The 58,241-nt window shown below is 53.3% G+C and overlaps 2 long non-coding RNA genes across 2 annotated transcripts; one reads left to right on the forward strand and one right to left on the reverse strand.

The window, feature by feature from the left end:
- Positions 1 to 3,047: 3,047 nt before the first annotated feature.
- LOC118355106 (uncharacterized) lies at positions 3,048 to 26,579 on the forward strand. The gene is made up of 3 exons (XR_004816867.2): positions 3,048 to 3,365; positions 25,836 to 25,955; positions 26,443 to 26,579. It is a non-coding gene; the product is annotated as an uncharacterized LOC118355106 (long non-coding RNA).
- LOC125755279 (uncharacterized) lies at positions 26,452 to 43,964 on the reverse strand. The gene is made up of 3 exons (XR_007411264.1): positions 43,662 to 43,964; positions 27,006 to 27,311; positions 26,452 to 26,591 (listed from the first exon to the last, which is right to left on the reverse strand). It is a non-coding gene; the product is annotated as an uncharacterized LOC125755279 (long non-coding RNA).
- Between the last annotated feature and the right edge of the window lie 14,277 nt (positions 43,965 to 58,241).

The raw sequence follows: 58,241 nt of genomic DNA on the forward strand, positions 1-58,241 counted from the left end.
CATCCATCATTTATCTGTTACCCACCAATTCATCCATCCACGCGTCTATCCTAGTGTTCCTCTACTCGTCCAGCCAGCCATACGTCAGCCCAGCCAGGCAGTCAGCCTCCAAAAGGTATTTATTGAGTGATGAGGATGTGCCAGGCCCTGCTGGGCACAGCCTTCCCTGGAGAGGCACAGGCAGGTGATGAGCAGACGTGGGCTGAGGTTTGCTTTACTCCCCTGGGAACCTGCCCAAGACAGGCACAGACCTGCCCCTGAAGTCCCTCCCTAGCCCCAGCTGCCGGATCTTGTTAGGAGGGAGGTGGCCTTGCCTCTCGGCTTAGGAAACTGTCCCTGACAATCTGCTCTTGGGAATGTCGCCTCCACAGACAGAGGGTGAGGAAATCAACCCAGGCCACCAGTGGCTGTGTGTCCCCAGGACGGGGGCTTCCCCTTCGCCTCTGCCAAGAACACCACCCTTCACTGCCTTTCTAGGGATGTGAACCCTGGGCACACTTGAACCCTGAATACACTGCCGATGATGTGTTCAGCTTTGTCTCCCCGTCCCAGGCCTTTGGGTTTCCAGACAAAACTCCAAATGTTCATGCTGCCCCCTGAGCATTTTTATAGCCCATCCCACCTGGTCCCAGAGCCTGACAGCGACCTTTTTAGTTACGTAACTTAAAGCAAGTCCCCACTGGTGGTGCGTGGGAAGACCGAAGCCCTCCCCTCACCGTGGCCCTGTAGTAAGGCAGTGGGGTGTGTTACACAGAGCTCTCAGCACAGTGTGGGGAAGAGAGGGCCGGAGGGCGCTACCACAATGCCAAGAGGTGGCCTTGGGTGGTGAGGAGGGGTGAGATGTGGGAGATGTTTAGAGGGGGTGCTGGGGACCCACAGCCAGGGTGGATGAGGGAGGGAGTGTCCTCTCTGGGAGGTAGGGAAGCCGAGGGCCCTGGAAGCCCCGCCCCCAAATACCATAAGGAGAGGTCACAAAATTAGTAGAGTTACAAGGGTACAAGATGAAAAAAAAAAAAAAAAACACAAGGGTACAGGATGTAGGGGGCAGGAAAGAGTGTAGATGTGAAGGATGAAGAGGAGCTGGGTGCACGTCAAGAGAGAGTGGGGGCATCTGTGGCAGATGGCACAGCATGTGCTAAGGCCCTGTGGCAGCAGGAGCAGAAAGAAGGGGCCAACGACGGCCCGTGTGGCTGGACAGGGAGCAAGGTGTAAGATGACGTTGGAGGGTCCAGGAGCCAGACCACAGAGGCACTGGGGAGCCACCAAAGTGCTTTTGGTGGCGACATCATCCAATATGTCTGCAGGGGGGTCACCCAGCTGCAGGTGACATTCTATCCATCCAGGAGCTGTGGCATGTACATGCCCAGGTAAGAGGTGGCAAACTCCTATGACTTTCATAACCAGAAACGATATTGAACTGCACACACGTCACTTATTAGTTTCCTCAGGCTCCACGACAAATTGCCAGAAACAGTGTGGCTGAAAACAGTGGAAATTGATTCTTGCAGGGCTCTGCGGGCCGTGAGTCTGAAATCAGGGTGTCGGCAAGGCCGTGCTCCCTCTGAAGACTCTAGGAAGACTCCCTCCTGGCCTCTTGGCTGCTGGGGGTTGCAACCACCCCTGGCATTCCTAGGTTTGCAGCTACATCCCTCCACGCTCTGCCTCCGTTACCAGGTGGCTCCTTCTCGCTGTGCCTCTTCTTATAGGGACCCCAGTTATTGGATCTCGGCCCACCCTAATCCAGGGCGACCTCACCTTGACTCGATTATGTCCTTAAAGACTCTATTTCCAAATGAGACTCCTGGAGTCAGGACTTCAGTGTATCTTTCTGGGGGACACAAGTCAAGGCCCAACCCCACAGGATCCTGATTTTGTTTAGAAAACACACGCGTGGTCATGCCTTGTTTTTTCATCTGGATGCTCATTGCCTGGGAGACTTTGCCCTGGAAATTCAGAAAGCTACACATTTCTGACCCGAGTCCTTTTCTGCACATGTGTGACATTCCCACTGACGTATTATCACACACGTACAGTGCTGAAAACAGACAGGCAGCTGCTGGACCATGACGTTAACAGACCCGGGTGGTGGGTTTATGGATCAACTTCATTCTCTCCCCATATGGTCCAACTTTTCTGCCATGGGCACGCACTACTTTTTATCAAGCAATAAACCCACGCACGTCATAAAAGAGGAGCTAGGATGTTATGTCCCCTCACTCACCAAGCCTTCGCCGTCCCCAAAGCTGTGGTAACAGGAGGCTGGATGTCTGGATGGGAATTTGACCTGCCCTGAGACTCTGCTCCAAATAAATATTTTTAGCCCCATTACCCACCCCCTTCAAATGTCCCGCTAATGATCTGTGGCCCTGATGATCCCAACAGACTTTCCGTGGAGTGCGGGGCTTGGCGATTACCTCACCTGTGTCCTCTTTCGGAGGACGGAGACCGAGGGTAATAATAGAACTGACCTCATGGGTGGCTGGAGGCTTAACTGGAACAATGCACGTGAAGCCCTCTGCATGGGGCCCTGGCACACAAACGCCCTCTTGATTAGAAAGAGCCCAGGGTAGGTGGCAGGCGGCTCGGTGTCCCTGTTTAACGGTTTGGCTTGTCGGGGATAGTCCAGTAAATGACACCTCGCCCCACTGCACAGCCTCCCGGGGTGGGGTGGGGAGGCACAGGGGGGCGGAGGCATGTTTTGCCATTTGGCTGTCTTGCTCACCTGTCGCGGCTGTGTGCTAAGTCCATCGTGTGCGTGCAAGGCCACGTGCTGCCACGACAGTTAAGCCACCACAGGAAAATTTAGAGGAAGCAAGTGGGGTGAGCTGCGGAGCTGCTGAGCTGCTGCAGGGAGCAGGGGGGCCAGTCAGCGCCGGGAGGCCGGCTTTCGCCCCGGAGGCCCCGCCCCCTGCCGGCCCCGCCCCCGGCCTGGCCCCTCCCCTCCCGATCCCGGCCCCGCCCACGCCCGCCACGCCCAGGCCACGCCCCAGTGGGCGGTGCTTCCCGCCCCAGCTCTCCGCTCCCACCCAGGGCTTGGCTCCCCGGGGCTTCGGGGCTGGGACCGCGCTGTGCGCTGGGAGCTCGGGCTCCTTTGGCCGTATCTGTCCAAATTACAAATGCAGAAACCCTCTGTCCCAGCTGGGCTGCAGCCCAGCAGCGGTCCCACAGATAAACCGAGGCTTGTGGGACGTGATTTATGTACAAGGTTATCCTTTGCAACATCGTTTCTAAAAGCCAAGGAGTGAAACAGCCTAAAGCCCCACCAGTAGGGAGCTGATTAAAGACATTGGCACAATCCATATAATGGATATACTGTACTGTGCGGCTGTAGAGAACAGTGAGGAGCCATCTCTAAGCTTTATTAGGTGAGTAAAGCAAGTTTCAAAAGTATATAGTATATACCTCTTTGCATAAAAAGTAAAAGGTCTACATTTGGATTAGCTTCTGGCTACATAAACTGCAGGCATGCCTGGGGGGCTCAGTGGTTGAGCGTCTGCCTTCGGCTCAGGGCGTGATCCTGGGGTCCTGGGATCCAGTCCCACATGGGGCACCCTGCATGGGGCCTGCTTCTCCCTCTGCCTGTGTCTCTGCCTCTCATGGATAAATAAATAAAAAGAAAGAAAAGAAAAGAAAAGAAAAGAGAAAGAAAAAGAAGAAAGAAAAGAAAGAAAGAGAAAAGAGAGAAAAGAAAGAAGAAACTGCCCCTAGCCACTGAATAGCTGTTACCTATGGAGATGAGGGTGAAACAGGAGATGGGGGACTTGGGGACAAGAAGGGATGCAGATTTGGTTGTTGCCTTTTTCCCTTGGGACCCAGGGGAACTGACTACTTTTCAGAATTTCAAATGAAATAAAAAGGTAGCATCTTTAAAACAAAGCATGTTTTTAAAGCCGCAGCTTTGGCTTGAGTGTCACATTGAATCTCACTTCAGCCTCGCAGAGCGGTGGGGCCTTGGGCACGTTACTCAACCTCTCTGTTTCAGTTCCTCCATCGATGAAACAGGGGTAATGATAGCTCCCACTTTGGGCTGTTGGGAGGATGACCCGGGATCAACTGTGCCCAGTGCCTGGCGTGAGGAAGGCAAGCCATAAGAGTGAGTTGGTGGTGGTAGTGGGCTTCCTGCAAGTTCAGTAGTCTGGACTAGGACCCAGGTGACAGCATGTGCACCCCAGAGTCGCTGTGAACCCTCTTCCATCAGTCTGGCATCTGTTGCAGGGGCTCCGGCCTGATGGAAGCAGCTCACTAAACACAGTGGAGTCTCTCCCCATGCCCCCCACCCCGCCCCATGCCGGGGCTTGGGGCAGGCAGCAAGGGGAGCCCTGGGAGGCTCGAGGCCTGAGGGCGCATCAGCTGGGAGCTGGGGGGAAGGAGGATGACTTCTAACGCAGGAGCATCAGCCAGATCGCTGGCCCCATGCACGAGGACACCAATGCCGAGTCCCCCTTGGAGCCAGCTCAAACCTCCTGCACTGCTTGAACCTTTGACTCCACTTCCTGGAAACCCTAAGAGTGAGGAGCCCAGAGTGTAGTCCGCGGCATCGCATCCCACAACTGCCCCCAGCCCTCGCGCTGCACCGGTGACACCAGCAGAGAGGGACACCACCTCCCCAGAACAAACAGCATGCCAGACTCTAGCACTCAGTTCAGAGGCTGTCTCACTTCCGGCCCGGGGAGAGCTTTTTCTAGACGGATCTACTCCCTGTGGCTTTAGGGGCTGGTCTTACTGAGTAAACAACCCGGGTGCCCTGCTTTGTTGAGCCGTGAAACGGGGATGATAACCTTCCTGCTGCCTCCTGGGGAGGACAAGGTGAGGCTGGCGGGTGCTTTGGAGGGAACAGGGACCATTGGTGTGTCTCCCTTTACTCAGTAGAGGCGTTCCTGAAATACGAGTCATCAGGACTTCTGTCAAACTATTGCTCTTTCAATAAGGTGGACAGGGGTGGGTGTGTAAGACACAGCTCCAGACTCAGGTGTGTGGGAATTCAGATTTCCTATAGATGCATTTAATTTCTGTCTAAGCCTAAACCGTGTCAGGCTGACGGAGAAGCTTCAGCTTTGCTTTCTCAGGGCTATCCTGCCTTGCAGAGTCGACGCTGTGGCCTGCTGGCCCTGACCGAAGCAGGTGATGTGTGTGGGTGTCAGGAGCCCCTTGAGTTCTGGAGGTGGGGGCTGCCTGGGACACGACCCTGCGTTCTGGGTTCCCTTTTCCCTCTTGAAGTCTCTCCGATACTCAAGAATCAGACTGGTGTTCCCTTCCTCCATTCTTCCCCTACTCGGTGTAATCTTCACCCTGTTGGCTTCCAGCATGTTCTTGGCACATATCTGGTGCCCTGGCCTCAATTCCCTGAATCCCCTGAGGGCTAGGACAGGGGTTGGCAAATCTGCTGTAAAGTGCCAGATAGTAAATATTTCAAGCTTTGCAGGCTGTATGGTCTCTGCAGGGATGACTCCACTCTGCCACTGTAGGTCAAAAGCGGCCGCCGAGAGGATGTGTACACAGATGGGCGTGACTGGCTTTCAATAAAGCTTTATTTACATCAGTACAATAAAGAAATGAGAAATACATGACATGATAAAGGGGATAGCTAGTGCTACTGTAGTCATCATGTTGCAATATATAAACGCGTTAAACCAGCACTTGTGCACCTTCCACCTTTCCGTAATTTAAATTTGATTACTCGGGGGCGCCTGAGTGGCTCAGTGGTTGAGCATCTGCCTTTGGCTCAGATCGTGATCCTGGGGTCCCGGGATCGAGTCCCACATTCGGTTCCCTGCAGGGAGCCTGCTTCTCCCTCTGCCTCTCTCCGTGTGTCTCTCACCAATAAATAAATCTTAAATAAAAATAAATTCAATTAGCGAACACAAAGTACGTCATTAATTTCAGATGTAGAGTTCAATAATTCACCAGTTGCCTATGACACCCAGCCACGTACCTTAAATTTACACAATATTATATGTCACTTCTATCCCCCCAAATGTTTTAAATCTAAAAAAAAATCGTAAAACTTTGTTTTCAAAATGAGCCCAGCCAAAGAAACAATCAACAGACTGGAAGGGCAACCTACAGAGCAGGAGCGATGTCTCCAAACCACATATCTGATAAGGGCTGATATCCAAAATATATAACAAGGGCTCTCTGTAGCTCAATAGCACAACAACAACCTGATGAAAACATGGGCAGAGGACTTGAATAGACATTTCTCCGAAGAAGACGCAACTGGCCCACCAATACATGAAAAAAATGCTCAACATCACCCATCAGCAGGGAAATGCAAATCACTGTGGCTATCACCTCACGCCGCATGAGGATGGTGACTCCAGAAAACCAAAAAACAAGTGCTGGAGAGGATGTGGAGAAATTATAACCTCGTGTGCCGCGGTTGGGGAGGTACAATGGGGCAGCTGCTGTAAAAATGGTAAGGAGTCTCCTCAAAAAATTTGAACTACCAGGGATGGCTGGGTGGCTCATTGGTTGTGAGGATCTGCCTTTGGCTTAGGTCATGATCCCGGGGTCCTGGGATTGAGTCCCGCATCGGGCTCCCCACAGGGAGCCTGCTTCTCCCTCTGACTATATCTCTGCCTCTCTGTGTGTCTCTCATGAATAAATAACAAAATCTTTAAAAAATTGGAACTACCAGCTGATCCAGCAATGCCACTTCTGCATATACATCCAAAGGGATTGAAACCAGAATGTCAAAGAGATGCCTGCACCCCCGTGTTCATGGCAGTGCTATATTCACAATAGCCAGGATGTGGAAACTCCCTTAGTGACCCATGGACAGATGACAATATGGTGTGGACACACAATGGAGAGCTATTCAGCCTCACAAGAAGAGGGAAATCCTGCCACACACGATGATGTGAACGTACCTGCAGGTCAGCCTGCTACGTAAAATACAGCCAATCACAGAAAGACAAATACTGCATGATTCTACTTCTGGGAGGCATCAACAATAGTCAAACTCAGAAGCAGGGTGGTGGTGGCCAGGGCCACGGGGGGTGGGGAGCTGGCTGTTCAATGGGTGTACAAAGTTTCGGTCACGCTAGATGAGTAGATTCTAGAGATCCTCACAATATCGTGCCTAGAGTTAACAGTAGTGTCTTGTGCACCAAAAAATGTGTTGAGCAGGTAGGTTTCATGGTATATTAAATGTTACCCTATTTTTAAAAATGGGCTGAGGGGAATCCCTGGGTGGCCCAGCGGTTTAGTGCCTGCTTTTGGCCCAGGGTGTGATCCTGGAGTCCCAGGATCGAGTCCCACATCGGGCTCCCTGCAGGGAGCCTGCTTCTCCCTCTGCCTGTGTCTCTGCCCCTCTCTCTCTCTCTCTCTCATGAATAAATAAATAAATAAAATCTTTAAAAAATAATGGGCTGAGTTGCGCCCTCCCCGCCCTCCCACAGCTGTAACTGGCCAACCCCTGGCCTAAGCCTTTGGAAGCCAAAGCCTCAGAGGCCCAGAAAGTGTTCCTGTTTTGAAAAGTGAATCAGATACTCATCCTCAAACATCAGCTCGTTCTTGGAGACTTCAGTTGAACATCACCCCCCTAATTTACCTCTGGCGAGGAAGACACATTTTCCTACCCTGATTGGCCCAAAGCTACCTGTGCTTGATGCTGCCATGGTCAGCAGGCTCTTGGCATCTCTTTCTTGAACATCCTGAGATTCTCGTTATGTCCCAAGAACACCAGATGTGTGTGGCAAAGGCCTCTGGCTTGCGGTCCAGTTGGGGTAGAGTCCCAGTCACACCACTTTCTTGCCTTGGGCAAGATCCATCCTCTCTGATCCTTGGTTGCCTCATCTGCAGACTGGGAAAACTCACTGCACCCATGCTCAGGCCGTCCCAAGGCTCACATGACACAGTGTCAGATGCCCGGAGGTGGGTGTTTATTGAGTGGGAACTGACCACCCAGCAGCTCCCTCCAGTGATGCCAGGAAGAGACTTGGACATCTGCTTAGAGAGATAGCTTGAAGGGACAAAGGGCAGGACATGGCAAGGAGAATCACTCAAATCTCCTTACTGCTGTGTTCCCATGAGCTTGTACGTTACCTCTCGGAGCCTCCGTTTTCTCATCTGGGCAACAGGGATAACAAGCACGACCAGCTTTGTGAGACAGTGGCCCAATGGCTGGTGTACAGTAGGTGCTTAAGAAATGGGGAGCCAGGGGCACCTGTAGCTCATGTCTGCCTTTAGCTCAAGTCATGATCTCAGGGTCCTGGACTGAGCCCCGTGTTGGGCTCCCAGCTCAGTGGGGGAGTCTGCTTCTCCTTCTCTCTCTGCTCCTCCCCCCTGCTCATGTTCTCTCTCTCTCTCTCTCTCTCTCAAATAAAAAAAAAATCTAAAAAAAAATGGGTAGCAAAAAAAAAAAAATGGGTAGCTATTTGGTGTTTACTTCTGCTGGATCCCTTCCTCGTTGCCATGTGCTATGTTGACTCACCCAGCTACGCCTGCCAGGTTTTCCTGTAATCACAGTGTATGGTCGTGGTGGGAACAGGGAGGGTGCTCCATCCCTGGGTCGCTCAACAGCAAAGCCCCTTATTGGGGTTTCAGTCGCCCCGAGCCTGGACACCAGCATCTGCTGGAATGCATGACATTGCTTGCTCTTCATTGTCTCTGCTTGCACGGTTAACTTCTTATGGCCGATAGTTGAGGCTTTCCACTGTGATAGACACGTGGTCAGCCCTTTAAGAATGTTGTTTGGTTTTTTTAAAAAATGGGTTGGTTTAAAGAAAAATAGAAGCAAAAAAAAAAAAAAAGAGTATACAGGACTCAAGTTTGGGAAGCCCTGGGATAGGCTAGGAGCCCACCTAGGGAACAGGCAGGGGCAGATTTGGGATGGTGAACTAGGAACCAGATTCGATGGGGATCCCTGAAGGCCCTCTGGTTACTTAAGATCGGCCTCATTTTTTTATCTGCAAAACGAGGGTTGTGATGATTCTGAAAATTCCTGGAGGCCAAGCATTTGAGGTCCTAGGCATGGGGCCCGGCACGTCATAACACTCAGGTACTAATTTTTAGGATGGAAGGGGCAGCTAAGTGCAGCGTGGCCCCAGGATTGGGTCCTGGAAGAGAAAAAGGACATTAATGGGAAAATGAGAAATCTGAATACAGTCTGGAGTATAGTTAATGTACTAACATTAGTGTTTTACATTAATGTCTTAGTTTTGACAAAAGTCCCGCAGTTCTGCAAGGCGTTAGGTTTAGGCGAAGTTGGGTGAAGGATGCGCGCGTCGCTGTACTCTCGGCGACGCTTCTGTAAATCCATAATCTTTCCAAAATAGTTTGTTTACAAACATTAACAATGGATGGGGGCAAAATGCTACGCACAGGGAAGGGAGTTGCTGAGTCCAGGGAGTCATGCAAGGTGTCCTGGGGGCGACAGGTAGAGGGGGAATGTTGGCTCTTAGAGAAGTTGGTCCTCATGGAGGGAGGAACTGTTTCTGGGTGAGGAAGCATGGACCCAAACCCTTCCCTACCTCCTGCCCTTTGTACCTGCTGTCCGCCCCACCCCCCTTGCTGGAACATTCTTAACCACCACCCTTTAATTTGGGCCAAAGCAGATATCGCCTCTCAAAGAGCTCTCTCGGGCACTTCCACTGTCACACACTCTCAGGGGCCCCTGTCGTTCCACTTCTTGGCCTGAGCTCACCCTGTAATGCACTAGTTCTTTGTGGGATTCGGGGTGGGCTCAATGAGCACCCAGTCTCCGCAGAGCACCGGCCCCACGCTCGGAGAGCCCCCCCGACCTTGGTTGAATGCCCTGTTGGTGCCAACTTGACATGCTTCATAAGTCTCGAACCCGAGGCCCTGCATTTTCACGAATTATGCAGCCAGCCCTGGAGGGACCCGAGAGCGGAGCACCGCCCCCTGCTAGACGCGGGCACCCACTCCCTGTGGCGGTTGTCACGGAGTGCCACTAGGGAAGGAGTTAAAATAATGTGCATTTTTGTATCTTTTTTTTTTAATGTTTTATTTATCTTTAAAGATGTTATTTAATTATTCATTAGAGACACAGAGAGAGAGAGAGAGAGAGAGAGGCAGAGACACAGGCAGAGGGAGAAGCAGGCTCCATGCGGGGAACCCGATGTGGGACTCGATCCCGGGACTCCAGGATCACGCCCTGGGCTGAAGGCAGGCGCCAAACTGCTGAGCCACCCAGGGATCCCACATTTTAGTACCTTGCAGTTCTGGAGGTCTGAAGCCTAACCTGGGGTTAGGGACCTGTTCCTTCCATCGAGGCTCTCAGGGAGAGTCTGTTTGCTGGCCTCTCCCAGGCCCGAAGGCACCTGCACCCCTTGGCTCGTGGCCCCTTCCTCCACGTTTGGGGCCAGCGCTGCAGCATCTTCTCTCCACTCTGCCCTCGGCCTCCGTCCTCACATCTCAGGGCCTCTGGCCCTCCTGCCTCCCACCTGCGAGGACGAGGGGCCAGGTGGGGCCCACCCGGATAATCCACTTGAATCACCCCATCTCCAGATCTCTGACTCAGCCACACCTGCAAAGTCCCCACTAGCATGTGAGGGGACCGCCACCCGGGTGCTGGAGATGAGATGGGGAGGCCGTTATTTGGGCGTCGGCAGCCATGGTGGCTGGGAGGCCAGGGCCCCCTCGGCAAATCACATGTCCCACCTGAGCTCAGGCAGGGCTGACAGTAGGTGCTCACAACACAACTGAGGGTGGCATGGGCGGGTGGCCGAGGCATTGCGTGTGCCCGGAGCCACCCAGCCATGGGTTGGGCAGCAGCAGCTGGGAAGCTGGTCCGAGGTGACAGGAGCCCACGGCAGGTGCCCGCTGCCCATCGCCGGCCACCGCGGTGGTCTTGGCCGTTCCACGCTGGCCCGGTGTTCCTAGAGGCCTTGCACGTCCTTGGCTGCCCGCTAAAAGGACATGTGTGGTTCTTTCTTTTCTTCTCCCCGATGCCCTCCCCTCGTCTTCCCAGGGTCACTTCTCTGCTTTCTGGGAGGCAGGTGGTGGTGGCAGGAGCCGCGAGGCCCCCGGGATAGCCAAGCTCCCTGCTCTGAGATGTACTTTGAAGGTATTGTGTCACTGTGGCGGGGACACTGCGACCTGGTGACCCGGAGGTCATGCCCGAAGCCCCAGGCCCTCTCATCAAATGGGCCGTGGGATGGCTTTGGTTTGGGTGACAGTAACTGCCAGCACCGGCCACATGCCAGGCACTGTGCCAAGTCCAGGGACAGTGCAGTGAAAAGGCCGGTGAGTCCCTGCACTCCTGGGGGACACCCGGCAAGGACCACGTCGTGGATTAGAGGGAGAGGCAGAGGACACACGTCCAGTGATTTCGGGGAGAGCAAGATGCCGTGCAAATGCTACAGTGAGGTGATGCAGGAGGGAGCAGCCTGAGGCAGGCTCCCCAGGCCTCTCCGAGCAGGTGCCATTGGGGCCCGGCCCTGGGGGACAGAAGCACCAGCCATGCAGAGCGTCTGGGACCCAGCCGCAAGGCCATGGCAGGGGCCAGGGGTCAAGGTGGGAGCTGAGGCCGCGGCCTGCAGACCCGGGTGGAGGCGGGCTCTGAGAGGCGGGGGCGCGCAGGGGTCTGGGCCAGGAGTGTGGGTGTCCGCGGCCTGGCCAGTGGAGGTGGCCCTAGGGACATCTGCTGCGAGGAGCGCCGGTGAGGGCTGTGGGTAATGACTTGGCGAGGTGGGCTTACTCGGGACACGTTCTGGAAGTCGGTCTGCTAGGATTATCACACTGGAGCCCAGTACCCCCCAAACACCACCCTCGGCTCCTCCAGCCAGGCCCCAGTCCCACCTCCAGGCCCGAGGGGTGCCACCCATGAGCCTCCCTCTGTCTGCGTGCTCTGGGAAGCCCTGGCACTGGGGATGTCCGTCATTCATTCTGAAGTAGGGGTGCTGCACAAACCAGGGTGGAGGACTGGGCCCCCCTCCTCCCCCTCTCCACCCACCCCAAATCACATGTCCCTTAAATGGGCACCTAGGGAGACACCGGTAGCCTTGGAGTCCAGTCAAGGCCCTTCCCCCTCACCCTGGGTAGGCCGAGAGCACCAGGGGCATCCTTGCAGCACGGGCCTCCCTCCCTACAGGGGACACTCCCCAAGCCCTCCCAGCCCCTGGGAAATACCTGGAAACTTCCAGAGCAGTCTCCACTCTATTGGATCTCAGCAGCCCTCAGACTCAGCTGCTCGTGCCCATCACCCCCAAAACAAGCCTCCCAGGGAGGGCGCGGCTCACCCTAGCAGGGTGCTACCAAGCTCTGACCAGGACCTTTGACCTCGCCTCACCCCGGGGAGGCCGTAGATCTGGGGCCTGGATCCATCAGCAGGGGTGAGGCCAAGACCGTGAAATACACTGAGATTCCTCACCAGTGGGAAATAACAGAAACCTGCTTTAAAAAAAAATGAGGTTGATTTCCGTGGTGGCGGCCTGGGAAAATCTGGGTAGAATGAGCTCATTTCCGTAAAAATGAAACAAATAAACCACATATATACAAATGGAGGACTGTAAGGAGAAAGGTTGGGAAGGGCAAAAAAAAAAAAAAAAAAAGCCCAAACTAGAGGGTGACAACCCCCTCCAGGACATGGGAGGGTGGCAGGTGGGGGCGGGGGGTGGGATGTGGGGGTTGTGAGGTTCAGTAAAGGGCAGGAAGGAGATTGGGCTTTTCGTTTGTTCACCTCCGCTATTTGGCTTGTTTTAAGGAGCACACATCCCTCCTGTAGCTCGGAAGGAAAATCCAATAAAACGTATTTTTAGAAATGTCCTGAGCTAGGCTCTGTGCTGACAGCAGAGGTGATGGCGTTTGCCCTGTGTCCTCGGTGCTTGATGTCCTACCCAGAATTGTAGGATCACTGCGGGGGCGGTGCTTTCATCACCCTGAGTTCTGGGATGAGGGAGAGGAGGGTCAGTGAGGTTGAGTGAGTGACTCGCCCAGGAGACATAGGTGGCAAGAGCTGGTACCTGGGGACAGAGGGGACTTAGGTCACCTTATCCAGTTGTCATGGTGGGGAGAGGGGGAGGGAGCAAAAGTCTGGGATGGAGGACCAGCCCGGGCTGTACAGGGGCGGGCAGGAGCACCTGTGTCTGCACTCCCTGCTAAGTAGCCAGGCTGCCCCACACGCAGGGGAGAGAAGGATGGGGAGCCTCGAACTCCGCAGCAGGCGCATTCATGAGGCCAGGGGGAGAGAAGCCACGATGCACAACACCCTCCTATGCTCCCTCTTGCTCCAAGGAGGAGCCTTCAGAGGCCAGTGTGGGCCTGGGGGGCAGGGCGTCCCTCCCACCCTGCCCCCGCCCAGCCACAGGGTCCCCAGTCCACCTGCCAACAGGTGGGCAGGCCCCAGGCAGGGCAACGAGGTGGGCTCGGCACTGGTGACAGTGGGCTGCTTCAGCTTCTCTCCAGAGCCTCAGCAAATGGTTCTGGACATTCATGGCTCTTAGGGCCACATGTCAGAACGGGGCCACCAGGCTCCCCTCCGCGTGCGGCACATTAGAACTTGGCTAATGTCGAGAACGGTTGGAGGGGCACCGGGGTGGCAACGTTGGCTGAGTGTCCAACTCTTGATTCTGGCTCAGGTCTTGATCTTGGGGTCATGAGATTGAGCCCGCAATGGGCTCCATGCTCAGTGTGGAGTCTGCATGGACTTCTCCCTCTCCCTCTCCACCTGCTCCCCGCCCTTGTATGCACGCGCTCTCTCTGTCACTGAGATAAAATAAACAAATCTTTAAAACATAGTAATGAAGCGGCACCTGGGTGGCTCAGTGGTTGAGCATCTGCCTTCAGCTCAGGGCATGACTCCAGGGTCCTGGGATCGAGTCCCGCATCAGGCTCCCCACATGGAGCCTGCCTCTCCCGCTGCCTGTGTCTCTGCCTCTCTGTGTGTGTCTCATGAATAAATAAATAAAATCTTTTAAAAAAAATAGTAATGGGGATCCCTGGGTGGCGCAGTGGTTTGGTGCCTGCCTTTGGCCCAGGGCGCGATCCTGGAGACCCAGGATCGAATCCCAGGTCGGGCTCCTGGTGCATGGAGCCTGCTTCTCCCTCTGCCTGTGTCTCTGCCTCTCTCTCTCTCTGTGTGTGACTATCATAAATAAATAAAAATTAAAAAAAATAGTAATGAAAAGGAATGATTGGAAATATCTAGCTGTGGCTAGAAATCATGTAGGGAAATGAGGTGACAACCAGCCCTCAGCCAGTGATTGGAGAGGTCTGGTGTATAAATACCCCAGCTCCCTCACCTCTCGGTGGATCTGTTCTGAGGTGTATGTGCAACACCGTCTCTCCAGATTCATCAGTGGGATTGAGCTCTGGTTGCTCACAGAGGTAATTCGCTTTGGGACATGTCCCTACTGGCTCCCTTTCTTGTCTCACCTTACCTCCTCCCACGGCTTCTCTTTAACCTACTGTCCACACAGCAGAGGTATTTATTAAACTCTAAATACAATCGTGTTCTTCTGCTCAAAACTTCATACTGCTTTCCCAGCACACCTGGAGAAGATTTCGTTTGTTTCCTCTAACCTCTTGCTCTAGACTGAACATGTTCCCTGAAAGTTCCTATGCGGAGTCCTAAGCCCCAGGGTGATAGTGTTGGGAGGTGTGGGGTCTTTGGGCAGTACTGGGCACAAGGGTGGAGCTCTCAGGAATGGGGTTAGTGCCCCGATAAAAGAGGCCCCAGAGACTTCCCTCACTCCTTTACCATGTGAGGATGCAGTGGGAAGCCAGCTGTCTCTGAACCAGGAAGCTGGCCCTCACCAGTGCCTTGATGTTGGACTTCCCAGCCTCCAGAATTGTGAGGAATAGATAAAGTTGCTTATAAGCCTCCCAGTCTGTGGTATCTGGGTGATAGCAGCCCAAGAGCACCAAGCCAGTGTCCAGGGCTGCGTGATCCAGTCTGGCCTGTCCTCTGTCTATGTCTCCATCAATCCTCCTCACCCTGCTCTGTCCATACTCAAAGTCTCAGGCTCTGCTCTACCGCAGGCCCTTTGCTCATACACTTCCTTTGAGCTGGACTCTTTTTCTTTTCACTCAGCTTAAGCATGCCTTCTTGGAGGAATCTTTCCTGATCACTCATCTAAAGTTGGCCCACCCCAAGGTCTTCTGTCCTCAGCGCGTCGGGGTCCCTTACACCACATTCTTCACAATTCATAATTGCTTTTGCTTGTCTTCTTCCCTAAATCTTAAGCTTCCCGAGATCAGAGTCCTGTGTATTGCTGGCCACCACATACCCAACACCTAGAATAGTGACAGTCACGTGGTAGGTGTGCAGCACTTGGTTGCTGTGTGAGTGAAGCACACAGTTGGTGTCCCAGGGACCCATGTGAGACACATGTCCCTTTGCGTGGATGACCCAGAAGGGTCTTTATTAGAGTGCCCATTCCCCAGAGCTCCCCATATTCCCTGTTCTGAAAAGCCCAGATTCTAGAATTGGGGTGAATCCTATCTTGGCTTCTTATATAACATGTCTCAGTGAGCCTTACTGAGTGATGACCCCCAAACATAGCCGCTTAAAGCAGCAATTGATTATTTTTATGATGCTGTGGGTTAGTGGGGGTAGGCCCGTGCTGGTTATGCTTAGGTTCACTCAGCTAGAGCGTCAGCTGGGCTGGAAGTCCAGTGGCCTCCATTACATGTGTGGCAGCTGGTGTTGGCTGTCGGCCTTGGTGGCCTCCAGTCTTCCTTTCATATTCCTGGAGGTTGGACCAGCTTCCCTGTGTGGGGGCTTCAGGTGAGCATCCTAGTCAGCAAAGATGGAAGCTGCCAAGTGTCTTGAGGTTTGGGCTTGGGCCTCATATAGTGCTACTGCTGGCACATCCTATTAGTCAGAGTAAGTCACGAGGCCAGCCTAGACTTAGGGGGATAGAGAAATAGACTCCACCTCTTGGCAGAGGAACAACAGGGAATTTCTGACCATTTTTAATCTTATGTGGTAGGCCTATGTGAAGCCTTGGGCCAGAAACCAAACCTCTCTCGCTTTTCCACCCACTGTGAAATGGGTCTATTGGCATCTATTGTATAGAATTGTTTGTGGGGATTAAACAGATGGTACATGCAAAGTGCTTAGCACAGGGCATATCTTTTAAAAGGAACTGTTATTATTATTGCTATTAGTAAAATCATTTCAGTAAATAGAGTGGGAGCCTAGCAAATGATGGGTGGATGGACAGCTAGATGGATGGATAGGTAGGTGGATGGATGGGCAAGTGGAAGGTAAGTGGGTGGATGGGTAAGTAGGTGGGTGGGTGGTTAGGTGGGTGGATGGATGGATAGTTGGGTGGATGAGTATATAGGTGGGTGGATGGATGGGTAGGTGGGTGGATAGATGGTTAGATGGGTAGGTGGATGGTTAGGTGGGTGGATGAGTGGACAGGTGGGTGGATGGGTGGATAGGTGGGTAGATGGATGGTTAGGTGAGTGGGTGGATAAGTGGGTGGATAGATGTTTAGGTGGGTGGATAGATGGTTAGATGGGTAGATAGATGGTTAGGTGGGTCAGTGGATGGATGAACAGACAAATGGCTTTTGGCATTCAAACGGCATCTAGTCCCAATGACCCATCTGGGGATACGTCATTTCATTTCATAGAGTTTAGAATGGACAGCAGCTCTTTGCTGGGGAGTTCAAACAGTGCGATTTCTAAGGAGACCCGACCTCTTGCTCAGTTTATTTTTTCGTCATCTGTATTTGGGAAAGGGGGAGGTCAGGCAGTTCTGCCGCAGGCTTTGTGCGCAGATTATACACAGCTCGCTTTCTCTCTCTCTCACTTGCGATCTCTCTCCTGCCTGTGCACACACACACACCCCACCTCCACAGCCTCAGCCTCGGTTAAATGTAACCAAACACTAGCAATTGTGACAAACACAGCCAAGCTTCCCCCTGGAAAGCTAGGCAGCAAACCACATGTGGCTGGAGCCCAAGGGAGTTTGTTGACACACATTTCTCTGGGTGCCGGCTGGGGTGCAGCCCAGGTGGGCCGCTGTGAGGGACTCCCCAGAGCAGAGCGCACCTTCTAGGTCCTGTGTCAGGGACTCAGCATACCTCCCCTGCATCCCCCCAACCCCCAGAGTGGGAGATTGGCCCCCAGGGCTGCATGACAGGATCTTCTCGGAAGGGATGGCCCTCCAGGAGCGTTTTGGCTCTGAGGCTGCCCAGGTGAATTGTGAGGGGGTGGGGAATGTCTCCACCTGCTAGTGACATTTTTCCTGCACCAGCCTGACACTGGATATGGGAGAGAGGCCAGGGAGGGAGGGAGCGGGAAGGGGCATTAGGTTCCTAGGGCTGCCACAACCAAGTACCGCAAGCGAGGTGGTAGGAAACAACAGAGGTTCACCCTCTCACGGTTCCAGAAGTCCTAAATCAAGGTGTCAGCAGGGCCATGTTCCCTCCAAGGCCCCAGGGAAGAATCCTTCCTGGCCTCTTCCCAGCTTCTGGTGGCTTCCCATAATCCTTGGTGCTCCTTGGCTTATAGCTGAGCCCCTTCACTTTTTGCCTGTGTCATCATGTGGCCCTCCCCCCGTGTGTGTCTCTGTGTCCTCTCCTCTTACAGGGACACCGGTCATTGGACTTAGGGCCCATCCCAACCTCATATGACCTCATCTTATCTTGATTACATCTTCAAAGACCCTATTTTCAAATAAGGTCACATTCTGAGGTTCTGGGTGGATGTGAATTTTGTGTGTGTGGGTGGCACCATTCAACTCTGTATGGGAAGTAAGGGAGGCAGACAGGTAGAGATGGGGTAGTCAAGGTGGCAGGTATCAAAGATCCTGTATATAAACCAGAAGACCATGAGCAGACTGCCTCAGGCAAGGCCGGCCCCAGTTTCTGGAGGGGTCTCCCACTGGTCCTTCTCTCCAGCCAGGCCCATCTCCATGGGGCAAGGAGCTATGGAGCCAGGGGGTTGTGCCCACCTGGTGTCCACACAGTCCCCACATCTGCATCATGTTCTGAGGACCCAGGACTCCAGAATTCCTGCCCCAGCAGCACTGAGCCATTTCCAAAGCCTGCCCAGGTGTCTTCCCTTGGTGCGCCCTGCTGAGGCTTCCTAGTGTGTGCCCCTAACCTACAGGGAGCTCAGGGGCAGCCATTTGTGGGTGTACTTGGTTGGGGTGTCTATTCAGGTACAGGCTCTTAGGGTGCAGAATGCAGAAGGGTGGAGAGAGCAATGGGAGGGTCTGCAGAACTCCAAGGAATCCAGGAGAGTTCTGAATTCAGTCCTCACCTTCTGGGTCATAGTGAGGGTGTGTCTGTCAAAGAGGGAGGATAACACATATTTTGTTTATATGATTTCTTAGCTTGACTTTCAACTTTTTAAAAATGTATTTATTTTTAAATATTTTATTTATTTATTCATGAGACACACACAGAGAGAGGCAGAGAACAGACAGCGGGAGAAGCAGGCTCCCTGTGGGGAGCATGATGTGGACTTGACCCCCGGACCCTGGGATCACGCCCTGAGCTGAAGGCAGATGCTCAATCACTTAGCCACCCAGGTGTCACTGACTTATAACTTTTAAATCTGTTCATATATAGTACCTGAGCCTTCACTTTTATTCTTGCCCTGGGCCCTGCACATGTTATACAGGCTACAAGTTGAGATGAGGAGTCTGGAAGGCACAGAGTCCAAGTAACATCCTTGGTCCCATCATTCTCTAAATCATGCCGTGTGTGTGTGTGTGTGTGTGTGTGTGTGTGTATAACTCGATTTTGTCGGTCTCTCTCACTAGCATATATGCTTCATGAGGATAGGGACCTCTTTCTTCCCATCTGTAAAATGGAATTAAGAGTAGCTACTGCTTTCCAAGGCTGCTGGAGGGGTGAGCATGTTGGGCATGAAGCAGAGTGAAGGCCCGGCCTGTGGCAAGTGCTCTGTGAGGCTCATTCAGGTGGCCGATGGGTCATCTCTGGAGCCCCAGAACAGTGAACAGTGTCTGGGAAATGCTAGCAACTAGTGGTGGGATGAAGGACAGAATGGCCAAGATGCAAGGAGCTGTGTCCTGCCCACCTCTTGGGCTTGAAGACTTTGTGCCCGAAGCTCAGGTGGGACCAAGGGGTTGCATGATTTTCAAAGCATCCCCAGAGGCAAATGCATGCCATCAGCTCATCAGACCCGGTGTCCCCCAGCAAGGCAATATGACCAGATGGTCATTTTGAGACAATTCCTCTCGATGCAAAGGGGAGCCATATTGTGGAGGAGAGAGGCAAGGGTGGGCACAGGAGAACCAGGTGGGAGGCAATTCTTGCAGCAAAGGTTTCCAGAAATGAGTGCTTGGACAAGGCGGAGAGGTGGACAGGGAAAGAAGTCAATGCTTCCAGGCCTGTGGGGGAGGTGGACGGGCAGGACTTAGTGAGGATCGGGTGTGGCAGGGAGGGGTCAGGGATGACACTCAGTTTCCATTTAGCACCACCATTCTGAAGGGGGTGCTATTCCGGAGATGGAGACCTCATATGCAAATCAGATTTGCCAGAGGTCCTCGAATTCAGTTTGGACAAAAGGAGCCATCAAGACATCCAGGAATCAGCCCAGGTTTGAATCCTGGAATACACAACCGGCAATATCATCTGTGCAAGACTTGCTCACCACTCCGGGCCTTAATTTTCTCATCTGCAAAATAGGATACATCACCAGATGATCGTGAGGACCCTAGGTGGTGGGAATACATGCGTATTGCCCATTGTAACCTGGGAACCATGAGGAGAAAGTGTGTGTCTGTATTAACTCTGTCAGAAGCAACAGACACGGAAGGCAAATTGGCTTCGACAGGGAGAGAAGGGGTTTCATAACAGCTTCAGGCACCTTCTCCATGCGTTCACATTGGTCCCCAGCCCAGCAAATCCAGGGACAGGCCTGGGTCACATGGCTTCCTTTCTAGTATGCCCCCCCCCCCACCACCGCTTTAGTAAAAGGTGGAAGCAGTCTAAGCAAACCCAGAGAAGTTCATAATATTTTCTGGGTGTCTATTGGGAGTTTGGGGATGGGGAGGGGATGTGTACGTGAAGTTTCTGGCACAACTGTCCAGACCTAGAGCCAACCAAAATGTCCCTCAATGGTCGAATGGATAAAGAAGACATGGGATATACATACAATGGAGTATCATCCAGCCTTAGAGAAATTAAGGAAACAGGTGAACGCAGGGATGACCTCGGAGGACATTACGCTGTATGAAATAAGCCATTTGCAGAAGCACAAGTACTAGACGATTCCACTTAGATGAGGACTCTAAAATAGTCGTGCTTATAGAGCCAGAGAGCAGAATGAGGATTTCCTGGGATCGAGAGAGGATGTGAATGGGGAGATACTGGTCAAGGGACCCAAAGCTTCCGTTATGCAAGGTGAATGCGTCCTGGAGATCTGTGTACAGAGCAGTGTGTTTAGTGCCCAGTACTGTGTACCTACAAATGCAGCAAGAGAATGGATCTTCTGGTAAAGGTCCTTATGCCCAGAAAAACTAAATAAAGAAGGAAGGAGAATATTTTTGGAGGTGATGGATATGTTTAAGGTACCCCCCTCCAAACCCTATATTTAGGGTAAAGACATACAGCTTTGTGGATGTCAGTCTGTGCCTCCATAAAGTGGGCTTAAAAAGAACATTCCTGGCACACAGACGGGACCCCATTCCGGGGGGCGGCTTGCATCAGGGTTCCCACGAGAGGGCCCTTCACCACGTGTGTGTTCCCAGGTCCTTCACAGGTGCGGGCTCCCCACTGGACCACGTGCGCTTGTCCCCATCCTGGGGTCAGTCCCCGGGGAGGGGGGGGGCTTGGGGCATCCCCCAGCCTGTGGCAGGGCATCACGCAGTCATCTGTGGTCCCCCACGGATGAGCCCCAGGCCTCTTTGTCGCTGACCTTGACCTGGCAACCCCCGGGGACACCCCCCTGCTCCCCCACCCCACCCCGGGGTGTGTGTGTGTAGGGGGGGAACTCCGGGGCCTCCGGCATCCCCCACCCTCACCCCCACCCCTGGAAAGCCTGAGCTCCGGAGAGAGACAGACAGACGCAGACAGGCAGACAGGATGGAGAGAACAGGTTTTGCAGAGCTCGACAGAAACCTTTGCGGTTCCTAGCGTCAGCGAGCAGATTCCAAAACCCCGGGGCGAGCTGCGCTCTGGAGGCCGCGGCCCGGGGCAGGCCTGTGATTGGCTCGGCCGCGGGGCCTCCCCGCCAATCAGCGCGCGCGCTGCGGGGCCTGGCACCTCGGAGCTTAGCAACGGGGAAATCTGGAGGAACTCTGGAACTGATTTAGGGGAAGGGGAAGGGGAAGGGGAAGGGAGAGGACGGGAAGGGCTGCAGGCAAATCACCAGGCGGTGGGCTTCCTCGTTACCTTGGGACCAAGGCCTGAACGTTTGCAGCATGAACCACCGGCCAGCTATCTGGTCTCAAACGCTGGGGCTGATGTTTCCTTTACACACACACACACACACACACACACACACACACACACACATTCCCCCCCTCCCCCCTGAGCTAGTGCTGAGGTCAGGATGGGTACAGAGCCAAGAAAGGATGAGCAGAACAGGTACCATAATTGGCTCCCCCCACCCGATCCTGGCTGCCCTAGGTCCTTGCAGTGGCCTCTAGGCCAATCTAGAGCAACATCTGTCACGTGACATCACGGATGCCAGCCTGCCTGGAATGGGAACTGGAGGTCAGAGTGGCTGGCAGTGGTTTCTGTGATCTCAGATGGAGGCCCCGGTCCCAAGTCCCAGGTGATGGTGGCGTGGGCTGGGCCACTCGATGAGAGTTTATTCAATGCCGGTCGTGTGTCACCCCCATGACAGGGGCCGTAAGACAGAAGTGAACAGTCACTTAACAGTCCCTGCTCCTGTGGGCAGACAGCCTAGCCAGGGGTGCGGGGGACCAAACGGTACTTATCGGTTAACTGTACAAATAGCCACCCTGGATTATGATGGGGCCGATTCTGTGCAAGAAAGGGTGGGTGCTAGGAAAAGGGTGTGTGGGTCGGGGAGGGTCCACTTAGTAGGGCCCTGGCTATCCTGGTCCCGCTTGGAATATTGTAGTGGTCGGGGGGGTCCAGAGGGAGGTGGCTCAGCCAGGGAAACCGAGCAAGGGGGCCTCTGGGCCTGCAAACTTTAGAGTCTGTCCTAAAGCAATTGGGAAAATGAGATCCCATTTAGGTTTATAAACTGGGACCTGGGATAATTAGATTTATGGCTCAGAAAGGAGGCTCCAGCTGTTGGGGGAGAACAGGTCTGAGCAGGCAAGGAAGGATGGGGGCTGATGGAGCACTGGGGAGGCCGCTGAGATGGCACAGGGGTGGTACCTCCAGGGGATCATGAGCATGAAGCCCCAGTGCTTCCCTGGGGCCTCGTTGATGGTTGTCCTCAGCCAGCTCCAACCCAGGGTCTCGTGTCCTGGGAAAGATCCACGTAGACGCCTTGTTGTGCCCTAGCGTGACCGACTCATTCTGGTTGGCCCAGGACCTGCCTGATTTCAGCCTCTAAAGTCCACAGTACCAGGAAATCCCGGGACGGTTGGTCACCTGGCTCTGGGACAGGACTAAGTGGAGGCAAAAGAGTCAGCTTCCCTCACCATGTGACACTTCTCTGCATCTTCTCCCCAAGCAGCTTGGACAGAGGCTTAGCAGCTAATTTGCTGTGTGGCCTGGAACAAGTCTCTTGGTCTCTCTGGGCCGCTCTTTTCTCATTTGCAAAAATGGAATTTGACCTGAAGAGCCTGCTGGTCCCCTGGCAGCTCTGATTTCTGGGCTCCGCGGCTGCATTTCCAAGCTTAATCAATGCCGAGGACTGAGCGGACAGGGCAGGGCCATATCCCCACGGGGCAGCCTCAGACAAGGCACCTGGCCTCTCTGTGCCTCGCTTCTTCTTCCATAAAATGAGAATAATAGTACTTACCTCATGGAAGTGTCAGCACCAAGTTAAGTGAAACCATTCTGTGTTTGGCACAGCTGGATGCTCTGGTTAACAAAAAGCAAGCCTGGGAGTTAAGATTTTCCTAAGGAGTGACCACCAGTTTTCAAAACAATGAGGCTGGGATTAAGCACGCTTAAATTTCAAGTTTCACAACGTGTACTTTATATTCACAGCACTTACACTGTTAAGGCTGCTTTGTACCTCTGAGTGTCTCGTTCTGTGAGGGGGAGATGAGGCCCTTTGTGCCACTGTCCCCCCATAATAGAAATCGATTGAGTTAGTCGAGGTCACATTGTGCCCATTGTACAGGTAAGAAGATTGACGCTCGGGGAGGTCAAAGGTCCTGCCATTAAGCGGTAAAGTCAGAATTTACAGCTGGATCTGATTCAGGGTCCTGTTCTGTCTGCGAATTGACCTCTACTTCCTCAGGGGGTGTGTGGGTGTGGGCAGGAGGGACAGGAAGGGGTGCAAGCAGGCAGGTGTGGGGAGGGGGCTCCCTGTGAAGATCTGAGTAGGGATTCTCTGAGTGGAGCAGTTACAGTGCCCTGGCCTGACACCGACAGCCTGGCCTGATCCTTCTGGGGACAGGAGCCTGGTGGAGGCTGTTTCTTTGCATCGCTGGTTGCCATGGAGATGGATGTGTGTGTGTTTGTGTGTGTGTGTGTATATGTGTGTGCACGCATTGAGATGCACCTCAAGTTGGTGCCCCAGGCTTGCCCCAGAGGTGCCAGCAGTGGGTGGGCAGACCAAGCCCATACGCTTGAGAGAAGGGGAGGAAAAGGCTGGCGTTCTTATTTTTATTATGAAAAACTTGGAGCAGGTACAAGAGTAGAGGATACGGTACAATGAACCTCAGCTCCCCGTCACCCACCTTCAAACAGTCCCCAACTCTTGGCTAATCCTGTTCTGCCTCTACCCCCTCATCCCACATACTTGGAAGCACATTCCAGACATCAACCATTTCTTCTGCAAATATTTTAGAATATGACTCAAAAAAAAAAAAGGATTTTTTTTTTAAACCACCATCACCCCTCCTAGAGCTAACAGTAGTGCTTTAATATCAGCAAACATCCAGTGTTCCAATTCCTCTGGTTTTCTCAAAAATGTTTTCTTTACAGCTGGTCGAAATCAGGACCCATATAAGGTTCAACACATCGCGATTGGTCGATATGTCTCTCATGTCTCTCTTAATCTGTATGGACTGTCTTCCTCCTTTTTTCCTCGCCTGCCATTTATTGGTCGGAAAAACTGGGTCGGTTGTTCTGTGGCACGTCCTACAGACTTGAGTTTTGCTTACTGCGTCCCCATATTGCTGTTATATGTGATCCTCCCCCAGCTATACTTCTTAGAAGTCAGTAGTTAGATCCAGAAGCTCACTTAGATTCCTGTTTGGGTTTTTTTGTGTGTGTGGTGTATGACTTTATAGTGGCTGTTTAGTATTTCCGTTTAAAGGCACATAATGTCTGGCTGTCCCTCTTTGTGACATTAGCAGCCATTGATGATGACTGTTCAGATCATCCGCTGGAGGTTGCAAAACGGTGGCATACTAATCTGTCCTCTGGCTTTGTTTGCGAGCTGGACTACTTCCATAAAGGGAGACCTGCCCTTACCAACTCTTTGGTTACTGCAAGGAATAGTTCATATCAGAAAGAATAAAGGCTTGGTTCTGTCCCTTTACTTGACAGTTGTCAAAATAATGAGTCGGTTCCTCAGCATCCTCCAAAGATGACAAATGAGTTTATGTTTTTCAATTTTTCTTTCCTTTTTAAAAAATTGATTCATTTGAGAGAGAGAGAGAGCATGAGCAGGGGGGTAGGGGCAGAGGGAGAGAGAGAAGCACGCTCCCTGCCAAGCAGGGCGCCTGACGTGGGGCTCGATCGCAGGACCCCGGGATCATGACCTGAGCTGAAGGCGGATGCTTAACCAACTGAACCACCCAGGCATCCGTTTTTGTATTTTTTTTTTTAAGTTTCTTGGTAACCTCTCAAATCTGGATGTATGTGACACCTTTTAATCCTTTGCAGTTATTGTTCTTATTGATACTCAAATTGTCTCATCTTTGGCCTTTCACACTGTCCCTTGCATCCTTTCTGGCATGACCCTAGAAGTCTTGGCAGCTCCACGTGACCTGGGTGACCAGGAGTTCCATGCTCACCTTGCACATTTCCCCCCTCACACCTGGAATCAGCCGTATCTCCACAGAGCCCTGGTTTCTGGTTAAAAGTGGTGCTTAGGGACCATAATGTGGGGGCCGGCAGTGCTTACCTAGCTACAGAACTGGTCGTTATTTCTCACCTTTTCAGGGGATGTGGCCGGAAACACAGTTTTATTTCATCGGACAAAATATAGCATGAGTTCACCCTGATACTTTCCAATCCTGCCTGCACACTTGAGTCACATAGGGGACTTATAAAGGACACCTGGGTGGCTCAGTGGTTGAGCGCGTGCTGTTGGCTCAGGGTGTGATCTCAGGGTCCTGGGATCGAGTCCCACACCAGGCTCCCCACAGGAGGGACATTTATTCATGTCTCTCATGGATGAATAAATTTTAAAAACCTTTAAAAAAACAAAAACACCTCCAAATCACAATTAAATCAGAATCCCTGCAGCCAGGACCTTGACATCAGTATTGGTTTTGTTTTGTTTTGTTTTTTAAGCAGTTGGGGTTATTTTGATGTGCAGCCCAGGGTTTGGAATCACTGCTCTAGTCCCTGCTTCTGAGCCAAACGAAGAGAAGAAAGAAGCCAGGGGTGATAATAGAATGGTGCTGTCTTCGAAGAAGCTTGGGTTTGAATTTGGGCACTCCCAGTTTCTGCCTCTGAAATCACTGGAAGAGCACCAATCTCTCGGCCTTTCTGCACTAATCGAAATGGTCTACGTCAATGGTGTCCAATAGGTAGCCACAGCCCCACTGAACTAGTTGCTGGTGCAACCCAGGCAGTGAATTTTCAGATTTCTTTTTTTTTTTTTTTAATTTTCAGATTTCTTAACTCTTAACTAATTTACACAAAAGTAGCCACACATGACTAGCAGCTACGGTCTTGGACAGCGCCACTCTGGAAAATGGCTTCACATCTATGAGCTTCACATCCGTAAAACAGGTACTAATAAGACTCTCTTCATTGGGTTATTGTCAGGATTAGAGATAATGTATATCAAGCGCATGGCACACACAAGACAGTCAATAAAATGCTCCTTCCTTTTCCTATTAACATCAGCCTGTCACTCTTGGGGGAAAAAAAAAAAAAAGAAGAAGAAGAAGAAAGAAAAGAAACCCAAAAACTTGCCCAGAAATTGAGTGCTCAGAAGCACCCCACCACAGAGATTAAAAATGCGAAGCCGTTCCAGAGAAACTCTTGGAAAATATTCCTTAATTGTAAGAAGTTCAAATGCAGCAGGAGGTTATCAGTTGCAAGGGCTGTATTTTGTTACAGATCTAGCCGCAGCTCAATAAATTAAGCAATCACTCAAAATAACATGTTGCTTTAATCCCCTCTTGGAACAAGTTCAAGTCGTTTGGTTTTATATTAGCACAGCCCTTGAAAGGAGACTCACGTTGGTCTCATTTCGTTTTCCTCAATCCATCAGGCCCTCTCCGGGTGGATCTCGGCGGGGCTAGCAGGAGGGAGGATTCCGAGCCAAGAACTCCTTTTATCAAACCCGGAGCGTTTTCCATCCTCTGGCCTTTATGTGTTCCACGGCTCATTCGCGAAAATTACTGGCAGGTTTATCTGCAACTAGCACAGAAAGAGACACCTCTCAGCAGCCGGTTCTGGACGTGAAAAGCAAACTTGCAGCGGCTTTTCCATTCTCCTCTTCTCCCTAGTGGTTTATAATCTCACAGTAGAATTTCATTTCCCCCAGAAACTTGGCACCGGAGGTGTCAGCCGGGGAACATATTTGTTTGTGTAAATTAAAAGAAGAATATGTTTTGACCATATTTAAGTTCTAACCGCACCAAAGAAATAAATACTGACTTGCACAACGCTTCTCGCTGCATGGTTCTGGCTCACCTCCCCAGACTCTGCCTTTGTTTATAAAACCCAAAGCCGATGAGAACTCTGAATGGCTTATCGCCTCAGGAAGGTACAGGGACAATCTCAGGGGCCGTGTCCACCCCCACCCGGGGCCCATCTGGCAGGTCTGCTTACCTCGTCTGGGACTTGCTTCCCCTGACACATTGTGTCCTTGCTGGGGCGGGCGAGGGCATGGAAACAGGCTCCCCCACCCAGGCCCTCTGGACGGGCACTGGGCAGTCGCTGCAGAAATTTAAAAATGCACATATCGGGATCCCTGGGTGGCTCAGCGGTTTAGCACCTGCCTTTGGCCCAGGGCGCGATCCTGGAGTCCCAGGATCAAGTCCCACGTCGGGCTCCCGGCATGGAGCCTGCTTGCTTCTCCCTCTGCCTCTGTCTCTGCCTCTCTCTCTCTCTCTCTCTCTCATGAATAAATAAAATCTAAAAAAAAAAAATCTCATTTAAAAAAATAAAAATAAAAATAATAAAATAAAAAATAAATAAATAAAAAAAATAAAAATGCACATATCGGGATCCCTGGGTGGCGCAGCGGTTTGGTGCCTGCCTTTGGCCCAGGGCGCGATCCTGGAGACCCGGAATCGAATCCCACATCGGGCTCCCAGTGCATGGAGCCTGCTTCTCCCTCTGCCTGTGTCTCTGCCTCTCTCTCTCTCTCTGTGACTATCATAAATAAATAAAAATAAAAAATGCACATATCGTCTAGACTGAGACGGTCCACTTCTAGGAACCGTCTATGAGTGTACGTACTTGGACACCTGCCAGAGCGAGTATATGTTGTAATGGCAAAACGCTGGCATTCACCAAAATGCTGGCCGGGAGGGGACAGGTTAAGTATGGTGCAATGCTAGAAGTCCTTAGAAAGAATGAGGTGGGTCCGAAGACTGTCACATCTTCAGGATATACTGGAACGCCCCCGGCTTTCTTAACTATCATGAGCAAAAAAGGTGAATGCCCTTGAACACGCTTCCAAAATATATGCAGATTATGCACCCTGCCTACAGCGGGTACTGTTTAGAAAGTGAATTTTTTTTTAAGTGAAAATAAAGAAAAATCGCAAACGGGTGCTCCTTTATTTCCCGCGTTATTCTCTTCTGTGCTATTTTTCTTACTATGAGCATGGTATGATTGGGGGGGGGGGTAATTAAACAACATAAAATCGGGGTTTTAAAATGATTTCCAGGGGATCCCTGGGTGGCTCAGCGGTTTGGCGCCTGCCTTTGGCCCAGGGCACGATCCTGGAGTCCCGGGATCGGGCTCCCTGCATGGAGCCTGCTTCTCCCTCTGCCTGTGTCTCTGCCTCTCTCTCTCTCTCTGTGTCTCAATAAATAAATAAAATCTTAAAAAAATAAAAAATAATGATTTCCGTACTCAGGAGCCATATAAAACAGTCATACTCTTTTCCTTATTTATCTGTCAGGCCAATGGAGTGATGGTGGGGATCTTTGCTTTTCTGGTTCCTTTTTCTCTTTCTTTCTGTTTTCCCCATTTAGGGAATGGGGGGGATGGGTAGAGGGAAAGGGAGAAGCTCAAATAGACTCCATGCTCAGTGTGGAGCCCAACACAGGGCTTGACCCCATGACCTGAGCTGAAATCTAGAGTCGTTTGCTTAACCGACCGAGCCACCCACACGCCCCAGCTTTTCTGGTTTCTTTAGGCAAATAACCTGGAGTGGTCGCAGAGAAACACCAGAGATGCCCACTTCCCGGTCCCCGGAACCTGTGAATATGACCTTATATGGCAAAAGACTTCAAGCATCTTGAGATGAGTTTGTCCTGGATTATCCAGATGAGCATTGCGTGCATCCTCGTAGGAGAGAAGCAGAGCCAGACCTAGAGTAAGATGCACGGAGAGACTGGAGCGCATTGGGCACAAGTCAGGGACACGGGAGCCACCAGAAGCTGGGAGAGGCAAGGTACAGATCTTCCCCTGAAGCACCTTGGGGAGTGTGGCTTCACCAGGTTATGGACTTCTAGCCTCTAGGACTATGAAATTTCTGTTGTTTCTGTAATTTTAAGGCCTCTTGGTTTGTGTCAATTTGTTATGGGAGCCCTAAGGAGCTAACACATCACCTGACCTTTGGAACGATCATAAAATGCATGAAGCACACAGGTACTGTAAGAGACCCGTTCGGGTGTCCTGTGTGCTTTGGACGTGTGTGCTCAGGTATTTCTTGAGCATCTAGCTGGTGTCAGGTGGCGGTCCAGGGCCTGAGGAGCTAGCAGAGGACCAAAGAGAAATGCCTGACCACCTGTGGGAGAGGAGAGAATAAGTAAGATCACAGGAACGGAGGGGAGGACCCATGGGGGTGGGAGGGGCCAAAGAGAACTGAAGACATGGAAGGGAGACACGGGAGTCAATGAGGGGCTGGGAGAACCAGGAAGGGACACCCGGGTAGAGCCCCGAAGGAGATGGGGGCAGGGGCTGAGTGTCCACCTGCAGGGACAGCACGGGGCAGAGGAAACCAGGGACCCCTTGGTGAGACCAGAATAAGGAGGAATGAGCTACCCTTTTCCTCCTATTTCCTTCCCCACTTCCTTTCCTCTCACGCTTGTTGCCTGCCTACTGCACGCCCCAGCTGGGGGTGCAAAGATGTCCAGGGTCCCCATGCTCAAGATCCTCCTCATGTGGGCGGGGACAGTCATACAGAGGCCGCCACAAATACAGCAGTGGTCGGCATCCGAGCTTTGCCAGGATAAGTTGGGTGCGGGGTCCATGGTGGAGAGCAGGGTGGGGAGGAGAGGGGGGGTATCTGCTAGGGGCGAGGTTGGGGAGACTGAGGCAAGCAGGGAAAGGGCATGACTTCCAAGTTCAACAGCAAGTGTGTGGCTGTGATTCAGCGGGAAATGAATGGGGGCTGGGGTGGGTGGCACACAGAGACATGTGTCTGGGGATTCTCTTATTCTGTCTTTTTAAAGATTTTATTGATTTATTCATGAGAGACACGAAGAGAGGAGAGAGAGGCAGAGACACAGGCAGAGGGAGGAGCAGGCTCCCTGAGGTCCCTCCCAGAATCCTGGGGTCATGACCTGAGCGACAGGCAGACGCTCAACCACTGAGCCACCCAGGCGTCCCATCTTCTGTCCTCAGGTGCAGGAGGCACACCTGGGGGACAATGGTTTCTGAGGATGACCTGCCCCTTTTAGATTCACCCAGTCCCTGAAGAGGACATGGTCCCCATGCTTGGGCCGCACAGACACCAGAGCTGATGTGACAGGTAGTATGGGGACTCATCCCTCTGGTAGCTGCGATAAGGACGGGAAAGGCTGAGCTGCTCCTGGATCCAGCACCTGTAGGGCTATGGGGTCGGGCCTTGGCGCCAGCCCCATCCTTCCTCTCTACCCCCATCCCATCTCTCATCTCTCATCTCTCTCTCTCTCTGCCTGTTGGCCTAGACAGGGTGGACAAAGCTAACTTCTCACCTGCTGCAGGTGGGACGAGCCTCCATCGGCCCTGCTTGGGTCACCTGACCATACCCAGAACCGTGACGTCAGCCCGGCCCAGAAGGGGTCCACCATTGTGATTGGCCAGGCCCGGTCACTGCAGCCGAGGGGTGGGTGTCACGAGCGGCCACCTGGCCAAATTCCCACTGCCGGCAGGTGTGTTAGCAGATGCAGGGAGCAGGTGCTTGCAGGAAAAACACACACGCACACACAAACCCAAAACAAAACAAAAAACCCAGAACCATCTAACGCCTCCAGAGACATCTGCTGGCTGTGCTTCCACGTTTCCTTGGCTGAGAATTGCCTCAGTCTTGAGTCCGACGCTTTAAGATCCACTCTGCTGGCTCCCAACGCCAAAGCTGCCTGCAGGACTTACTCAGACCTGTTGTAGATTCTTTCTTTTTTCTTTTCTTTTTTTTCTTTCTTTTTTTTTTTTGTTTGCTACAGTCATTATGTTATTTTAATCAAATTAAAAAAAATTTTTTTTTCTTCTTTGGTTTTTGATTACCCCTCCTAAGGGTAGGAAGGCACCTGTGTTGAGCGCCGTGCGGTTTGTGCCCCATGCACAGACCCCTTCCTGGGGGTGCAGGACCCAGCAGTGAATGGGCATGTGCTTCAGCAGAGAGCAGGAGGCAGTGCAAGGCTCTTACCTGTTCTCTCCTCAAGGAGGCCCACCCCCCGTGTTGTATACCCCTGCAGGACAAGGGGCTGTTAGTGGAAGTGCATCATCCACATGCTAGAGGCTTGGAATCTCTCAGTGTCTTGAGTGAGGAGTCTGAGCTCTTGAGATGAGATTCGATGCGCACAGGAAATAGGGTTCGTCTGGTTGGTGGAGGCTGTCCTTGAGAAGGATAGTGGAGTCCTGTCATTGCTGAGAGGGACCGGGTGCCCGGAGGGGTTGCCAGCATCTACCACGGCCGCCTGGCTTCAGAGGGCATCCCTGGGTGCTGCTGCACCCCTGGACTGTTTGCTGACCAGTGGGCTCTGCTCTGAAGACGGCAGCCCTGTCATCTGCTGTGACATCAGAGGGCACTCAGAGTCCAGTACGAAATGGTGTGGCTGAATAAAACAACCGCAGGCTCTTAGGGAGGAAGGCTTAAGGCAAATGGCTAATTTTTTTTTTTAAGTACTCATAACCCACATGTCAGCTGGGGTCATCTTATTTTTGGAGATTCAGATGGAATGGGCTTGAACTCTATCCCAACATGCCACTGTCTCCCACATGGGAGACCCAACTTTTCTTGGAAACTTTCCAGGGATTGGGGGTGAGGGGTGCTTATGTCTCTCCTGGACACCAGAGCTCTAAATTCCTGTGTCTAATGAATTAGTTCTGCTTGGGCACCCTTTTGCTGGCCTCATGGGCATGTGACACGTACAGTTGCACAGGGCCTATGTCTGGTTTAGTGCTCTGTTGCCATCTTGAACTTCTTAATAATTTTTGAACAAAAGTCTCCACATTTTCATTGTGCAAGTGATGTAGCCAGTCCTGTTCTGTTCAGGAGCTGTTCCCTTTCCACCCCACACTGGTCCACTGGGACCCTGCCCCAGTTCCTCCATGCACCCCAAATTCTGCAACACAAGGCTATGGGTGGAGGAGACTCTGAAAGTTTAGGGGCAAAAGAAAAGTGGTGGCCTCTTGGGCAAGTTAACATAAAGTCAGTGTTCAAATTGGCCTCGCACTATCCAAAGAGTGAAGAGGAAGTGTTGGGGGGGAGGCAGATGAATCAGGAGGGGCAAACGCTGATAATTGTTGAACCTGGATGATGGGTCCAAGTGCTCATTATGGTATTTTCCCTATGTTCAGTATGGCGGGAAAGTCCATAATACAAAGCTGAAAAGGCAATCCAAGACCTGCTTCTGGGAGCTCCTTGAAATGTTAAACATGGAGCTTCCGTATGACCCAGAAATCCCACTTCTAGGGTGTACGCCAAAGAGAAATGAAAAATGTATGCCCACACAGATGTTGACAGCTGCATTTTTCCTAATAGCTAGAAAGTATAAGTAATGCAGATGCCCATCACCTCACAAATGGATAAATAAAATGTGGATATTCTCTGGCCACAAAAGGGAATCCAGTCCCGCAGTGCGCTACGGCGTGGACAGACCTTGAGAACATAATGCTCAGTGAAAGAAGCCAGTCACAAAGGATCTCCCACTGTATGATTTATATGAAATATCTAGAACGGCAAATCTAGAGAGAAGGAAGTAGATTAGTGACTGCTTAGGAGGAAGGGGGAGTGGAGGGAGGAGGATTGGGACAGTGTGGTTTCTTTTTGAGGTGATAAAAACGTTCTACAATTGACTATGATGTTGGATGCCCAACTCTATGAATATATTCAAAGCCATTGAACTGTCCACTTTAAGTGGGTGAATTGTAGGGTAAGTGAATCATATCTCAACAAAGCCATTAAAAAAAAAAAATCACATCAGGACACCTGGGTGGCTCAGTGGTTGAGTGTCTGCCTTCGGCCCAGGGCGTGATCCCGAGGTCCTGGATCGAGTCCCACGTCGGGCTCCCTGCAGGGAGCCTGCTTCTCCCTCTGCCTGTGTCTCTGCCTCTCTGTGTGTCTCACCATGAATAAATAAAATCTTAAAAAAAAAAAAAAAAAAGCCATGTCCTCCACTTCTCCCACCAGGAATCCTTAGTCTTCAGCTTCTTGCCCTTTGGGAAATCCCTTGTCTCTCCCGCATCCTCTCCCTGCGCATGCACACACACACACACACACACACACACACACACACACTTGTCACACCCCCCCCCCCTTTCAGTTGCCTTCTTGTGCCTTAAGATGTTTTTCATTCTATTTCCATTCTCACAGACTCCAGAGAACTGTCTTCTCTGAGAAGTACCCTCCACAGCCAAGGTGCCCCACTGAGGTATCTTTCCAAACTATAACCATTTCCTCTTTAAAAGTTACTCCATCACAGCTATTAAAATTACACTTTTCAAATTCCCATGGTGTCCTATGAGGGCGGTCACTACTAGTTCCTACTAGTTGTAAATTCCAAGAGCTTCATAATTCCCTCAAGAAAAGAGAGGCCCAACTCGATCCCTCCAGAGCCAAGGGTCTCTCTGACCTAAAGCTTAACTCTTAGTTACTTCACAGGCGGGGAGAGAGGACGGGAAAGAATGTTGGTAGGGCCAAACCAGAGGGCAGGTTTTGGGGTCTGGAACAGGGGTGGGCTAATTATAGCCTGTGGACCAAATTCAGTCCATATCTTGTTTTTATAAATCAAGTATTATTGGAACACACGGCCACATCCACTCGTTTCTGCGTTGTCTGTGTTTTTTTGTTACGATGGCCGAGTGGAGTAGCTGCCACACAGACCATACAGCCTGCAAAGCCGAGAATATTTAGTATTTGACCCTTTTGGGGTAAAGTCTGCTGGTCCTTGAGATGGAAGGTCCAGGCTTGAACCCCAGCTCTTTACATTCTGGGTGTGTGATCTTGGACAGGTCTCTAAGTGTTTCCTCATCGGCAAGCTGTAGACCATAACAGTGCCTCCCTCGTATTCTGCTCGGGCAACTAAAATGCCATCATACGTGTTAAGTGCCTAGTACATATAAAGCACTCAGTATATGCTGATGGTTGTGTTATTTAGAGACGGAACCCGACAACTCCTCCTCTACCGGGTCATCTGAAGCAGTGGAGACAGTGCCTGTGAAAACAGTTGGTGACAACATACAAATGTTTATTATTGCTCCAAATATTTTCAAGGCTTTTGAGATGATTCTCTGCTTCTTGGTAATATTTATAATGTGGAGCGTTGAGAGTATAAAAGACCTCTAATTTCAGAGGAAAAGGGGCCTCTGATCCACAAATCCAAGCCCTCTCATTCAACAGCCCAGGAAACTGTGCCCCCTGACCCCCAGCTGGGACTTGAACCCGCCCAGAACTAAGACCTGAATATTTTTTTTAACTGAACTCTGCATTTTCCCCAATAACAGGTGCTTGGGAATCCGGGCCCATGTGTCTAAATATCTGTGTTTTCTCCGAGCTCCCCACCAGAGCCTGTTACACAGTATTCTGCTACAGAGCATTGGCAGGTGCGGTTGGATCTGGGGGAGGTATGAGATGCACATCCCCACACGTTTCAGGGGCCCCCCAGAAGCCTGTTGGGGTGGCCAGGGCTGACACTGCATCCCTGACAACCTGCTTTCCTGTCATTTAAATCTATTTCGATCAGGATACCCAGCAGCCTCCCACTCACTGGCTTCGCTTCACAGATGTAAACTGAGCAGCTAATACCCGCTAGGCCCTGGGGATACAGCGGTGAATGAATGACAGCATCTGCCCTTGGCTCTTGCCTCCTTGGCTTCTAAAGGGGCAACACACAAACCAACAAGCATCTGGGCAATTCAGCCCCATAATCAACCTTCCCTTTGTCCCCAGGATTTCCCTTCCACCCCCAACCCCCGAATACTGCACTGATGAATTGGAAAATTATTCTGGACCTGGCTATAGGATCTGTGTGGATGGTGGGAGTTCAGAGTGACTGCTTTGGAGTCCATCAGATCCGGGCAGGGCGGGCTCCCTAGTTTGCAAAGTGAAAACCCGGGGCCCCTCATGCCAAAATTATTAAACGTATCAGGGTGATGACAGCAGCGCGTTAGGGCGAGAGCAGGGCCCTGCACCTGGGGTCAGAGCTCCTTTCCAGCTGGGCCACCTCCCTGCGCCTTAATTTTCTCATCCGAACAAGGATCCTGTTAAGGCCCACCTCACAGTTGGCTGCGGCTGTAGAGTGAGATGAGGCACCTCAAGTGCCTGTGGTAGCATCTGTCACTCTTAGGTAATGGTGATGACCTAGGCAGCTCATGGTCAGCGCAGTGTACACCTTCCCCTGTAACACGGGGATTCTTTGCTTGCTCTTTTATCTGTCTCCCAACTCAAGTGGGAGCCCCGTGAGGACAGGGGCCGTCTTGGTCCCGGCTGTGTCCCTGGCACCGGGCATGGTGCTTAGCGCACAGTAGGGCCTCAGCGCTCAGCGAAGGCAGGCGGGGAGCAGGTGTCCAGCCAGAGCACTCGGATCCAGGAGCAACAGCTGCAGTTCTCAGAACCTCAAGACCATGTGGCTTAAGCACTTGTTTGGGGGAGATCTCGTAGCTCCAGCAGTCATCTCACTCCTGGCTTTTCTCACCTGGGGCTCTCCCCACCGTGTGGGAGAGAGGCAGGGAAGGGGTGCCTGAAGGCCCAGCCCCCATCCTGGCAGCCCGCGGGGCAAGGGCGTGGGTTGTGCTCTGGCAGCTGGGCCGGCAGCTGTCCGCCAGGCTCTCGATGCCTGCCCCAGCTGGCCAGCTGGGTCCTGATGCCACCCCCCACCCCATGACACAGCAGAAAGTGAAACCAGAGTCCGCCCCTGCTGGCCGGACCCGGCGCTCGCTGTTTCCCTGTAAAGCCACGGTCCCAGGGGGCAGGCGGGGAGCTGGTGCCCGGGGCCTGGCACGGGGTGGCCTGTCGAAGGAGCGTCCCTCCAGGCCGAGGGCACTGCTGTGGCCCCTGCCTGTCCCTGGTGCTGTGTCTGAACCATGGTAGCTGCCCGATGGAGCTCTGGCAATCCCTTGATCTGGGACAGAGGGTTTATTATTTTCCCCATCTCACTGAGCAACTGAGGCCCAGAGAGGTGCCCTGGCGAGGAAGAAGAGCGCTGGGTCGTCACCACCCTCAGACGGGACAAATGAAAACTATGGGTGGGCATCAGGGCGGAGATCTCATCGGTGTGGGTGAGCAGGGAAGGGGTGGGGGCATCCCTGAAAAGGGAAGACATGTGACACCCTGGCTGTCATGGGTGGGGCCCACCACACATTCGAACTGGCCACCCAACTATGTGGGTGCCAAAAATCGCTGAGACGTACAGGAGTTCTTAATTAAGTGGGCTTCGCCGTCTCTATTTCTGCCCCATCCTCAGGCCACCTCTGCTATTCTTTGCTTCATGTTTTTCTTCCAAGTGACTCGCCCTTTTTCACTTCTATAAATCAGTACAAAAAAGGGTCTTCTATCCTTGCCGTCAATCGAAAATCCCATTGCTGGCTGCAAACAGAAATGAACCCTACAAAGAAATACCCATGAGAATAATGTACACCTGTAGCCAGGTACCACTTAAAATCGCCGAGTAGATCTGCGCATCAGGCCAGGGCGGTGGCTATTCTGAGCTGTGGGTTTCGCACGAGAGGAACCAGCGGCCCAGAGAGGTTGAGCCACTTGCCTGGGGTGACACAGCAGCAGTCCCAGAGCGCAAGCGGGCTGATCCCAGAAACCCGTGCTCGCTGCGGTCTCCCCTGCTTGTCTGAGTGGCCTCAGCCTATAAGGTGTGTTAGGAACTCACGCCTTCCGCGGCGAATGCTTGAACCTCCCCATTCTCAAAGCACCTTCGGCGCTCCTATAGTCCTTGAGCTCATCACAGCCGTGGGTGGCAACCATGAACCCTCGAGGCCAGAGCCTGGGGTGTGGCCCTCCCCTTGGCAGATAGGTAAACCGAGGCAGGGAGTGGGAAAGTGCCCTGGCTCAGGGAGCAGAGGGAGAAAGCCAGGACCGGCCAGGGCCGCCTGCCAAGGTGAAGATCCCGGGGCCCCGCTGGAGGGACCAGGCTGAAGGTGAGAGTCGCCTCACTAGCCTGGTGCAATGAGTAACACCTGCTCCTTTCCCACCCCCCGCCCCCGACTCCCTTCGCTCCCCCCAGAGCAAAAGGGGGACAGAAAGCACGATTAGCGACCAGTGTGTCTGCGGAGGGCGCCTTTCTCTTTTTCGTGGCCCTAACCAGTTCTGAGCAGTGAGTGCAGGAGGGAGTGTGTGTTGGGAGGATCTGGGGAAACTCTTTCTCTTCTTTGAGTTGCTGGAGGAACTCAGAGCTGCCATCGTCCCAGCTGGCCCAGGGACCCCGAGGAATACTGCAAGAGCAATAAGGATTTTTAGGGGCATTATGATAGTGGAATGGAAACACATCTGCCCCCAAAAGTCCCTCATTTTCCCTGCGGTAACGAACCAGCTGGGCAGGAAGTGGTGGCTCTCGGAGTACCAAGAGCCAAAACTAAAAAGGAAAAAATGTACAAAGTTAGAGCGTACTTTAAACAAGCCAGAGCTTTCATGGTATGCGGCGGCTCCGCCCAGGCTCCCCAAAAAGCTGCTGATGACTGGCTGATAATTGGCTAAATGTGTCGCTGTGCAGTGGCTTCAAGACCGACGTGCCTCCTCTGCGCCCAGAAAACCGAGATCGGGAATCCCGGGGCAGGTTATAAGGGTCATTCTCAGACACCAGGCCACTTCCAGGACTCGCCTGTGACATTTCTCCAAGACCCCAACCAACTATTCCCGAACCCTCCTTTTCCATTGAAGGGAATCACAAATCCCTCAATACCTCCTCATGTGGAATGGGGGAGAAAGGTGGTCAACGTGGAAACCCAGATGAAAATATCTGGAAAGAGAGCAGTTTCCGCGGCCGAACAACCAACCAGAGGGCGAAGGCTGGGGCAGGGGAGCCTAGTGGTGTCGCTGGTGGAGCAGAAGGCACGAGAATCCCTGCTAAGGTCCAGGATGCTGTCTCTCAGGTCTGGCCACTAGTGATCGAGGACTAAGAAGTCCAGGGCAGTGGGTCCCCTTGGGGCCAGTGGCCCGCAAGGTCTCTGCACGTGCAGGCCCCCGCGCCAGCCAGCACCCCTGGGTCCCGAAGGGGTTAACCTCTCCACGGTTGCTGACACCCGAGGAGGAGGCTGCTCACTCAGCAAGCTGGCATATCACACTGGGCCATCGAGAGAAGAGAGGGGCTGAAAACAGCCTCTGTGAGCTGTGAATGGAGGCCGCCTGCCTTATCGCCATCAGAACGAAAAACGGGACGCAAAGCCTTCTTGACACGGAACCGGCTACCTGGGCGCTCGCTGGCTCCTTGGCACCTGTCGCGTGGCCCCGGAGCTCTGGCAAGGGGCTCGGGGCATCTGTGCCGGTGAGCACCCGGCCGTCTGGGCCAGGCCTGCAGGGGAACGAGCGATCCTATACTCGCCATGTGACAGCTGGCAACCCGGCCCAGATCTCTTCTTTCAAGCAGCACCTAAAATATTCTCTGGGTGAAGCTGAGGCTAAATATGGCAAGGCCTACGAATGCCTGGTCTGGACCTTTTAATGCCATTCTAAGATACAATCAGGAACCCAGGAGGCCTTTAGGTGGCCTGGAGTCCAGCGGCTGGGGCCAAATGGGAGTCCCATGGGACTGCTGACTCAGGGCTGGGTGCAGCTTGCCTGAGCAGCCGCCTTCCTCCACGCCCAGGGATGCCCCCCAGTTCCCTCTTGGCCGTCCCGCCCAGCCCGGCTCCGTGTCCCCCCATCTGCCCAGCAGGCCCTGTGACGGTCCTGCAGCGCCTTCTCCCCACTTCAGGGCTGCAGCCTGCCCCGCTGGCCTGGAGAGGGCCGGCAAGGGCAGCTTGCACGGTAGCTGAGATGCTTGCAGCCCCGCCGCTGGCCCCGCGCCACGCCCCCTGGGCCCACCCCGAACGTGAGGAGGACCGCGGGGAGGACTTCCAGCTGGCCTGCAGAAGCACGGCTCTGCCCCTGAACCTTCTGGACTCAACGTCTGCTCTGCTCCCGCACAGGCGGATTTGCCCCCAGCCCCTAGGATGGCCTCCACTGGTTGCCCTCTGAGCATCGGGGAGGCTGTGCTTAGCAAAGTGGGGTTCTCCCCACCACCAGAGACCACGTGGTAGGTGGGGCAGTAGGCCCTGCAGAGTCTCTGGGGAGGCTGCCCTCAGGAGCCAAACACCCCACTTCTAGTCAATAGACGCTGCCAGCGGGGTCCCAGGAGCAGAGATCGTACCCCCCCCCCCCCCGTCCCCAGCCCTGCACACACGCCCCCGCTGCCACAGCCCCGTGTGCACCTGTCCAGGGCTCCTTTGGGCCGCGGTGATGACTCTAAGGCCACATTCAGGCCTGGGCTGGCAGTGGTCCAGGCAGAGATGCCAACAGGCCCGGGCACGGATCTCACGCACGATTCCAACAAGAGAGCCTGGTTTTCTGCACGCCTCCGAGCAAACTCTCACACCGCGCTGCACGGCTAACTCAAGGCTCAAGGCGGCCACTGCCTGCCTTCCCTGCGGAGGCCAAACAAGTCCTGGACAAAAGGCTCCATTTGCCGGTGCATTTTTAACGTGGCTTTCTGGTGACACCGACCTCAGTTTTCACTTCCCACGTGTGTCTCCCTTTCACAGAGCACCGTGGCCATTCAGGGACACGGAGAAATGAGTTTGCCTTGCGGCTCCTTAAACGCAGATGCTCCCCATAAGGAAGATGCTGTGCAATCGGAAACTCGACGGCTCTGCACATACCCACGCGCCCCCTACAACCCCGGACGCCGAGCGGGCATCGGGTCATCAGCTGCCCTGAGGGAGACCAGAGGAGGGCCGGGCGCTCAGGGTGGCAGGCGGACCCCAAAGCTCACTCCTTCCAAACTCCCTACCACATCCACCCTTTTGCTTTGAAAAGCCTGCGTGGCTCCCAGGCCCAAAAAATCTATGGTGCTTTTACCTCCTGCCCGTGTGGTGCTCTGGTTTCACTTGTTCTATGCACACGCGGCACAAAGCACTGCACGTTTTTCCGAGTTTGGGATGCTGGGCAAGAGAGAAGATTCCAGAACAGTGTTTTATTTTGTTGGCGTGTGCACGTATTTTCTGGCAAGTGACTCTAAGAACCGAGTTTCCCTTACCCGTAATCGGGCTAATTTTTCTCTTCCCCGCCCCAAATAGCCGTATATACTCCACGATCCCGATTAAAAGAGAGTGAGCTGATCTGCTACTAGAAAGCCGTAGCTTTACCTGGCAAGAACCATCTTTCTGTTCTTAATAGAAGGTGGTGTGTGTGTGTGTGTGTGTGTGTGTGTGTGTGAGGGCGGTGCTGGGGAGCAAGAAATTGGAGTATTCCCTTGTAGGGACTCTCCCACCTTTCCATTGCTTTGAGTCATAAACATAAATGTTTTATCATTAAGGAAGAATTCCTCTCATTGCACTACCCCCTCTAAATATCTCACCCCCGGGGCTAGATCATATTCCCCCACCTCCACCCCATCAAAACATTTGTGTCCTAGTGAGATTCGCCATGGCTTGTATATTGTTAAGAACTCGATTCAAAGTTTCTTTCTTTTTTTTTCATCAAAATCCACACTTCTTGGGGGTGGGGGGATAGGAACCGCTTAATGAAATTTCACACAGACAGGCCCAAGGAGAAAAGCCAAAATGCATTCAGCATATTCAGCAGTTCTTGCTTAATTTGTGTGTGTGTGTGTGTGTGTGTGTGTGTGTGTCTTATTGCTGCGGGGAGGGCAGGGAGAGGGTGGTGGTAGGAATATGCAAAGGCGCTGGGATTCTCTGCCGAATTCCTGCCGACTTCTCGCTGCAAAGTCCTGATTTATAAGCTCTTCCCCAAACTACACCGCCTGGTGCCAGACCCCGAGGGGGGGGCAAAGTTCGCTAAATGTATTCAGAGTTTCAGGCGCCGTTTCAGGGGGCCCGCGTATAAGCAAGGGCTGTGCGATTGCAAATGCTCGCTGGAAAGCAGACTTGCTTCACACTCGGCAACGAAACACGCTCTGATTTTCCCCACTTCACGATCCAGTCGTGTTAACATACGGCTACACCGCCTGGCTGGCAGCTCGGTGTCTCGGCGCCACATTCCGCGCTCCGGCCTCGTTAATTCACCTAAAACATCCTATTTGGAGAAGTATCATTAAAGGCTAATTTGGCGAGATATCCTTATTTAGCAAAGCAAATAGGACCTGACAGCTCTCTGGTGTTGCCAAGGGCGGGGGGGGGGGGTGTGGGGGGGTGGTGGTGACGATTCAGCAGAGCACAAACACAATTTGTGTCACAACGTGACAATTTCCCATCGATGAGCCACGCTGGGATGGTGGACTCTTGAAAATTGTGCTGTTTCATCGTGTCCCGTAACAAAGGGAACTGGGGAAGTGAAGAACTGTTTTTGCCAAGGCCCCCGAGTGCAAATGTCATCTGTGTGTACGTGTGTCATGTCTGCCTTACACAGAATCGTCCATCAAGCACCCTGTGTTCCAAAGTTCTTCGGGTCCAGCTCACTTTTCTATTCTGTGCTGTGGACACCTGATTGAAATCCAGGTTTGCAAATAAATTCAAGGTATGTGGGTGTCTGCATAGGGCACAACTGGAGGGCAGGTGTGTGTGTGTGGGGGTGTGTGGGAGGGTGTAAATTAATACAACCTACGTAATAAGGTTAATGTTCTGGGAAGGGCATTTGTGCCCCTGCCACCCTTGTCTTGAGAGAGCTCCTGTGAACACAATATCCTGAATTTCTGATAAAATGGCTCAGACCGAGGTACCAAAGTAATACTGTGGCTCCCAGCGGAAGCAGGCGGACGGGGGGTGGGGGGAGGGTGCCCCTTTGACAAATGTGAGGACAAATCTAACATAATTACCATTCACAGCTTCAACGGTGTTGCATTTGGAGGGTGTCAAACAGGTATGCCACTCATTGCCTTCAAATCCTGTCCCCTACAACATCTCATTAAACCACTGGGGGAAAAAACTGTACAATTCCCTCATCTCTTTGTGGCCTCCCAAGCCAAGAGGCCCTTAAAAATTTAGCAGGTTCAACAAAAGGAGCGCACACCCTCGGGGGCACACACGAGAATATCCACGCCCCCCCCAACAGCCTTTCACTTTTACCAAAAGTAGCAAACCTCCCCCCCCCTTTCTCCAATCAGCTTTTAGATGTGCAACTTGGAGGTGTTAGCTCTTGGCTCTCTCTCCACGGGCTGCTGGGCCTGAATCCCTCGATGTTTAGAATGACCCCAAAAGCGGGACTTTGTGGGCCAGTTGGATCAAACATAAACTCATCTCGCCCTCAAAACCCCGATTCTGGGACCACAGCCTCCAAAACCTTTTCGAAAGAAGTGTGCTCCCCTGCACAGCTCACAGCACTGGGGCAGTCTGCCTCTGAGGCAGGATTTTGGAGAATCTTGGATAATTAAAGGAATCCTGGGTTTTCCTGCAGGGATGACAGTTGATCTCACCCAAAAGCCAGGACGGTGGTGGGAGGGATGGGGGTGGGTATCTGTCCACCCCGGAGGAGGTATCTTTTCCCTCTCCTGCCTCCAGCCCCACAGTTGGGCCTGAAAGCTTCCCAGGAAGACGCTGGGCCCCCAAAATGTCCCTTAGCAAAGCGCAAAAGGAGTGCCTTTGGTGCCGCATTAAGTCCCCACCCCACCCCCCACATCCAGCTAAAGTTTCGTTATTTATGCCTTTAATTGTCCCTCATTAAAGTCAAATTTGCTGCTCTCCCCGGATTGGGGGAAATCATCTCCACTTTAATAGCTCAATTAGTGTCTGGGTTCCGAAAAGGCCACCACCACCGCCCCCACCACCACCACCTTCCTCCCCATCTTAAACCCCCCTTCTCTTTTTCACAACTTCTCCTAAAAATAAATTATAAATATGGATGTGTCCTCAGAGGATCTGAGCGGCACATTCCAACGCTCCCCACGGTGGGGATTGGAAGCCGGAGAAAGCAGAAAGGCCACTCCCCCCCCCATCCCCAAATCAAAATGTCCTTTTTTTTGTTTGTTTGTTTTTCCCTCCCCCTTCCCCCCCCCCCAACTTTTGCCAGAGCCACACGGTGTGGCGTCCGGGCCCGGGCCCCCGGCTCTGCGCCCCGGGACCTGGTTTCGGTCTCCCACGCGCCCCCCCCACCCCCCACCCCACCCCGCTGCTGCCCGTCGGGAGCTGAGCCAACGTGCCGCGGCCGCGCGTCCTCCGAGGGGGGCGGGGGGGCCGCCAACTTTACTTCGGGGAGGTGGCAACTCTCCGGGGAGTGTCCTCCGGGCTCGGCCCGCGGGGCGCACGTGGAGCGGCGGGTGGCGCGCGGCCTGGGGTCACGCCGAGCCAGGGCCCCGCACGCGCTCCCCGGGGCGGGGCGGGGGGGGTGGGGGTGGGGCGGGTGGCGGCCTCCCCGCGCGCGTGCATGCCCAGCCCCGGGCCCCGGCGGGAGGGGGGGCCGTGCGCCCGGATCCCACCTCCTCGCCTCACACGCCCCTCTCGGGAGCCGGGGAGGGGGCCGGGGAGGTAGCCCAGCCCCGCCGCCTCGGGGGAGCGCAGCCCAGACAGGCGTCTAGCGCGGGGTCCCCGGAGGGCCCGGCGCTGCCCCCGCCGCCGCCTCCCCGCTCGGGTCCCCGCCGCCCCCCATCCCCACGCCACCCCACCCCACCCCCACCCCCACCCCAGGGCGGCCGCCCGCACCCGCTGGGCCCGGGGGCCTGGGCACCCACCTGCCGCGGCCCCGTGCCCCGGCGCCGGAGGCTGCCATGCAGGCAAGAGGGGGAGACTCACCGCCGCTGCTCCTCCGGGGGCGCAGGGGGCCCCCCGGGGCTGCGCCTTCCTGGGCTCCCGGGAGGCGTGCGCGGGGCGGGGGGCGCCCGCGGGCCCTGCAGCCTCCGCCTCGATTGGAGCCCAGCCTCAAATCCTTCTCCGCGGGGGGGCGGGGGGACTTGCAGGCAAAAAGATCCCAGGATCCCACCCCTCCCCAGACGAGCGCCAAGTGATGGGCGGGGGGGCGCGCGTAGGAAATCCTTTTCTGCCGAGAGCACGGAGCCGACGGGGCTGCACCCGGCCTCCACGGTCCGCTGCCGCCACAAAGCCGCGCCCCCGCCCCCCCGGCCCCCCTCCCCCGCTCCCCCCCCCGCCCTATGGCCGGCCCGGGGCGGGGGCTGGGCCGGCCCGGGGTTGGCGGCGCTGGGGAGGCGGCGGCGGCCCAGGCGGGGCGGCTCCTCCCCGGCCCGGAGAGAGGGCGCGCGCCCGCCTGCCCGGGTGGGGGCGCTGGGGGGGCTGGGGCGGGGGCCGGGGCGGGGGCCGGGGCGGGGGGGCCTTCCTAGAAACCCTCGCCAAATATAGTCAGCGGATAGGGGCATTCCTAGAAATGCGGCGGCGACGTCAGCCTCGACCTGTGGGGGCAGAGCCTGGGGTTCTCCAAACTGGGGGGGGGGGGGCGGGGGCGGGAGAGATTCCCCGGCTCCACCACCCGGTGGGCCGGAGGAGGGAGCCTGGGCCGGGCCTCCCTCCCGGGGGCGGGCAGGAGCGCTCCACATGCGCTCCAGGGATCCCTCGGCTGGGGCGCAGGGTGCCTCAATGGGGACACAGCTACTTAAGATTCAGACTCGCCCCCAGATCCGCTAGCCTCTTTTGGGAACACTCAGTGGCGGTGCCAGCAGGCGCTTTTAGCCGGTCCTCCCATTGCATCGGGCCTCCCCACCCCCCCACCCCCCACCCCGCAGGAACAAACCCTGCAAGCGGGAGCAGCAGCATCCAAACTGCCCCCCCCCAGCCTGGTCACCACCCCCTGGTGGCCCCTAAACATCTCTGGGATGACGGGAGTCCCTTGGAAGCCCCAGGTTTGGAAACTGGACAGCGGTGCTCTGTTCCCAAGAACTCCCCAGATACCAACCCACTTTCAGGCCAAAACATCAAGTTGTTCTCCCCTCACCCCCACCTGTTCCAAAGTCACTTTGACGCCACTGTCACAGCAGCAGGGGACGAGATATGCTGGAAATTGGGGGTTGGGCATTGAGGGTGCCACTTCCACCTGGCAAAGATCTGGCCCCTCAGGTGACACCCCTCCCTCCATAAGCTACACGAGGCTCCAGCAGTGAGGGGGCCCTGCAGCCCTACCGCTCAGCCCCTGGTGAAATCTGCCCCGCCTGCGCCCTTTCCCTGGGAACCCCCAGATCATAGTACAAGTATCCCCTCTTGCCCAAAGAAGATCCAAACAACTGAGACCTGATTTGTCCCCCTCCATTGCCCAGCCTCTTTTCAAGTAAATGTGACAGGACTGAGCCTCCCAGGATCATAAAAAATGTATTTGCTGTCCTCTGTTGGCCGACGTGTGTCACACTCAGAAAACACATCACCCAACCTGTTTGGCCCTCCTGCTGCTATCAACAGGGGTCCCAGGGACCCCAGCCAGAGGGAATGAGCCAGGCAGGCCCCTCTTCTCCTTCTGCCCCACGTGCACCCCTAGTTCCTCACCCCCCAAAGATGGGGGGCCCTGGTTTGCAGTCATTGCACTGGTCTTGGACCAACTGCTTTGCATCTCCTGTCCCTTGTCCCTGGCTGGGCTCCAATTCCAGAAGCTAGAGGGCAGTGCTCAAGGAAGGTTTGGGGGGGGGGTGCTCTCTGGGTTCACCCCCAGGGCAGAGAGACCCCTAGGGGGTAGTTTCCCCCATAGCAACTTGGAGGGCAATGGGGCAAAAGGGGGACAGGGGAGACGCCTCTTAAAGCAAAGGATTGATAGCTGATAATCATCAGTCCCCATTTGCCCCTGAGGACCTACTATGCGCCCAGCACGGGAAGTAGACGAGCTTACTGAGCTCTGCCCATTTTCCAGAGGAAAAGACTGAGGCTCCAAGGTCAGTTGTTCATGGATCCGACACTTGCTTGCCCTCTAGGTGCCAGGCCCAGAGTTGACACTGAGGCCACGGTGGCAAACAGGACAGGTCCCTGACCTCAAGGAATGCATTGTGTCAGGGAGAGACCTAAGTCAGCAGGAGGTTAGCATGCTGGTCTCCAGGTCCAGGGCGCAAGCTGTGGAGCCCAGCTGCCTGGGTCAGGGCACCAGGAGACACCCCAGCTGGGTGGCGGTGTCCACCTGCGCCCTCCCTGCTGATCCCACTGGTGTGTGGTCTCCATTAAGACTGCGGCATCCTTGCAGCCCCTCTTGTGGGCGCGCGAGCGGCTGGGCTCCTCCTGCTGCTTCTCCCCAACTGGGAGACCCCGGTCACTGCTTAGCCAGCCTGGGCCTCAGCTTCCTCATCTGTAAAGTGGGATTTATAATACCTGCCTTCTAGGACTTTCATGAGGCTTCAAAGAGACAAATACTCTGGTAGGAAAGGGTATTTGGCATTTTTTTTTCTCATTGCTTCCTATAAAGATAACCTTTTTTAAAAAAATAAATTTGTATTGTTTTAATTTTTAAATTTTTATTTATTTATTCATCACACACACACACACACACACACACACACACACACACACAGAGGCAAGAGACACAGGTAGAGGGAGAAGCAGGCTCCATGCAGGGAGCCCGACATGGGACTCAATCCTGGGTCTCCAAGATCAGGCCCTGGGCTCAAGGCAGCGCTAAACCGCTGAGCCACCTGGGCTGCCCTAAAGATATCCTTTTTATTTGCTTTGTGTCGAAAAGTTGCAGTTTTAAGTACTGTTAGCAGAAAATACATAACAAAAACGTCTTAAGTGAAAAAAAATTCAGAAACGCTGCACAAAATTAGGCTCATTGACATATTTTCAGAATTTTACTGAATATGGCCTCTGCTGAAAATGAATTATATGACATTTGTACAGGCGTTTCCAGATCACGGTGCGAGCACTTGAGCGCCTTATCCTCTACACCCAAAGGTGAGAGTCACTCAGTTTCTGAAGGCCATGCTGGCAAGCACCAGAAAATGGTCAACTCCGGATGCTGTTGACACACTATTCTGTTCTTTCGCCTGAAGGTGTTTCTGTTGAGTAGGTGTCTCTGTGCTTCCTTAACCTCTTTGCTCTCATCTTCCCACAGCTTCAGAATTAGGCTTTGGATTTCTTCTGTTTTGTTCTGTTTTGTTTTGTTTTGTTTTTGTATGTGTGTGCTCATCCCTGGGGGTAGGGACCTGGTTTGCCAAACTCGTAGGTAGCTCCAAATTGAGAATTGGACTTCATGACTTTCAGCACCATTTGACCAAGAGGGGCCTCTGCGTGAGTTCACGAGATGGTTGGTTGGACCTGCTATTATTTACCTGGAGGAGGGGATGTCAGAGGGAAAGAGGAAAAAACTGGGGCCAGTGGCAGGGCTGGAGTCCAGGCAGCAGGTGCGACACATGCAAAGGCCGGGCCCCTCTGGGGAGTTCAAGAAGCTTCTTGTGCCACAGCAGCAGGGCCTCAGGGGCCCCAGAAGAGTTGACCACCACCCACATCTGTGCACAGAGCCAGAAGACTCATCCCCCCCTCCCCCCCAGTTCAGGCCCTCACAGTTGGGTGCAGAAGGAAAAGGCAAGCTTTGCTGAGACCAGCAAAGAGCCACTTCTCCCTAAGGCAACCAGGGCCCTGCCTAACTTTACCTTGGACCTTAAAAGCCCCGAAAAGATGTCCCCTGATCCCCTTGAGGCCTGCTCTTGCCCATTCTGGCCCAGTCTCCTGTGACTCAAGCTTGTGGCCGGCCTGAAATCCAGTGAGGTATGGAAGTGCTGCCAGACTCCAGAAAACACCCTGCTCCTTGGCCAGAAGTCCCAGGAGCCCACTCTGGCCTTCTCCCGGGAAGGGGGTCACACCCGCACCCAGGCTTCTGGCCGGAAGAAGATGCCAAGGCCCAGGCCAACGGTGTGGAATGGCCACCCTCGGCAGAAGGAGCCTCCGGGAAAGGCCTGGACTCCTGGTACCCTGCCCTGCCTGGCACACGGCAGGGCAAAAGCAAGTTTTGTTAGGAAACAAATACAAGAAAGAAAGGAAAGTACTGGAAGAGAAGCCAGGGTGGGGGTGGTGGCTGGGACTATAGCGATGATGTCCCATGTGTGAAGACCTCAAGACTCCCAAGAGGCGGAGAACCCCAGGCCCAAACTCCAGGTGGACAGAAAGATCAGCTGCTATTGGGTGAGACCAAGGAGTCTGTGCTTTCTGATCTATTGGGGACCAGACCTTCGCCTGCCAGGAGCATCATGACACAGGCATGTGACGGAAATTGGTTAAGAAAGGTGTTGTGTTTTTTTTGTTTTTTTTTTTTTAAGATTTTACTTTTTTATTCATGAAAGACAGAGAGAGAGGCAGAGACATAGGCAGAGGGAGAAGCAGGCTCCCTGCGGGGATCCCCATGCGGGACTGGATCCCAGGACCCTGGGATTACCCCCAAAGGCAGACGCTCAACCATGGAGCCACCCAGGGGTCCCAAGAAAGGCTTTGCAGTGGCAAGAGAAGCCAGAGCTCAATCAGGCTGTGACCTTGGACAAGCTCTTGGCCCTCCCGAGTTGCAGTGTGTCCCCACTGGCAAAGTGGGGATGTTAAGAGGATGAAACCGTATGATCCGCACAGGGCGCCTGGCCGGGTCTGGCACAGACCAAGCACTTGCTAAATTGTCGCAATGATCAATCCCTGTTCAATGGGAGCGGGGAACCGGCCACGCCTCTGGATGCCAGGAATGGATTCGAGGTGGTGGGGCTCCCTGGCATTAGCGTCATCCTTGCCCCTCAGCCCAGCGACACCGGCGTGGAAGCAGCACCAGGAAGCAGCACCAGGCGCTGGATGGATGAGTCAGCCTGGCCCAGCGGGACCTGGTGGCCTAGAGATGCAAAGTCAACCCCTTGGATTTCGGGGAGGGGGGGGAGGCCAAGCTGGGTCGAGAAATTGGAGAACATTCCCCGTGCAGCCCAGGTGGGCATGAAGGCGTCGAACGACATCTCCATCTGCCCGGACTACTCTGGAACCCACGTGGCCGCGGGCCCAGCGCCGCCGCTCACACCAAAGCCAGCTCCAACGCCGATACTGCTGGCTTTGAAGTATTTTGACCAGAGGTTGCAACCGGCAGCCCACGGGCCAAGTGGAGCCCACAGATATGTTTCATTTGGCCCACGGGCCATTTAAAATAATAATACTAAGTTTGATTCAGTGGCCAATGTTTTTAAATCAGGAAATTTCATATTTAAAAAAAATCCAGATTTCTGGCTTCTCTTAAAAAAAGAAGAAAAAAATCAGATGATCAAAAGATTTGGCAACGGTGGGTTGGAGCCTTCCCACAGGGCAAGAGTGGGTTGGAGCAGAACAGCATATAATAGAATAGCAGTCAGGGCAGGCGAGCTGCTGTAACAAACAACCCCCCGCTTTCAACGGCTCACGACGATACAGTTTTGTTTCCTGTTCGTATCTCAGCCCAAGCAGGGGGATCCTCAAATTATTTAGAAACCCAGGTGCCTTTTATGTCGTGGCCCTGACATCTTTTTAAAAAATGTTTTATTTTTTATTTTATTTTATTTTATTTTAGAAGTCAAAGATTTTTACCGACTTAAAAAATGTTTTAAAAAACATATTTTTATTATTCATTTTAGAGAGAGAGAGAGAGTGCGGGGGCAGAGCGAGAGGGAGACAGAGTCCCCGGCAGACTCTGGACAGGGGGCCCGATCCCATGACCCCGAGATCACACCCGGTGCTCTGACATCTAGGGCTTCATTCTTTCTCCACGAGCTGGGGGATGGTGACGGAGGTTCTAGGGATAGCAAACCAGCTTTTCATGCATCAGCTAGGAAGCATCCCACGTGGGCGAGCACCAGTCCTGAGGCCCGACAAGTACCCAAGGGGGATGTGAAATGCGGTGCCTGCCTCAGACACCAGGAGGAGGAAGAGGTGTCTCTGTCTCAAGTGGCTGTCCCAGATGCTTCCTCATCTCAGTCATGGAAATGTCTTCTCATTGTCCTTTCTCGCCCCTTTCCAGGGCAGCTCGTTGGCTCAGAGGAAGCCACCAGTCGTTGGTTAGAGGATAATCAGGTGATACAATCCCAATGAGAGAAGATGAATTTGGATGTGATGCCTGGAACTGCAGCAGCCACTTTGGGCCAGACTTGGGGGTGAAGCCAACAGGCTAAAGGCAGAGAGGAGAGGTGGAAGGAACCTGTGTCTCTAGTGGCCTGACAGAGGTATTTCTCAAACCATCAATTGAGAAGCCCACCGTACCTCTAAGGCTTCCTGGCAAATGCCTAATAAATTTCCTTATTGCTAAAGGCAGTTTGAGGCAGGGCACCCCCTGTTCCTTATAGAAAAATGTACCCAAAGCACTAAGGGCATAGTTCCTGCCTGGCTGGGTTCACTTGGGTCATCTGCCTGGCCACGTAGGTATTTGGGTTTTGACTCCTTGACTTAAAAGCCTTTTTTCTTGCAATGCAGAGCTGAGGTCAGTTTGGCCAGCCCCAACCTTCATGGCCTGGAATAGAAATTTCCCAATGTCTATCCCTGGAGAAGGCAATGTGCGACATTCAGTGCCGCCTGGGACGACGTGGTGCCATCCAGGACCTGGCTCTCTTCCTCCACCAATCCCTGTGTGACGCTGATTGCACGATGTCCATGGGTTTGGGGCCTCATGGAGGTCAGAGGCTGGCAGTAGTTCCTAACAGGAGTGATGAGCTGTGGTGGCCTGTCCCCAAGTCTCTTAAGAGAGTCCCTGAGGGATGCCTGGGTGGCTCGGTGGCTGAGCATCTGCCTTCGGCCCAGGGTGTGATCCTAGAGACCTGGGATCGAGTCCCACACCGGGTCCCCGCATGGAGGCTGCTTCTCCCTCTGCCTGTGTCTCTGCCTCTCTCTGTGTGTCTCTCATGAATAAATAAATAAAACTTTAAAAAAAGAGAGAGAGAAAGAGAGTCCCTGAGATGTCTGGCTTGTTTTGGAAGGAGAGATAGGTAGAATGACCCACCATCCTGGTTTGCCCAGGACTAAGGGGTTTTTTGGGTCACTGGACTTTCAGTGATAAAACTGGGACAGTCCCAGGCCAACCAGATGGTGGGTCACCCTACCTGTCCTGAACAGGGGACATGGGAAGAGTGGACACTTGCCAGTTCAGGTCTGTGGGAGTGGCTGTCACCGGGGAAGGAAAGCAAGTAGATTCTTCTGAATACCCTCAGGCGGTCCCCAAGGACTCTGTGTCAGCCTTGGGGGCCAGGTCTTGATATGCCTGTCAGGGTAATGGGTGAGGGGACCAGACAGAAGGAAACAGTCATCCCGGCTGGGTGGGTGCAGCGTCTAGGGGGAGGCCAGAGGCAGCTTCCTACCAGATGGGCTGGCCATGGAGACAGTAGGAGAAATCTTAGAGCCGTTGAGTTGGATTATTGGAGCCTGTCCCAGCTAATGTCCAGGCTGGTAGCTTCTAGAAGGCCACAGGGCATTGTTAAAGGGATGTTCAGTTCCCTTCTGATACTGGACCACTGTCGCCTTGGAATGGCACATTTTGCAAATGTCTGCATAAATCGGAGCCGAGGAGGGCTGGTTCTGGGAAAGGCCTGGGGACGGGCCATTTCTCCCTTGGCCCACACGTCTCCAATCCCGAACCCCATGCCAGGGGGAACCTGGGGAACGCACAGACCTCCTCTCTCTCTCTCTCAAGCGTGACCTCTGCGACATCGACGTGGCATTGTCCCCCTCACATACATGTGGGGCTCTGTGCGAGGCGGCGTGCTGGGAGCTAGGCCGCACTGGAGCCTCGGTTTGGGTTCGTTGGTTTGTTGGTTTGTGTTTTGCTCTGTGAGGTCTTTTATTTTTTTATTTTTTATTTTTTTCTGCGAGGTCTTTTAAAAGGGCCACCTCTAGGGCAGCCCGGGTGGCCCAGGGGTTTAGCGCTGCCTTCGGCCCAGGGCCTGATCCTGGGGACCCGGGATCGAGTCCCATGTTGGGCTCCCTGCATGGAGCCTGCTTCTGTCTCTGCATCTCTCACTCTTGCTCTGTGTGTGTCTCTCATGAATAAATAAATAAAATCTTTAAAAAAATAAAAAATAATAAAGAATAAAAGGGCCAACTCCCAACAACAGAGAATAAAGTAACAAACACCCCTATGCCACCACCCAGCTTAATTAATCCATCAATCAGTCAATCAAATGCAGAGTCCGCGCATACCCCGTGCGCCCCTGCTCCCCGCTGGCCACCTCTGCCTCCCCCCAGGATGCCGCTGTCCTGAATGCAGCTGTCATCACACTCAGGCAGGTCTTCAGCTTTTACCACCTCTGTGGCCTGAAACCCACAGGGCATTATTTGCGTCGTGGGGACTCCGTGTACCTGGCATCATCTTTCTCTGCCAGCCTTTTCTTGTTTGTGTGTTTGGCTCCACGTCCTGTGAGCTTTCTCCACGTAGTTTATTTATTCGAGCGGCCTCAACTTCATTGTCTTCTGTTTGAAGACACTCTACAGTTTGCCTTTCTGTTTTCTTGGACGGACATCCCCTGGTCTTCCCGGCAATGCTGCTTCGAACACCCTCCTGTCCAGAAATTTCCGCAAAGGCTTACATGCCAGAGTAGAATTCCTGGGTCTCATTTTCACAGGGTTTTCAGAAATGTGGTGGCTTTTAGCCTGGCATGGGCTCGCAAGTTTTTCTGAGCCCCTTCCAGTCCTTGTTGTCTTATACCCGAAAGGCTTTCACACATTCACACAACCTGGATCCTCTGGGCATCTGAGCATTCAGCCTCTGGTCTCTTGGGAAACGCATGGGTGTGTAAGCTAGTTCTTGTAACATCAGGTGGTAGGCGCTGGAGGGACAATAAACCCGAAGTGCCCATGGTGCACTGAGGGAAGAGCAACTGCAACTGCTGAGCTGGAGCATGATTGAAGACAGTAGTTAAGTTAGTAATAGTTAGGCAAGGTTTTGTGGTATGAGTAGGAGTTCTCCAGGAACCGGAGATGGAGAAAGGCCAACCTAGGTAGAGGGAACCGTGTACTGCGCAGCACCCAGAGGACTGAGGCACAGGCTGAACTGTAGAACACTGAGGAGCAGGAGGGAGCACAGTAGAAGGGCCACTTGGGGCCTGGAATGCCATGCTTGGGGTCTATCCTGATGGTGGTGGGCAGCTTGTGGAGGATGGAACGTTGAGAGTGACATGTTCACTGCTGCGTTGGAGAGAGGTCAAATGACAGTGGAAAGCAGATGGAAGAGAGGCAAGACTAAAGGCAAGGAGGCCAGGTAGGAGTCTACTGCAATAGTCCAAGCACCAATCATCAAAGAAGAATCAGAACAGTGAAGGTCTAAAGCAACACATGGGAGGTGACTAGAGAGAGGTTTAGGTGTTGACCAACTGGATGAGCAGAGGTCAGGGAGGAGGGGTGAGTCAAGTGTTGGGGTAAGCAGAATCGTGGTCTCCCAAATTTGTCCACATCTTCATCCCTAGGACCTCTGAATATGTTGTGTTTCGTGGCACCTTTTTTTTTATTCTTAAAGATTTTATTTATTTTAATGAAAGACACAGAGAGAGAGGGAGAGAGCACAGCAGAGACACAGGCAGAGGGAGGAGCAGGCTCCATGCAGGAAGCCCGACATGGGACTCGATCCCGGGTCTCCAGGATCAGGCCCTGGGCTGAAGGTGGCACTAAACGGCTGAGCCACCTGGGCTGCCCAAAAGGGACCTTTTTAAAAAGATTTTATTTATTTGTTCATGAGACACACACACAGAGGCAGAGACACAGGCAGAGGGAGAAGCCGGCTCCCTGTGGGGAGCACAGTGGAGGACTCCATCCTGGAACCCCAGGATCACACCCGGAGCCGAAGGCATGTGCTCCACCACTGAGCCACCCAGGTGTCCTGCAAAAGGGACTTTGCAGATGTGATTAAAGTCATAGACTTTTTAAGTAGGAGGATGAGTCTGGATTATCCAGGTGGGCCCAATCCAAATCCAGGAGTGCTTCCAAGCAGAGAACTTTCTTTGGCTTGCACAATGCAGAGAACTTTTTTTTTGGCTCGCAGGAGAAACATGCAGAAGGTGAAGCGAGATTTGAAATGTGCAGAGGACTTGGCACAGATGTCAGGACACCGTGTGCAAGGACTGGAGAGAGGCCTCGAGGCGCCAGGAAACAGAACCCAGTCCTCCCAGTGCAGGGAACTGGATCTGGCCAGCCACCAGAGTCAGCATGGAAGCAGATTCATCCAGAGTCTCCTGACACTAGCCCGGCTGGTCGCCACCTTGACTTTAGGCTTGTGTGAGGCCCAGAACCAACCTGGGCCTGTGACCTATGGAAACGGAAAGGCAAGGCGGTGTGGTTTTTAGTTTGCTCATGTTCTGGTTAACTTAGAAGGGTGGAGGGAGAAAACCAACGCGAGCACGGATGCCGGGTTTGTCGCTGGGCCGCGGGCAGATGTCACCGGGAGCTTTGGGAGGACCTGGAGGGGAATCAGATTTCCGTGTTCCTCATCAGACTCACCTGCGTTAATTGTGCACTGCTGCACAACCCCCTTACCCCAAACGTACCCCAAACTTACAGCCACACACCTTTAGCCTCTCCCAGTTTGGGAGTCAGGAGGCTGGGTGCCACGTAGCTGGGTCCTCCGGAGGCTGCAGTCTGGGGGTTGGCCAGGCTGGGCTCTTGGCTGAGTTTGGGCTGCTGTGACAGGTACCACGTGCTGGGGGGGTGGGTGAGTGGGGTGTGTGCGTAAACAACACACATTTGTTTCTCCCACTTCTGAAGGCTGGGAAGAGGTCCGAGATTAGGGTGCTGGCAGATTTGGTGTCTGGTGGGGTCTCCTTTCCTGGCCTGTGGACGGCCTCCTTGTCCTCACATGGTGGAGAGAGAGACGGCTCTCATGTCTCGTCCTCTTTTTATAAGGCATTATAAAAAAAAAAAAAAGGGCTTCACCCTCATGACCTCATCCCCTCCCCATTATCCCCCCAAAGGCCTAACCTCCTAATACCATCACACTGGGCATTAGGGCTTCGACATAGGAATTTCGTGTGTGTGACATAAATGTTCAGCTCATAGCAACTAGAAGGACTCACTTTCTTTTCTTTTTTTTAAAACTTTTTATTTATTTATTTGAGAGAAAGCAAGAGAGAGCACGAGCGAAGGTCGGGGCAGAGGGAGAAGGAGCAGCAGGCTCCCCGCTGAGCAGGGAGCCCGATGCGGGACTCGATCCCAGGACCCCGGGATCATGACCTGAGCCAAAGGCAGACGCTCAGCCACTGAGCCCCCCCGGGGCGCCCCTGGAAGGACTCATTTTCAAGTTCCCATGACCACTGACAGAATTTGGTTCCTCGTGGCCACTGGTCTGAGGGTTTCGATGTCTTGCCAGTGGTTGGGCCGGAGGACGCCTTCCAGATCCTCGCCATGTGGGCCTCCCCGACCAGCCAGACAGAGCCTGCTATCCAGATGGGTGTTGCCATCTTATGCAACATGATCAGAGAAGTGGCATCGCGTCACCTTTGCTGGATCCTGTTGGCTGCGAGCAGGTCACAGTCCTCCCACGGAAGGAGAGGGGATTACGCGGGGTGTGAAGACCAGAAGGCAAGAATAACAGGCTACCGCACAGCCTGTCGCCAACACTCCTCAAAGGAAGGGACGGGGTTTCTTAGCTGGCTGTTTCGAGAACTGTTACAGACCTACACCCAGCAAGGCGTCAGGGGGCAGGGGTTCTCTTGTGCCCACACTACGTGCAAAAATGAAGCTCCGCTCACCTGAGCCAGAAGGCCAGGGCCGGGGCAGAAGGGAACACGGTCTGGGGAAGCGTTCATTGTGCGCCAGCCTGGTGATTTGCTAAAGCAAAACTCAGATAGATGTGACACAAACAACGTCTGCTGCTTCCAGGGGCCTGCCACAATATTTTCTTTTAAGTGCTACTCATGCCTGAAATACGCTTCTGGTTTTGAAATGTGGTTCTCAACTCCTGCACGACTACAAATCACTCACTCTCTTATTAAGAGGCCCCCCCCTTTTTTTTTATCCTTTAATGTAGGTTTTTCAGAGCACATGATGTCATCCCAGGTGGGAGCGATGCCAGGGCGGGGGACCCGAGGCCTCTCCTTCCGGGGGGTCAGCTCGGATGACAAGAGCGAGCTTTTCCACTGCAGTCGTGGCATCTCCCTGCCGCAGCGCCGGCCTGGGGCGGCCTGTGCTCGCCGGCGCCCTGACAGCTCTGGACTCCTTACGTGCTCCCTCTCTTTTCTTTTTCTTTTCTTTTTTTAAAGATTTATTCATTTATGATAGACATAGAGAGAGAGAGAGAGAGAGAGAGAGAGAGGCAGAGACACAGGCAGAGGGAGAAGCAGGCTCCATGCAGGGAGCCTGACGTGGGACTCAATCCCAGGACTCCAGGATCACGCCCTGGACCAAAGGCAGACCCTAAACCGCTGAGCCACCCCAGGGATCCCCCTCCCTCTCTTTTCTTTCTTCCTTTTTTGCTGTTAAGTTTGTTGAGTTTTTGCTGCAAAAATAGTGAGCCTCAGAGTAACATGGTTTCTCTCCCTGATGCCACGGTAGTAGGAAGACAGCCAGTAACTGGTTCCGTAAGCCCCCCTCCCACCCCACCCCTAGCCCTCGCCCCACTTGGAGGTCTTCATGGTCAACAGCATGGCATGGAGCCTTCTGCCCGGGGTGTGTGTGGGGGTTGTTCTTCACATTCTGAGAAACCAACATAAGAATCCATACAGGTGTGGATAAATATGCTTATTTATATATTTATTTTTATGAAGACAGGATATCCACTAAACTTACAGTTCTACAAGGTGGAGAAATTCTAGAGGTCTGTACAACACAGTGCCTGTTGTTAATAAATTTGTTGGGGGGGGTAAGATCTCATGTTGTGTTCTTATCATATATACACAAAAAAAGCAAAGGGGGGGATGCCTGGGTGGCTCAGCAGTTGAGCATCTGCTTTCAGCTCAGGGCATGATCCTGGGGTCCCAGGATCGAGCCCCGCATCGGGTTCCCTGCATGGGGCCTGCTTCTCCCTCTGTCTGTTTCTCTGCCTCTCTTTGTGTGTCTCATGAATAAATAAATAAAATCTTAAAAAAAAAAAAAAGGCAAAGGGACCCAGGAAAGGTGGAGGTGACGGGTTCCCAGGTGTGTCTGTACGCCCAAACTCATCTGATTGTATTCATTCAATACATGCGAGTGTTTTTATTTATCAATTATACCTCAATAAAGCTGTGAAATAAAACCCCAAAAGCAAGACACAGCTGTTTCTTAATTAGTCTCCAGATCCCTAAACCTGCCATTCCTTTTAATGGCTACTCAGGATGCCACGATGTGGAGGGACCACCCTTTACATCCTGCCTGGTGGGTGTTTGCGATGTTGTCATCAGAAGGACTCCCCTGCATGAGAAGCAAGTGAGCGTGTGTCGTTCCAGTCTTAGGATGGGAGAAACTGAGGCCCAGAGAGGTTAAGCCGAGGGTCCGAGGCTCCCACCAGTCTCTGGTATAGGCGGGGCGGAGAGAAGCCAGGCCAACGCTGCCCTGCTCCATGGTGCCACCTGGTGTCACTGTGGAAACGTGCTCCCGAGCAGCCTCTGCTGACACTAGGATCCGGGACTCCCTCTTTGGCTTCAAAATTCTTATTTAACCTTTTTTCTTTTCTTTTTAAGATATTCTTTATTTATTTGAGAGAGAGCCAGAGCATGAGCCAGCAGAGGGAGAGGGAGAAGCAGGCCCCCGCTGAGCTGGGAGCCTGCCGCGGGGCTCCATCCCGGGACCCCAGGATCATGACCTGAGCCGCCCAGGCGTCCCTATTTCACCTCTCTAGGCCTCTATCATGACCTACGCTTACGGAGCTCCCAGTGCAAACCCGCCTTCTCCCCAGGGGTCACGTGCGCACAGCAGGGTCTCAGGGGTCCTAGGCCTCCCCTCCCAACCCCAGTGTTGGGGGGCTTATCTTCCCTTTACATATCCAGAGACCAGAGAACGCTTCTTCACCTCTTCGCCGGGCAAACACGGCGGGCTTCAGGCTGACGTGCAGAAATTCACGGAAAAGTTATAGAAACCCAAACACGGCTTTATATATTCATGAACACAAGTGGTTTAAATCAACATAAAACGGCTTGCTTATTCAGACACATAATCAGCTTTACCCATTTAAGTGTAACGAGCACCCAAATTTGGAATTTTGCTCACTAGTGTCTGATTCCGAACTGGTTTTACAGCTCCGTGGCACCCCCAGGTTTTCGACCAGAGGTGATGATTTTGAGATTCATGTGTAATCTTCCAGGCTTAACCACAAAAAACAGCAAACGCTTCTCCACCTTATAAACATGTACTCAGATATTTTGTGCAATTTTGTTTGGGGGGGGAGGAAATGGTACCCAAAGGGCCTTCTGTAAATTGCCTTTTTCTAAAGTCCATTCATCGCGTGGGGCCGAGGGGGGGGGGCGCTCTGTATGGGGTGAGGTGGGGACAGTGGTGGGGGCATCAGAATGGTGCTTTCCTATG

Source organism: Canis lupus, chromosome 6, assembly GCF_003254725.2.
Source record: "Canis lupus dingo isolate Sandy chromosome 6, ASM325472v2, whole genome shotgun sequence".
Taxonomy (NCBI): domain Eukaryota; kingdom Metazoa; phylum Chordata; class Mammalia; order Carnivora; family Canidae; genus Canis; species Canis lupus.